At 48.6% G+C, this 64,588-nt stretch overlaps 2 protein-coding genes across 2 annotated transcripts; one reads left to right on the plus strand and one right to left on the minus strand.

Annotated features, from left to right (window-relative positions):
• Positions 1-3,929: 3,929 nt before the first annotated feature.
• Spec2 (CDC42 small effector protein Spec2) lies at positions 3,930-13,550 on the plus strand. The gene is made up of 4 exons (XM_089547951.1): positions 3,930-4,022; positions 7,596-7,747; positions 8,534-8,626; positions 12,614-13,550. The coding sequence occupies exons 1-4, from the start codon at positions 3,977-3,979 to the stop codon at positions 12,707-12,709; spliced, it is 387 nt and encodes a 128-aa protein (XP_089404077.1). The 5' UTR covers positions 3,930-3,976; the 3' UTR covers positions 12,710-13,550.
• Positions 13,519-31,082, minus strand: Atu (Another transcription unit). Its single transcript, XM_089547950.1, has 12 exons — positions 30,855-31,082; positions 29,792-30,544; positions 28,639-28,728; positions 25,753-25,994; positions 24,381-24,505; positions 21,321-21,405; positions 21,133-21,227; positions 20,327-20,464; positions 18,659-18,794; positions 17,597-17,774; positions 14,260-14,369; positions 13,519-13,671 (listed from the first exon to the last, which is right to left on the minus strand). Exons 1-12 carry the CDS (start codon positions 30,901-30,903, stop codon positions 13,597-13,599), a joined length of 2,076 nt encoding a protein of 691 aa, XP_089404076.1. The 5' UTR covers positions 30,904-31,082; the 3' UTR covers positions 13,519-13,596.
• Positions 31,083-64,588: the final 33,506 nt, after the last annotated feature.

Raw genomic sequence — 64,588 nt, forward strand, 5'->3', positions numbered from 1 at the left:
GACTGCATTTGACGTATGTAAGTGCGCGAGACTGAACCCACCCCACCTACGGCTCTTTTTTCCTTTCGTTATTCCCGTGCGACCTTGTTCTTCCGATCGTCGTCGGGAGATAATATGCCTGGCTGTAGAGCGTCGCCAAGGGGACGGCTTCCATCGGCGGCGATAATGAGGCGGTTCGCCGAAGAGTGAACGGCGCTGGAGTGCGGTGTGCGGGCTGCTCGACGAAGAAGTTCCATGTGCGAATCTGTTCCGTCGCTGTATGACGGCGCATTGTCCGGGCCCTGTGACCCTGCGTAGTTGTCCAGAGCTCCCTACGGAAGACGTACCCACGGGTGCTTGAAAATCACCTCTTGTTACTAAAAGCACGCATATTTTTCAAGGGAGCGATAATTGACAGACGGGGCGGCACTGGACAAAGCAACAGACGTGACTTGCGTCATCGCGCATTGTGTATGCTCAGCTTCTGCGTTTTTTTTTTCTGCAGCATGTGGATACGTTGACGTTTGTTTTTGCCTCTTCTCTGTGTATGCCTAGTTGTTTCCTTGTTTTCCTGGCGATGCAGCAAACAGTGGAATCCAACAAAAGGGGTATACGTATATATGCCCGAGACTGAGCATCTTGGCTCAGCAGCTCGTCACCGCCACTGTCTCTGTAAACCGCAGCTGTTGTCGATCGCCCCAGAGCCGAAAAACTGCGGGGGTATCAGGGGTGACTCATGCGAACACCGCCTCGAATTGTATGCTCCCGTGAAACTCCTCATCTTTTGAGTACAGATTACAGCTGTGCTCCTGGCAACTAGGTGTAAAGTCAGTGCAGCCTATAAGATCGCGCTGGTAGAGTGCCCTTCATAAGGCGCCATAAAGTTAGATGTGTAGGATTAAAAATTGTCTTTAAAGAAAATGGCGGATTTATAGACCGAATTATTACACCGGTAAAGAAATTCGAAGAAAAAGAATTCTCCGCCAACGCTGCCTCAGTGTTAAACATCCGCTGATTCTTCCAGGTGGGCCAAGGTCCTCGGAATGCACGGTTTTGGGGCGGAAAGGTCGTCGTTGCGAATCCCACACATATTTGGGGCTTCAGCTCAATTAGTAATTTTATCCTCAGGAACACTTAGTCATTTAACACCACTTCGAACAATGAATATGACTATGCTCCGCAACTGTTCTGGCAAACGGGTCCTTTGGTGTTCGACCCTGGGCCACTCAGCTACCGAAAGTTGGGTTTCAGGAAATTAAAGGCGCAGTAACTGACGCTTCTCGATTGACATCCCAAAGAGGTGCCATAGTGGAGGTCTTCGGAATAATATCGATGACCTGGAGACCTTTGGTGCACTGACATCGCACAGCACATGGGCACGTGTTTCGTTTCGATGGAGGTTCATTCGAAAGACCACTTGAGTCGCTATCTCCCTCGTGCTGGCTACCGTCCTGCGTGGTGTTTGCACAGGCCTGGTAACAGCCACAGCAGTGAGAGCAATGCACATATATACAAACGAAAAAAAAAACAACTGATAATGGGACACACGGTCGTACGGAATAGGCGAGAAGTAAAACCTGCAGATTAATGCTGCGACCCAATTTTAGGAAGCGCTTTCTCCTCGCCGGCACGCCTTTTCCTTGTAGGCGCGCGTTGGTATTGAGATTTCCAGTGTTCTTCGCGGACTGTGCACCCTGCAGATCCCCGATGGTGGCATAAAATGGGGGCGCCCGCGCGAGCTCGAGACGGAAGCCCTTATCTTGCTCACATCGGGGATCAACGGGGGAGACCCGGCTGCACACGTGCGAGGAGAGAGCTCTGTACCGCAGTGCGGGGAATTAAGATGCTCGGTGCAGATAAAACCGAAACAAAGCGGAGAGGATCCTCGAGGCAGGCGCGTCCGTGGCGCCCGCGTTTTCGAGGCGGAAAAAAGTTTTATCCTCCTGCGCAGCGTGCTCGTTAACCTTGTGCACCTGCCTTTAAAAAGTTGTCTCGCGTATTGTCCACGAGCTTGTCTGCCGTTTTGCAGCCGTGCGCATTATTACGCTAAAGTGGGACTCGCGATGCTCTGTCGAGACAAAATGACGGCGCTAACGGCGCTGCTGTATAGTTTGCCTGGCCGTGGTACCGTCGTGCGCAAAGCAGGGTTGGGCGGCGATGTGTCGCGGAACTGTAAGGCCGAATGGTCGTCCCTGAGCTCACTGTATGCGGGTTTGGGCTGTCGTGGTGGCCATTACACGGGGCGCAAAGGTGAGGAGGGGGTTGGGGGGGAGGGGGGGGCGCAGAGCTGAGGATCCCATGGTCGCGAGCATTACGACACCAGTGCATATCGAAGGGGTGGTGGTGGTGAAAACATTTATTTGGAAGGAACAGGAGGTATGTTTGGATCAGCCCGTAAGGGACCGATCCTTACAAGCACTAGGTGGAGTTCCCCAGTATGGGACCCCAGTGGCGGTGGCCGCCGCCCGGGCGCGCCCGACTAAGGCTTGTGGGCCTGTAAGTCGTGGCAGCCGAGCAGGGTCGCCTCCCAGTCCTTCCGCGTGGGGTTGGGGTGAGGGGGGGATAGCAGTGTTGGAGGGGCAGGCACACACCATGTGGTAGGTGTCAGAAGACACTGTACTACAGTGTGGGCAGCTGCCGCTAAAGGAGGGGTCAAAATGTTCTAGTGCTGCCGGGCACAGCAATGTATTGGTGAGAAGGCGGAGAAGGAGCCGCTCATCCGCCTTCTTCAGGCCTTTACATGGGATAGGGTAAAGGCGATGACTATTTTGATAGTAGGTTGTAATATCTTTGAACGTATAGACCGGATTAAAATCGGGTTCCTGATCGGAGGGAGCAGCCCGTCACTCCGACTGCCACCTTTGTGATCATCTTCCTCAGGCGTAAACTCAGGCACGTCTGTCACGCCCTCCTGTGGTGTGCCCGGAGCCTTCGCGAGCGTGGACAGTGGGTCACGAGGGGGCGAACGCGGATCGCGTTTCTTTGAGAGCATTGCCCAGTGGCCGGACTTCGGCTCTCGAGTCGTCTCTAGTGACGAATCGAGGAAGCCTTAGTACGGCACCCGCCGCGGATGTTCTGTGGCTTGGACTGCTGAGCCCGGAGGTCGTGGGACCGAATCCCGGCTGCTGCGGTCGCATTTCAGTGGCGGCGCAAACGCCCCTCGTTAAAGAACCACAGGTCGCCGAAATAGATCCGGAACCCTCCACTGCGGCGTCCCTCGTTGCCCAAGTGCAGCTTTAAGCCATACACACACACGCACACACCATATACCTGGCAAACAACATCGGATTACTTCATAGCGGAACACATATGGGACGCAAGAAAGAAGGTGGAAGCTTTGTGTCCCTCCTGTTGGGCTATCAAGTAATCTGTCTTTAGCGGTGAGCCAACTGGCCCGAAAGCGAACGATGTGCACACCTGGCAGGTGCTTCAGACAAAGCACCGTACTTTTCCAGGAGCTCAGCAGCCACCAGGCGAACCAAGCCTGCCCGGCCGGCTACGCTCCATCGCATCTTTTCTGCGCCAATTCCTTTACTATGGCGGGGTGAGCTTGTATTCGGAGAAGAGTACTGGTTTCGTTTAGCCAGAGCAGATGGGCGTGAGTCACCCGTGGACACACCTGCTGCGCTGCTCTTAATCCCTTTAAAAAATCCCAGTCACAGATGCAGGCTAAGCAGATCGCGTCGCCTTGCTTGACGCCAGAGCGTGCGGAGGCTAGTGTCCGTGGGTTCGACGCGTCGGTGGTCTCAAAAACTTTGTTCGTGGGGAAAAAAAAAAAACGCGTGCAGTGAAGTCGTTCGCCATTTTTGCCGGGAATGCCAGGCGAAAACTGCGGACGAGAGTCGCTAGGCACATGTGCAAGGCGCTGCTGAAAAACAAAAGGGTCCAAATCGCGTGCCACGTGTTTCGGCCCTCGCGCGCGGTTCGTCCGTAGGCGACGAAGTGAGCGCGCACCGTGCCGTTGCCGCGTGTCGGAGCAGCTGAGCAGCTGGCCGCCATGTCGCTGCCGGAGGACGACGGCAAGGAACAGCGCTCGCCGAACGGTGCGTACCGCGAGTACGGGGCTGCCTTTGGCGAGCTGGCCGCGCCAGTCGCCGTCGGCTCGTGCGGTGCCCGGCGGCCGCGTCCCGCGCTTTGTCCTAGCCGTTTGTCATCCGCTCGTCGAGTAGCGTGGTTAGCTTAATGGTTTGCCGCTTAATTTGCGATTGTAATATTTCCTTTCCGAGGCGCGTAAGTACCGCGCCGCGTGGCACTGCCGTTCGGAGCAGCGCAGGGCCCATAGCGCTTCGAGCCACCTTCGCCAGCCAGTCCGCACTGCCTCTCGCCTGCTGGGCGCAGGGACGACGCGTGGTGACTTTTCGCGGGGCTCGAAGCGAAGGTCAGAACGTGCACCGCATCAAGTAGTCCCCTATGCGGGGTGGCACCTTCGGTCCCCAGGCGTCGGACTTGCACTACCTCGGTGACGGCGTCGTGGCGCTCCGTGCCGGCCGCACGGGGAAGTCGTCGGCCGCGGGACTTCGCGCGCGCGCTGCGCGGCAGGGGGTGGTCCCGGGTCCCGGAGGAGGACCCCCCGCCGTGCCTGTCGCGTGCGCAGACCGTCCGTTGGTGGAGGGAGCCGCGCCGAGCGTGATGCTGCCGCCGGCGCACTGGGCCAGTGTGCTTGCGGCGCGAGAACCGCGCGAGAACGGTGCGCTGGAAGCGTGATGAGACGCTGCGTGGGTTGACACGCTGCGCCCGCCGAGTCGTGCTCTGTGCTGGGGCGATCGTGCCGGCGTTGTCACAGGACTCTTTCGCTGTCGGGTTCGAACGAAGCGCGAACGCAAAGCTCTTTTCGCGTTTTCTGTGCTCGCCCGTCCAGAGACGAGCCAGTCAATTTCGACTTGGCTGCATCGTATGGTTAGTTGTTGCGCATGTTAATCGTGCGTGATAGTTCCAGCCAGAAGACAGCCATTCGGTGTGAGCAGCCTTGAAATTTGGATAACATGGAGGGGCAACCAAACCATTCACGTGCGAGAATAAGCATTGGCTACAGCTCTCCTCAGGAAACAGTGGCCGTCGTGTTCTCTCTCAAACGAGGTTTATACAGAACAATCCCACCCTCTACCTAAGGGAAACCGAATTATCTGTTAATGATAAGTTAATTACCAGTTAATGGTTGAGTGAATTACCAGTTAATTGATAAAAAGCTCAGTCATTCCACACATAAACAGCCTTAAGAAGAAAGCTTCCCGATCTTTAAATGTCATAAAGGTGCTTCGTGAAAACGGTGGGGGTCCGATAGGACGTGACTTTTGCACATTTATCTGCTTTAGTACGATGCTGCCTAGATTACGGGTGCATCGTGCATGGGTCTGCGGGACCATCATATCTAAAATGACTGGACCCCATACATAACCTTGGTTTACGTCTCCAACCGGCGCATACAGAACATCCCCCATAAACAGTGTCTATGTCAAAATCAATGAACCCTCCCTTAGACAGAAGAACCATGCTGATATCCTCATATGTCCTTTAAAATCCGTCCCCTGCCGAGACACCTGTTATCCCATAGTTACAAAGAGCACCACCAGAACACTGTTCAACAAACCCCAGTCAATCAGGCCTCTGCTTCTCCTCTTAGAAGATATTTAAAAACTTGGAAATACTAGATTCCCTTCCTGTTGTCGCCTCAAGGCACGACCCACTGCCGCCATGGCACGGCCTTCCCACTGTGACTTTACATTAACACACTTAAGAAAAAAACAAACACCACACAAACGCATATTACAGGAATGCTTCGCACTACAAGAAAAATGTGAACTACACAGAATTTTATACTGATGGCTCAAAAACAGCAGATTATGTCGGAAGCACGGTTATACAAGGAAACTGGCAAAAAATAGTAAGGCTGCCAAGCTGTCCATCCATTTTTACTGGCAAATGTTATACTGTCACTGTAGCTGTAAGCAGCATAATAAATAACAGTATTGAAAACAGCATAATTTACACAGATTCACTTAGCCTGCCCATGGCACTAAACTCCAGAAGTGCAATCGAACTTAGTTGAAAACAATACACAACATAGAAAAAGTCCCAACCCAGGGGCATATGATAAAATTCTGCTGGATGCCGAGCCATACTGGAATAGCTGGAAATGAAAGACCCGACATAAGTGCTGCGCAAGCTTGCAGCCATGAAATCAAAAAAGTTAGCTTACCGCATAGAGACTGCATGAGATTAATACCTAGTGATTTGAAGGCTAAATGGCAGACAACTTGGGATAATGAAATAAACAAGCTGCATTTTGTAAAGCCTGTCCTCGGGGAGTGGAAGACCTGTACACACCAGGAACGTTTTATAGAAGTAATTTTATGTCGTCTCCGCTTAGGACACACACGCCTGACACACAACTTCCTAATGACGAATGAAGACAAACCTCTGTGAAAGATGTGGAGACAAGTACACACTAAACCTTATTTTACTGTCATGCTCAAAACTCGGAAGAACTAAGAAAAGTATTTTACTCAATGTATAACGAACACATCCCTTTTCATCCATTGCTGCTCTTGGGAGATAATGCAATTGTTGACATACCTCATGTTTTGAGCTTTTTAAGAGAAGCTGGTTTTCTTGATGAACTGTAAATTTTAGCCCAGTGCCTCACTTGTTTTTGATACACCTCAGCCACTTTCTCATTCCCGAGAAAAATGCTGAGGTGTCTATTTCATTGGTTGGGAGCCTTGAAACCCTTGCCTAGCCAAGGGTGGCCACTGAGGTTACCTGACCTTCTTTTAGAACTTTTACCATTAGCCATTTCAAAAAAAAAAAAAAATCTTTATCTTCACTAGATAGTACGAAATAACTTTTTTAGGCCCTTTACACCACCGTTGTTTTACACTTTTTTAATAAAATCTTGCACCAAAAAATTTTCAATACCTTGTGTTTGGCGTATGATAGCCTGGGATGCTTATGCGCCACTAAACCCAGCCGAACACAGCAACACAAACAATGGCTACAGGTCTCTGCAAATCTCTAGGCTATAGTTAATAAAGTGCAGCAGAAATGTGCAGGCAGTGTCCTTATGTACTATCGGGAACAAAAGTGGTATGCTCCACGCGGCAAGAGCTGGAGCAATGGAAAACTGCGGCATTTTGGCGAGCTAAAGCACGAAACACTGAAACAAGCCAAGCGACTTGCCTGCTGATAATAAAGGTCACGCATTAGCTGTCTCGATCCCAGATGCCGCCTGTAGATCGCGTTGCAACGTCGTTTTCCGATTTTCCGGAAAACTGTGGTCTACGACCCTTTTCCCAAGCATCTCACCCTAGAAGAGCCGAGCACCAGGCCAGGGGAAATCTTGTACCCATTAAGAAAACCGGTGGGTACCTGGCGGCACTGGGAATCGAACCCAGCACCTCCCGAATGCGAGGCAGATGCTCTACCACAAGGCCACCGCTTCGGTTGGTCTCTGATTGAATTCTTTACACGCGAGTTGCTGGTCTCTCTCTATGGCAGCAGCGAATTGCCAAGCTCGAATGTTCTCATATGGCCAATTGTAGGGGCGCTCCTTAACGCGTAATCCTCATTAAGTAGAGCAGGTTGTAACCGTGATCCATTTCCACCCTTGTACTGTGCAGTTGCCGTGGAAACGGTGGCGGAGCCAACGGAACCAGTGCCGCAGCGAAGAAGTGGCGGCAAGCGCATCGCCTGTCGGGAGTTGCAGGTCGACAGGATGGGCGACATCTGGGTCCAGTGCTTTGCGTGCTGCATGACTGAGCAACCTGCACCAGTGAGTTGGGCCTTGTTGTTGCAGCCTCAAAGTGATGGTGCTTGTGCGTGGTTACCAGGGCCTGTTGTATTGGCTCAGCGTAGTGGTCAAGCTACCATAGCAGCTTATATCCACGAAACAGATCTTAGCACTTAGCTGATGTACTTACAGTGTGTCCGAAATGGTAGCAATATTTCACGGAGTGGTGGTATGTTCACAATTGTTAGGCCTTGATTGCATTTTCTTATTCATGACATTATTAATCTGACCATTCTGTAATACAGAAGTGGAAAAGCTTGAGGGCTGCTGCCGGTTGGTTGACATTTGTAGGGTACTCCAGTTTTTTCCTGTTTTAATTATTGCATTGCATTTTAGGGACATAGAGCATTGAGCCTAGACACCGCAATAGCCTGTAGTCCAGTATTTACGTACAGTTGTGGACATAAGTTTAGTGGATGCAGGTTTGTGGGAAGAAAATATTGCTTTTCGCAATCAGACAAAGCAGGCGAATGAAAACCATTGAAGCACGAGGGAACATACATATTTTGTCTGCTGGAATAAATACCAGCTAAATGGCTAGCGAGGCAATGCAGAGTGATTTTCCATAAGTCTTCATCCCATAAACTTCTGCCCATGACTGTACATAGTGTGGTGTGAATTATGGGTTGAAGCTTGAACACTGCAATGAAGCTGGTTGGAGCAGCATAGCCTGTAAATGGCTGTTAGTGTCCAAACGCAGGCCTTTTGTATTAGTGGTCTTGGTTAATTAACGCTGTTGCACTGATTACCTCTGTGCTCTTCACACAGAAGCGGCGGCGGCGAATCGACCGCTCCATGATCGGCAACCCAACAAACTTCCAGCACACAGCTCATGTTGGCTCTGGGGACATGAACGTACATGTAAGTTGCTTCTGTAGCAGCTCCTATTCCTGGACATTCACATAGTGATTGTTAAGAGGGTTCACCAGCTACAAGGCAACTCAGATTTGAACTTTTTCTGTCGATAGATGGCAGCACCTGAGTACCCTAAAAAGGAGGCAAGTTCTATTCTCCCTCCAGGTGTGTAAACTACACCGCGACACGCAAGTATTCGTTCTTCCGCGTACAAAAAGTAGAGCCCAGAACTTTCTCTAGGTATGGGGCCAAGGTTTCGGGGACCGAAGCACAAAAAAGTTAACCTCTCTCAAGCCATAGAGCGAAGAACGATGTGGGGTTCAGACAGTGGACCATTTCCCAGTAACCCACCAATTTAGCATTTCCGGTTTGGGTCGCCTAAGTTTCCTGCGGGCTGTTCTGCAAAAATTATTTTACAATGGTAGGGTGGGGTTACTGGTTTCACCTGAGCAGACAGGTGCGGTCGGTTAAAATGGCGGAAGAGAGGCTTGGTGCATCCGCAGGACATTACCCGGAAAAGGTTCCATTGTGTTGAACGCCTATGTAGGCAGTCTCCAAATAAAAGGAAAGAAAGGAGCTCCTAGCACAAGGCCTTATAACTGGTTTTCTTCCCTTTCCCGCGCAGCCTTCCGTACATAGCTACAGAAGCATGTCCTGGATTGTAGTGACAGCCTGTAGCTTACATCTGCCTAGTCTCGTAGGAACCTTCCCAGCGCCGAACACCCATCTTCCCCTTCTCAGCACCAACAAGGCACCAAGCAAATCAAATTGGATAGTGTGGTTTGCAAAAGCACCGGGAGCGTCCTGTAACTATGCATGGTGACGGAAAGCAAAACTTTGGCAAGCATAAGCGAGTTCTTGCTTAGCTCTGTTTACATGAACCAATAACGTCAGGTCGAGTCAGGTTGAGCGGAAACTTTGGCTAGTTGGAAAGCGTTTGGAATCATATTTGCTAGCGCTTAGTGAACACACGGGACCAGAACACAAATACACAGGACAGACTGCCGTTTATTCGAAAAACAATCAATATAAGACATCTCAACTCGTACACGCGCAGTAGCAACGCCACGCTCCAGGAGCAACATTTCTTTTTGTGATAGATTAACAGACAGGGTGCTGACGGATTTCGAACCTTCATTATCAATGCACTTAGCTTCTAAAATTTCACGTTCCGATTGGGTTTTCATTGTACCTAGAATGATTGTTTCTGGAAAGATTGGTGTGCAAACAACTAAGCGCTGGCAAATATGATTCCAGTAGCATCCAAGATTCAGGCACACCACCGCTGCTTCGGAGGTGCGACGGCGTAAGTGAAAAACAAGTTTGCATTTATCCTCTCCCCTCCGTTTTTTTCGGCTCGACAGCGTTTACAAGAAGTGCAAGATGCCGGGCTAGTTGGTATTGCATAATTAAATAAAACAGCGCAAGGAACGGGACGAAACAAGAGACTACACTGTTTCGGTGATTGCAGCATCGCCTTGGACACACCCCCCTCTTTGTACCTTACATATGTGTCCTGCATCGAAATAAAATTTCAATTGTTAGTCAGCGCCCGTGTTTGTGTTTTGCTCCTTCGTGTTTCGCCCCGTTCCTTGCGCTGTTTTATTTCATTAAGCGTTTACAAGCACATCCGGGCAGGGTAGAGTTGAGTCAACCTACCCCTTGCGGCGGAGTTTACTCGTCCCGACTTCCTGACTGCTGACTCGACTCGGCGCGTTTACATGAACCCAGAACCGGTTTTTGACCCGGTAACTCCACTCACGTATTTTTTGGTGCGAACAATGCCTTACTGTGTGTGCTGCGGGGTGCGGGGGCGGGGGGTGGCGCTTTTGGGTGCAGCCTTGCAACCCGCTTCCTTTTCGCACCACAAGCTCGAGAAAAAAAGAAAAGCAGAAATCCTTTCGAAATACAGCCCAAGCAAGAAAAAAAGGAAAGAAAGAAATCAAGTTCGTCCAGGTTCTAAGAAAAAAGTGTGCGCACGAACACAGACAAGCAAGAAGTTGGTGGTAGAGTGTAGTGGCGACAAAATAATTTGTCGCCAGGTGGAGCCACGTCGCACTAGTAAAATTATAGCGCGAAATTCAAATTCCCGCAGAACATACATACACAACTTTCAGAGCCTGTAAAACGCAAACAATAGGTTAGATATGGATAAAAATTGCGGCTTAACAATCAAGAAAGAAAAAGGGAGGAAATGTTGCGGACAAAATTTTGATATTTGGCTTAGTTTTTTCCCGAGATGACAGGAAAGTTCGACATATCTAAAAGCACCATTTTTCTGAAACTTTGCTTGTAGTTGGTTAAAAAATGAAACTTAAACAATAAAATCTGCCCGCAACATTTCCTCTATTCACTAAAGAAGAAAACGCTGCCACAAACCTCATGAAAATCGAGCGATGTTTAGACACGGTATAGCTTCTGAAAGTTCCCATGTATTTCCTATGGACTCTGCCACTGGTGAACCCTCTTAAGCATTTTAGCTGGTGTTGGCTAGGCAGTGGAACACTAGCGTGTGCTTGTGTAGTAGGTCTGCATAGCTGAATGAATTACTTTGTTGTGCAAACATATCTGGAGGCACTCGGTAAATACACCAGTACTGATGTGTGACCTACCTAGTAGTACATTTTTTCATCAAAATGTTACTATTCAAGTCGGTACGACTTGTTTTTTTTTCACTCTTGAGATGTGGTTCACTGCATAGCTTAGAATTAAGTTTTAAGTTTTAGCGTTCTAACATTTGCTGTGATGAACCAGGGCTTTGCGTGCTTCTGATGTGCTGGCAGCATTGTGCAACTCTGTGGGAGTGGTATCCCTTTTGTTCAAGGATTTGCTGTAACCACACAAGCCCAGTTTGCCTTCATCATACAAGCTTACCTTTTTAATGAGGACCGCTTGCTGGATGGCAATGGCCTTATATCTGCTACTGTTAAAGGAGTATAGATACCTAACTTTAGTTGTTTCCCTGTAGTGACGCATAAGAAATTAGAATACATGAATCGCCATGTGGTATTCGCCTGCGACAGATAAATTTATTATTGAATTTCTTCTCAATGCTGTATCAATTTCATCAACTGAATGATAGCTGTGCTAGCTGCAATGGATAGGCAGTGTTTAGGTCATGTGAGACATGAAAACTGCAATATGGTGTTAGTTTTTTTTCATGCCCCATGTGACCTAAACACTTCTTACATGTCACAGCCATTGTACAGTTGATGAAACCGAAACAGGCTAAGAAATTAATTATAAATTACATAGCGGTCTTAGGGGAATACCACAGGTTGACCCAGTCTCATTTGAACTAAACAAGAAGACAGCCAAGAACAAATTTGGTGTCGGCACTGCTTTAATTCTGTGCACTTTGTTAATCCCACTGCCGCAGCCGCCTGTATTTATAGTCATAGAATTCACTCTGGTGAGATACACATGCTATGATCGCAGTCTCTGCAAGCTATAATAAGGGAGTAATTACTCATTGACGTCCACCTGAGCGCAGCCATACGGCTACAAAGGAAAGCTATACAGCTTTCCCAGAAACTTCGTAGTTAAAGAAAAATTCGTCCTGGTCCGGGGTTCGAACCCAGGACCACCGCTTCACCGGAGCAGTCGCTCTACCAATTGAGCTAACCGGGACGGCAAGCTTATGGTAGGGCGAGAGCGAATTGATCAATAACTCGAAGTGGGAACAGTGTTGACCAAATGTTTAGGGGAATCCCCCAAGGTGGAGTAGATTGGTGGAGTAGGTGGAGTAATTACTCCCTTATTACAAATCTACTCCACCTTGGGGGATTCCCCTAAACATTTGGTTTAGGGGAATCCCCCAAGGTGGAGTAGATTGGTGGAGTAGGTGGAGTAATTACTCCCTTATTACAAATCTACTCCACCTTGGGGGATTCCCCTAAACATTTGGTCAATCTCTGCAAGCTGTGGTACTTATAGCTCTGTACCTGAATGGATGCAGACTTCTTGAAACTGTCTGCTGTGTTCTGCTTGCAGCTAAATGCCCTGCAGAACCAGATGGCGTCCAAGGGTGGCTACGAGTACGCCCTCCCTGTCAATGTCTCCATTCCCGTGGTGGACGTCCAGCAGTGACCACTGTGTTGTGTGCGGGCTGCGTCCAGCCCAGACGTGTGTCAGTGCCCCCCCCCTTGTTGTGATGACGGCGGACTCGCGACCAGTCGGGCGACGGCTACTTGTGATGCCAGGCGGACCAAAGGCCTGTTGGGTGCCTGCTGCCGGATAGACCGCAGTGCCAAAGGCCTTCCTCCCTCTCACCTTCCCCCCCCTCTCGACTCTCTCTCACTGCCGCATTCTGTTCCGGCACAGGCGGCAGTGGACCCATAGCCGTGCTTGCGAAAGCACTGGCCACATTGGAACCCGCAAATTGAAAGCTTGCACAGTTGTGCCCCCAGTCCATCCTGAAACTGGAATGGGTCACGCGGTGCCTCTATTTGGGGCACTGCGGAAAAAACAAAAATTGCCCCATGTGCATCGAGAGAGGGGGGGAGGGACAGTTTCTGCGTAGTTTTTTACCTGTCCCCCACAGCGGCACTTTTTAGGACACCTTGTCATGGAGGTTGTTAGGTGAGCACATTGTGTACATAGATGAGCAGGTCATGTTGCAGGAGTTTTCTTCCCGTTGTAGCACGTGTCGTGAATGCAGTTGTCGTATGGCCGGTACCTGGCATGGCTGTGGTGTTTTTTTTAAAAGGCCTCCTGCAACATTTTGCGGGAAGAAGCAGACTAGCCGTTTTTTTCTTTTTATGTAGCTCTGCCTACCAAGCCGTCTGTTATAGTGCAACCTAGTATTTAATGATAGCAGACAAGCACTGTTGATGTGCGCGGACGGATTGTAGAGAATCCTTTTTATCACACGGAGAAACAGACAAGCACTGCCAATGTGCGAGGATGAATAAAGAATGTGTTTATCGCATGAAGGTGTTTGGGTGTATGTACACAGTGCAGAGACAATGCGATGCCTAGTCGTTGTCCTCGTCGCTCTCCTCGATGGCCTTTCTGTTTTTCTTGCTCTCTGCTTTCTTGTCGAAGTAGTCCTGCGAGTAAAACACATTGCTCAAAGGATGACTCCAGAGAGACAGGAAAGCTATTCCAAAACCATATTGTGAACAAGTTCATAACAGGAAAAACAGAAGATTGCTGGTGTAATGAAATTCTTCTCATGTGCTAACCAAGTCTCGAACTTTCAATCAACACCACAGCATCCGGGCTGACTGTAGGCAATAGTGATATTTCTAGTTGCACATCAAACTTCTGAAAGTTCACATACAAATGGCTTGAGATCATCTCTGGATATAGGAAGGCCTGCCTGCTGCTGGACTTTCATGGCTGATACAAGTTTGTAAAATTCCCTGGCTGAAGTGCATGGTGCAAAATTTAGGATGTCCTTATCCCATTCCCATGCCTCCCTTGCCAGTTGTGCAAAACAGAGTCCTGCAAGCACTGGGCGCTGACATGCAGCTATAAATAGTGAAAATCCCAACAGCTTCGGCATGTTGGTTTCGTTTGCCAATCCTGTGATATTAGTATATACCAGTACAGAACGGCAGCCTCTGTTGGTTAAACTCATAAACGCTACAAAAAAAAAGAGAAACTTTGGTACCAATCAGAGTATGAAAACTCACCAGATCACTGTCGTCATTTTCGCCGCCTCCCTTGGCCTTCTCTAACCGCCGAGCACGCTGGTCTTCCATGTCAGATGCATCTTCATCCGAGGAGTAGATGGAGGGCCGTTCTGGGGAGAAGCGTTTTAAGTTTTGGCAAGCTTGAACTGCATGCACAAGAAACTTCACGTACAAAGTCAAGAGTGAAATGCAGGCAATTTATGTATGCACCAGAATTCACTCCTTTGCTTTTCACTGGCTTGCCTGTGCAAGTGATGGAAGTGAATTGCCAGTCATGCCTAATGTGCACTTTGCAGGCGGTAACATGTGGGTGCTACATCAGGCTCCAGTAATAACATATGCAGTGTGTTCTCACAGCTGTGTCCATGACTCGGAGGTGGAGAATTTGCATGACTGTCAGCAACAGCTGATGAAGTTTCCCCACGTGGGCAGTCTGTTGGTGAATCTGCCAGTGAACTTGCACCGCCTTCACCTCTTATTACTATAATAAAACATCTCTTTTCCCTGCACACCAAGTTCAACAAACGCATCTTGAAAGGCATAAGATGGCAAGAATAGCGGTGCTACATGGTGCTGCTATCAGTACTGTGCAGAAAGTATTAGCTTATAACCGGCAAGGTTTGGCTGTAATAGTCAAGTGCATAGCCCAGCTTTCTCAAGTACATTGCCATATACTTCTCGCTAAGCCTTGTGGGTATGTGCCTTCCATTGCTTTGCAGTCACTTTATTTATTGACTTTATTGATTATTATTTTATTGACTATTTCATTTATGTCAATCGAAATCTTGAAGGAATAAATACATAACCAGCTATAGCACTTGGGAATGTGTTGAAACATTTTGAAACAAATACATTCCTTTCTGTTTGGCCAATAACATCCGCAAGATATTATACATGCGATAATGACTGTCCACTGCCAGGATGATGAGCGTGGCATTAACAGATACGTGACTACCATTTGTGAAATTATAGTTTAAAGCACCAAGGAAGTCTGAAGAGAGAACCATTATACACTGGCGGCATTTACAGGTCTGCTCAACTTTTGCATTGGATTTTCAAGGCGATGTTCTGACAGTACAGTATAAGCAATACTTTGATATATCCGGGATTGACTATCACATACATTCACAACTGCATTCTGCCAGTGCTATGTGCCACAGTCAGAAAAGTGGCTGTCTGCCTTAAATAATAAAAAGAACAGTTGATTGGCATAGTTCAGCCAAATGTGAATTATAGGTGTGCTAACATTTTGGTTTCACTTTGGCTCTGGTGTTCGCATCGACTGGTCACGGATGGAGATTGTTCGCATAGCGATAATGAGTTAGTGCTCATATATGCAGACTTGGACGTTAATGGTTATAATGGGCATAATGGTTAAGCATTACGGCACTCCCCTGCAATGACAAGGGCTGCCACTGATGGGGCTCGTGAGAACCAGGTTGCACTTCCCAAGCAACCTCTTGCAACCAAACATTAATTAAAACTACCACCTGCCGCAGTGGGAAGTTTGCCCACAACCCGGTAGGCAGGTGGGCAGCTTGCTACAAAGCAGGCACAACAGTTGCGGGGAATGACCACTGTAAGTGCTAGCACATTAAAAAAAAAAATAAAGACGTCTGAAGCTTCTTTTCATAAAAATAATTCCCTGCATTATGCTTGGTCCTGCTCATAAAACGTTGTATATATTCACTTCAGGCCCCGTTTCGATGGGGGCGAAACGCAAAAGGCACCCCTGTGCTGTGCGATATCAGTACAGTGCAGATCCACAGGTGGTCGAAATTATTTCAGAGCCCTTTACTACGGCACCTCTCTCTCTCTTTCCTCTTTCACTTCCACCTTCTCCCCTTCCCTCACAGTGTGGCTGAGGTGTCCACCGAGAAAAGAGACAGTTACCGAACCTTTCATTTCCTAGTAACCAATCAATCAATCGGGCGATGTAACCTACCCACGAGTGGACTAACAGTCTGCACACAGTATACCAACACTGTAGGGATTCGCTTGACTTTCTCTTTCAATTTAAAATATAAATTACTGGCAAAGTCGTCAGTCTCACACCTGTTTCTACCGCCATAGAGCAAGACCTACCAGAATAAAGCAATATTTTCTAACTTAACAGTAGGCTGATGCTTGAAAATAATAAACACATTGTAGGTTTGATCTCACTGAAGTCATGCAGGAATGCAGTGGCTGGAGCAGAGGCTGTGTTTTTGGGGGCACTTTTGCACATTGCATTCTCCGGTGCAGATCTTAGGACCGACAAGAGCTCATATTCACTGCATGTCTAACATTTCCCGTGAAACAGGACATGCTTAACCAGTCATTTCAGAGCTGTGGCCCGAAGAGGCCAAATTTCCACATTTAAAGTGGTGACAATCATGTAAACGGGTGCATCAGATGTGCTCCCCATGAAATTAACCTCCCTCTGTTTGGCAGTGGGGTAAACAGGGAACCACTTGGTGTTCATGGAATCATGGCTCCTCCGCTACTCCAAGAGCGAATGGCTGCACTCCTCTGTTCAGTGATCGCAGCAATCTCATACTGATGTTGACAGAAAAAGAAATTCCGCTGCCGCGTTCATTCCTCGTGCTTCAGGCAAGCGGTATGCATAAAAAGGGACTGTTCAAGAATACGTTCCCTCATGTCATGTCACTACATTGGTCTCAAAAGAGAGCTTTGTAACAAGCTGACACTGGCAGTTTACAACAGGCAGTCGTGCAGCAAATGCTTCACGAACCTCTCAACACAGCCCCTTCGAGACAGACAACAGAAAGCACCCATGTGACACAGGTACATCAGAGGGGTTCAAAAGTATGCATTGTCCACCAGTGACCTAACTACCGGTAAGATACAGCTGTTGTATACTTTTCTCTTGAGGGTACCGATACTCACCTGTGGAGCAGAAACGTGGAGGCTAACAATGAGGTTTCAGCTTAAGTTAAGGACAACACAGCGAGCTATGGAAAGAAAAATGATAGGTGTAACGTTAAGAGATCGGAAGCGGGCAGAGTGGGTGAGGGAACAAACGCGGGTTAATGACATCCTAGTCGAAATCAAGAGGAAGAAATGGGCCTGGGCAGGGCATGTAATGCAAAGGCAAGATAACCGCTGGTCCTTAAGGGTAACGGAGTGGATACCAAGAGAAGGCAAGCGTAGCAGGGGGCGGTAGAAAGTTAGGTGGGGGGATGAGATTAAGAAATTTGCGGGAATGCGGTGGCCGCAACTGGCAAAGGACAGGGTTAATTGGAGAGATATGGGAGAGGCCTTTGCCCTGCAGTGGGCTTAGTCAGGCTGATGATGATCATGATGACCTAACTACCTGCCAGGGTATTCCACTCACCACGAAGGGCGGCGCCTCCCCGGCGGTACTTGTTCTTGATGGCCGACAGGGAGATGGCTGCGTCGTCCTCGTCCGCCTCCAGGTAGGATGAGCTGAGGCCACGCGAATGAGACTTCTCACGCATGCGCCGCTGCTTGTTCTCGCGCCGGATGGATGCTCGCAGCCGGTCCTCTTCTTTCTGCACAAGTGGTTGTGCGGACCACACATACTGTGCTGGAGAAGTCTACCTCCAAAAGCAGTGGCCACGAAGCCGGCACTTGATGCATCCGGCGACTCTCACCACTATCAGTTGCACCTGCTTCGGACTTCTGCGCATTCTGAAGCTATCAAATGTTACCACCAAGAAAGGCCCTGATGTCTACCTGCACCCCGCTGGTAACCGGTTATTCGGCTACAAGAGTGCTTCACGCCAATTTGTGAGCTGTGTGTCAGTTGTGCTAAGAGGACGCTGATGACAAAGTGATCGAAAAAAAAAAAACTGTGCTCTAATCACGAAGACCACTCCCACTGAGAAAAATTTTATTAGCCCCCCAAATTAAATGCACATGTTGCTGCAACTGGCTGATCTTGAAGGCAAACTTCGGTGATATCAAGAGAGTTTTTTGTGCATGGACGGCTGAGGCTAGCACAGCACAAATGGTGGTCACTGAGTGTTATTGACATCACAAATCTGAATTGAGCGGCGGTACAAAAATGCCCCATTTTTTTGCAGCAATAAACGTGGCTTTTTATTTTTACTGAGAGCAAAAATGGAGTTGTCCTCGGTGCCCTTTTCAGCATTATTAAAGTTGAAAATACTATTTAGTACTGGCAGTAAGGAGGACCTGTACGTCGTTAGTAGCGACATCAAAGTACATAATTCCAGTTGTGCTAATGGGAGGCAATGCTGAGATCACTTCTCGGATGTAAAAGCAGATGGTGCTGGAACACTGCATCAAGGGAAGGTGATGTGCCATCCAGCATGTGCGCCAATCCTGAAATTTATTACTACCGCAGAACTGTGCTGCAACTTATTCACCGATTCCAGATCGTCAAAGAACGCCATGGAAAAAAAAAACGAACCTTAATCATTTCACTGCGGTGTGCCTCTGGGTCCTGGCCGACCTGGGGCAACACTCTAATCTTCTGCGTCTTCTGGCTGCGGCCAGCTAATGACAGCGTCATCTTGCGATGGGTGAAGCTGTCTGTGGAGTGGGGCCTGCAAAATGATTGGGGCATGGAAGACACCTCTTTCATCATGAGGTCAGCACACAAGCCCAAAATAAACCAACTGGTTGAAAGAACTTCGACAAAGCTCAAGAATACAAAAACACTTAATGTCAAAACTATGTACAAAGCAAGCCAAAAAAAAAAAAAAAGGTTTTGAGGAACACACCCACAATGCCATTTTTTATGCCTCTTATTTTTTGCTACTGCACACTTGTAGCATAAATAAAGCTCCCTCATAAAAAACGACTTCAAAATTTTATGACACATGACCAGCATTTCTAAGTCATCATTTAAGGCCTTACAATATGAATGCTGAAATCACACTGAACATGACCATTATTCAGAAATACAGCATTACAATTCAATCTTGATGTCATGAACTTTAACGTAACAAACTCCTTATTGTGACAAATATTCCAGTTTTTGTAACTCTGTAGAACGCCTTGCATTTTTAGCTTCAATATAACAAAGTAGTTTCTGCCTCATATTCAACATAACGAAATTTCATCACTAGCTCAAAACGAATGTGAGGAAAAATTGTATCATAGGCTTGAGTGGAGCATGACTACGCGCGAGGGGATTTCATTTCTTTGGATGGTGATTGGAGGATAGTCTAATCATCACACCAATGCCAAACTTCCTTTCTTTGTTTCCCTATCTCCTTCTCACGATGACACAACAAAACAAAATCTCAAGACAGATGCGTCTTCCCGGCACCTGCGAGCACCGGTGCTCGGCGCAACAGACGTGCTCAGGTGGCTTGCAAGCTCGCAAGACATGATACCATCCCAACCGCACACAAACGATTCAGGATGCTGTTGTCGATGGCGAAGAAAAAGCAGAAGTAAAGGATCTTTCATCACAAATAGACGTTTTTCCCATCAGTGGTCCGCAGTACGTTTTGAAGGATTCTTAACATGCTAGGAGATGAATTTCGATGTTAAGAAATTTCAATGTTGCACAGTAAACCGCAAATTTTACCGCCTCTGTTAAAGCTAGGTTTAACTGTACTGGGAAACTCTACAAGGATTCCCTCAGATTTGGTGGGTGGCAGGGGACTCCAGCATGGTAACACTGCATCTCAGTAGGCAGCATTACAGTCTGCTGCCAGCACTTGGTGTCATGTTGAGCGAGAGCCACATGCGTGCATGTTCACCACTTCACCCAAGTATGAGAAACTCGCAGGGAGGAAGATGGTGATATCCTGCCAAGCCATGCAATCCTGCAATCGTGCCCCCATAACTAACCCCAATAACTAACTCATAACTAACCCTAAAAGCTAAGCTACGACAACCGTCGATTTTGCCTTTATATTTTTCTGTACAAACTGCCTACACATCAATAGAAATTGTGAGAGGTGGCCCCCCTCGTCTCCAGACTTCACACACATTAGGGCAGGATGTAAAAATGGCCAATGTTACGGGGCGAGTGTCAGGGAGCACTTTGCCACTCCACATCGAATGTCAAGTGTGCGAGATACAAAGCAAGGAAACCTTTCGGAGAAGGTAACTGGTTGCTTGCCTGAAGCTCAGCTTCGTGCGGAAGACGGCCTGGCCCTGAAGACCCGTGCCCTGCCGGATGAACAGGTGGTTGTGGTCTCCTTGCATCAGCGACTGCTTGTGCACATCAAAGATCTCAGAGCCCAGGTGCAGCGACATGCTGCGGAGGAGTCGAGGACTCACCATGAGCACATAGCGACATACAACACAAAAGAAGAAAAAGATCAGAAGCTGTCAGCCAACAACACTGTTTTTTGCATGCATAACCGCTGAATTCTGCTTCTATGAATCACGGAGATCTATCAAGCAGAGAAAGCAGGAAGCACAACCTTCACAAATCGGGTGCCATTGCTTGACACCAGAAATGGCTGTTAAGTGTGGGCTTCACAGGCTACTGGTAATGCTGCTGACAATCAGTTTAATTCCTGCTTGGTGTGAGCATATAAGCATGCTTTCGGTTCCTTCTAGGACATTTCTCTGCTGACCATATATAATTGTACAAAATAATGAAAATTCACAATATTGCATATTCCATAATATAATAAGTGCAATGTGAAGCAAAGCAATGCAATTTTGTTGACCTGTACTGATCAGTGACACGCATTAACAGAGGACACAATATATATCTTTATATTTTCTGGAACATGAAGCTAAAAGGCAAGCATATGAAAAGTACCACAGCAAGCAGAATTGCTTTGTAATAATCACTACCGGAAGTAAGTCTAAGTGGCAATGCGGAAACAGAGAACATTAGCACATGTGCCTCCCCCCCCCCCGTTCTCCCTGCACTCAAAAACTGGTGGCTATGAGAATGCCCTGCATGCTCACCTCCCATCAGACCACTTGATTATCCGGGCATTGCTTTGCCGCACCGGGTTTCCCATCTTGTCGTAGATGTAGCGCCACCGAACTGTGTTTTCAACCTGCAGGCGGCACCGTGCACCGGAAAGCATGCCTTCAGCAAAGCCAGTACAGCTGCAGTCTCAGCATGGAGAAAGCAAAGGAACGAGCCGCACCTTCAGTTTGAGTCTTGCTCTTCCTTCCTCGTCAAGAACTTCGTCTTCGTCCACCTCATCCTCGTACCACTGGGGGTCATAGGGTCTGCACAAGGCAAGGCACGAACACTGACATATACACACCTCCTCACTACTAGACGTAGCTCACTAACATTCAGCCGGGAGCTCACTCACATTCACACTCACGAGTGAGCCTGCCGATCTACACACCGATGTTGCTGTACAGAACCTTGGAGAACCGTGCCCTGTCCAGAGGCACTCTTCTTATGCACTATTTCATTTATTTTGTGTGCATTTGTTCTGTCGCACTCTTAGAACCATACTGCAGGTCAATATATTCTTGGTTTTCCATTTTCACAAATAAAAAATTTCTTGTATAAGATTTTCTTCTCAGTTCCAGACATGCCTTTAGCAACTCCATGGAAAAATTCAAATCTGAAAATTTTTGTTATGTGGAAAAAATATCTCACCTGTATCATGCGAGTAGAAACGCAAAGAATGTTCAACCAGCCTTCTGCCATATTTTGTTATCTTTGCAGGCTTTTCACAAAAATCAAGGGAGGAATACATTGTAAACAAAAGTGCTGTTGAGATATAACAATAAAATTTTGACAGAAGAATCATATTATTTCTAATAAGCTCAAAAATTTTCATGCAAATCAGTCACAAAATAAATTTTTTTCCTGAAAGTCACATCTCCCATTAAGAGCAAGTAAAAATAATTTGGCAGACACACTTTGCTTACATGCAAGAATGCAAAAGCATTACCTTTCCTGGGTGCATTGCTTATGTGTAATTTTTGTACACGAATTGAAGCTCTCTGAATCATACAACCGAGTTGTAGGTTCCCTTGGGATTTGTTGATGGCGAGACCAGGAATTGAATTCTTTTTGTGTTCCTTTGAGGATTATGTGGAAGACGCCTTTCCCTTTGAGGTGACACAAACGCGCCTTTGACACCACCAGGAACACTGTACAATGTACGGTTGCATCACAATTTTTGATATGAAACTGTGGGAAGGCATACAATTGAAGGCGCATTTGTCGTCAGTTCGAATCCCTGTCGCAAGCTAGCCTCCAATTTGACTAGCCCATGTAAGCTACATGCAATGAGAAATGGTGCGACGCCATCAGGAACACTGTAAGACAAACAGTTGCATCACAATTTTGGTACGAATGTTGGGAAAACTAGCACCACATGGAGGTCGTCCAGTGGCGGTGCTCAGCTTGCTGTGTGTTCAGCCGCCTGATGACGTCGCCTATTTTTCTAGCCATCACCGGGATTTTCTGCATCATCTGCGAGCATGCACTCACACACAGCTTTTCTCATAAGGGGACTAGTAATGCTCTCGCATTAAGGGGAAAATGAAAGGTACAAAATTTCAGAGTGCTTTTGGACTGGACATTTTGTGAGGCTACTGGAACTTCATGATTAAAAAATTTGCACCCCCAAAATAGAAAAAAAATGCTTGCAAACCCGCTTAGTCAAGGTTACTAAAGAAAGATGACCTTTACAGGCAACTTTCAGACATGCCCTTGGCACAACAGAAAGATAGCTAAGGAATTACAGTGAGGCTCAATGCAGCAGTGCAGTGAGCAGCAGTTGGCAACTGAGCACAATATATAATAACACATAATGGTTGGGTGTGAGGAAACGTGCAGTAAGTGTCTCACACGGGGTCGACACCTGAATCATGTCCAGAGGGAACGGATAAAGGAAGGTGTTAAAGGAAGCAGAGAACCATTCGGGTTTCTTTTGGCATGCTCTGACATCGTGCAAAAAAAAAAAAAAATTATTTGCAAAGCAAATTTAATTAATTTATGAGGAGAAATTATGCAAACCTCCTAGGCTTTATGAATGAGGAAGAAGTGTCATATCATTAACGTGGATTTAAAGGACCACACAAGCTTCCATAACGCAATCAACTTCTTGAGATAGACACCTGCCTGAGGCAATGTAAAATTCAGCCTATACTCTGCTAAAAGCTCCAAGATACAGACACTAGGTATTCTGGCTTTCTTTCCTCGGTCTCTGACTACGGCATCCATTTACTGTATTTGCTGATGTAATAGATGCATCCTCTTGCGTTTGTCACCAAAATTTGGGAAAACTTTACAAGGCCAGTCTAAATTTTACCCCGCAAAATAAGTGCACCTCTCAAATCAGCAACAATTTGGCGAAAATTGCACCAACTATGTGAGTAAACACAGTATAACCGCCATGTTTTAAAACGTAGTAGGGTTTTAACGTAGCTAAACTAAGTGTAGGTGCAAAAGCATGTGTTTAGCTCGGTTAGCTCAAGATTTTGCATCGCTGGGTTGTCGGCACGTCTGGCTCAGGCTAGATATTAGGCTCAGGTTAAGCTCTGATCGAGGTTAAGCTGACCTGATCAGTTCGAGCTGTAGATGGCAGTTCATAAATATGGCATTGTGCAATGCACATCGTGAGAGTGTGTTGAAGTTTTAACACGAGGCGTGATCGGCTGCAGCGATAGCATAGTGTCCTCGTGCAGTGGCCAGCGAAGACGATCTGTTTGTGCCGCTGTAGGTTTGAAACCCAGTCGCAGCAGTATTTATTTTATTTCTGCATGGGCTGTTGCCATGCTTGGTTTTGTCAAGGTCACCTTCAAGGCCACATTCAAGGTCAAGCCTCACACAAACTTGGTGAGCCGGTTAGACCTCTGCACTAAAACTGCTAATAAATAATGTGGTTTTGGAGTTCTGCTTTCAAATGAACCTTAAACAAATCGAAACACCACAAACACTACAGTATCTTGCACACGCAAACATGATCATTCTTTCGTTTTGGGATCTAGGTCGTGAGGACACTGACCCCATCTACACAACACAAAAAGAAGATTCCCAACAATGCCATAAGCCTGTCCCATCTCCGCAACCAACAGCTGCAAGCTTTCATTTTCTGTAACTTATTCGCTTGTTTACTAGTTCATTCTTTTGTTTGCTGATCAGTGATGTTGAGTTTCCAGTAATGCATTTCTTGCCTCTGGTAAGTTACGTATCACAGAGACTTGCTGAATGCCTCCACATGCTTCCAACCCACCTGGTGTCAACACTGAGGAAATTGGGCAGCTTGACAAAGTGAACCTCGCTGCCAAGATTGGTGACAATGCGTGGGATTTCGACATCAATCCGTGTCTCGGGCACTGGCACCTCTTCTTCCTCACCCTGCGAAGAAAAGTGGCCACGAATCCAGCCGGCCAAAAGTATGCACCTTAATATAGGACTGTACAAAGCACGAAACTAACAAGACATCAGAAATGCAACCTAGTTTGCACTTGAAGCTGCTATGCTCTAGTTTGGATTAATGTTCCAGCGCATGTGTTCATGCAGCACAGATAGAGGCAATAACCTCAATCCAGAATCAATTTTTCCATGAATGCAGCAGTCACATGAACTAACACATTCCTAAGGCCCTGCGTATCGTTATCACAAAAATAAAAAAAATCTGAAAACTCGGTCTTCATAATCCTTTAAAAACAATTAATACTGGTGAACAGCAGCAACACCAACATCATCATCATCAGCCTGACTACGCCCACTGCAGGGCAAAGAAAGGCCTCTCCCATGTCTCTCCAACTACTAACCCTGTCCTTCACCAGTTGTGGCCCCTGTATTCCCGCAAATTTCTTAATTTCATCCGCCCACATAACTTTATGCCATCCCCTGCTACGCTTGCCTTCTCTTGGAATGCACTCCGTTACCCTTAAAGGTGGACTGAAGAGGATTCTGAACTTGTCTTTTTGCCGCGGGAACTCGATCTACCCGTTCCGAGCATTCTTAGAAACTGCGACTTATTGCCCTGTGTGGCTGATTTTCCTAATTAAATCGAATTAACGTCCGGCTCCCGCTTTTATTTTTTGAATTCTCCACGTACAGTAGGCGAGTCGACCAACGCGTGAAGTGCCTTTCAGCCAGCTCCGTGGAGGCTTTGCTTTATTTTGTTTTTTAGGTTTTCATGAATAAATAGTTTCATTCGCAGATAATATAGCCGCAAAATAAGCACACAGAAATAAAAATACGCGCAGACTATTTGCTACTACGAACTACTACGAATTACTCCGCTGATGGCAGAGCGGCAAGCCGCCACGGGAGTGGGTGAAAGGCACTCCACGCGTTGGTCGACTCCGCCTACCGTACGGGGGAGAATTAAAAAAAAAAAGGCGGGAGCCGGACGTTAATTCGATTTAATTAGGAAAATTGGCCACACAGGGCAATAAATCGAAGTTTCTAAGAAAGCTCGGAACGTGTAGATTGAGTTCCCGCGGCAAAAAGACAAGTTCAGATTCTTCTTCAGTGCACCCTTAAGGACCAGCGGTTATCTTGCCTTCGCACTACGTGCCCTGCCCAAATAAAATAAATGATGAATGTGCAAACAGTACAAAGTTCACAGATACACACGTGGCAGTTCCTACCTCGGCAGGTTGCTTCTCCTCGCCTTCCCCTTCTTCGTCGCTGCCCATGCGCTTCACTGGCCGCTCCTCCTCTTCCTCCCCCTCCCCCTCGGCTTCTTTCTTCTTGGCAGCACCCTCCTCATCGGAGCTCAGGTCGTCCAGGTCTTCTCCGAAGAGGGCCTCCACCTCAGCTTCATCACCCTTGTCTTCAGTGCTGGAGAGCCGCGCCCTCTTTCGGCCCGACACTGCTTCATCATCAGAGCCTGCCAGCACAGAGCAGTGGCAAAAGCATGAATTTCAACTCATTCATTATCCGCAGGCAACAATAAGCATGGCTCACAAGGCGTCACAAGCGGAAGTGGCTTCCTGCCAAGTACCCGAACTTGCTGTGAGAAGTAGTTAATCTCTACTCCTTTATCTGCACGGGGAAAACACTTGGGCAGAGGATGTTTTAAGGGGGTCACTAAGGACAAATAGAAGTTTGGGTGTATCGATAGGGTGCTGCAATCAAATCACAATGAGATCACCCTCACCAAAAACGGTGCTTTTAAAAGCTAGAAAGGATTGAGAAAGGAAGTACAGGTGTTGCCATCAGCGGCCGATTTCCCAAGTGAAATGCGTGCGTCAACACAGATTTTTGGTAGTGAATCCCAGAGGCTATGCCACAGCATTATTCAATTCAAAACGGTGACAACCTGTCTTTTATGTGGAGAACATCACGAATTTGAAGTGAGGGGTGGGAAGATTTTTAAATCAAATTTTCTCGTTGATACATGCGTCTTTTGCTGCCGGACACAAGTGAACACAACCGGAAAGAGCCAGAGAATCAATTTTTTACTGACAACATTAATTGAATGGAGCTGGGAAGCTGAAATGGCTTTTTAAGAATTCGAATCTATGAGGCTTCTAGGTAAAGCATGCAAAGCATTTTTGCACTAGCATTTAAAATGGTGAAATAATCGTAGATTAAAATCACGACGATGTTCAGGCTTCTCCTCATTGCATTAGAGAATGCAGGGAAACTCATAGTGATGTCATTATCGTTGAAATTTCAGACATTTGCTGCCTTCGACTGCATGCTGCTGTGCGTCATCCGATGCCGCCAAACAATGCTTCGTGAACTTCCCCTTCGATGGCATTGGTTTTCTTCTATGAAAAGATTGTTTCTTCACCGGAAACACAACGCGGTCATAAGTGACATCATTATCGGGGCCTCTGCCCATCACAATGCACTGCAGAGAAGCCTGAGCGCCGATGGCACTTTATTTGGCGATTACGCCAACATTTCAAATGGTAGCGCAAAATGATTTCGCAGGCTTTACGGGCATGTTTCACGCATTCAGCCATTTTAAACTCATCGAATCCTAAAAACACTTCAGCTGCTCTTTAAGTGTATTCATACATATACACATACATGCACAATGAACCTACTTGTACTGCGATAAGAATGCACGGAACACCATTCACAGCAAGAAACATATGAGTGGATATGAAAAAAACACCCTACACAGACACTGGTCAGTAGGCAATTAAATTATATGCAGAAAAACAAAGCTTCAGAATGTCTCTAAAAGAAATGCAGTGAACCGCACAAGCATTGATGTTTAAAATGCATGAAAAAAAAAAAAAGCGCTCTTAATCAGACATGAAACAAAGCATAGGCTGGTTGCTTAGAACTACATGTCATGTCCTATTATCCATTAGTTTACATCTGCCATTTCTTAAATTTCAGAATTCTTAGTTCTTTTGTTAATGCAGAAAGACGGGCTAGCTGGCTGACCGTAACTTGAATAAATTTTTTTCACCGCATATATAGAGGACACAAGACAAAGTAATAGACACATCCACACACAAAACACAAAAGCGTAAATGAAATACAAACATTTCTGAACGCTCTTAGTTTGTTTCTCAGCAGCTCCTTGATACAAAAAGGAAGTTCAGTCTGAAAGAATAATACCTTCTGCCGCTTCCTTGTACATACTCATATACACAGTCTTTACACTACACTGCATCCAGATTTTTAAACATGTTGAATGCTGCCAGATTTGATCCAGTTTGTGAACCTAACCCCTTAAGTAGCCATTTTATTGAGTACAGTTGTTATGAATAACAAAGTTTAGTTTTTTATGCACTTTGTTTGCATTTTTATGTCTTATACATTATGTTTATGAGTTTTCCGTTTGCGTTCTCTCTGCAACATTTTGTAAGTCATTTTCATGCGTGCCAAAGTGAAAATACAAATATTTTGTTAGTTTTTTCAAATATACATGTTTTACTTGAGAACACAAAAATTGGTCTTTCCCCTAACTACTGCTGCACCAATTTGTAGGGAGTCTAGGTCCTTGTCAAGTTGGCTTTCACAGATTACAGTTCAGGCCACTCTCTTTTTGAGAAAGGAAATAAACTTCACTTAACCTGGCTCCACAGACAACCTAAGGCCACCAGAGGACATATGAGGGATCTATTTCCAATGGATCACAGCATATTGAGCATTCTGTTAAGACTTCATTCTGGTTTTTGTCAAAACACTGAAGCCCCACATTTTGGCAACTTTCCCTGTAGTTAAATGATGAACATTTGCATAACTGCTCTGGCTGTAGTTTTTTTGCCAGCACTTTCACTATGGTAGAAATTAACCGACAGCGAAGTCTACTGGTCACTCTGGTAGAACAACTTGCCTGAGTGAGCACCTGGATTACTCAAACCAAGCTAAGCCCCAGTCAAGAACCAAATACTTTGTCCCCTCCCCCCTACTGGAAGTTTTCACATGGAGCTGGTGTTTAAATGTCCACAGAGCACATTTAGAAATTACTAACTTTGCATTCCTGCATTAAGCATATTGGCAGAATGCTGAATCAAATACCGCATGCATAAACGAGATGAAGCACTCCTTGGCTTCATTATCACCTTCAGCAGCAGAGGCAGCGGAACCCACTTCACTGCCGGCTGAACGGCGGCGCTTCCGCCTCACAACACTCTCGGATTCCGAGCTGGAGCCTGCGAGAAAATAATGTCCACAGTCAGGCTGCCTCCATGCAATGCAAAGTTTGCCTATAAACTAATGCAGTTTTGCTGATGGACAAAAGTGTGCAAATCACAACACTACTCAAATAAAGGATTCAACAGCCCGACACGGAACTGTTTACCTAGTGAGCAGAACTGCGAGCTTTGTCTAGGAAAGCCAGTGCATGTGTAAGAGTCATCAGCAGAAGAAAGCTATGAATGTGATGACGTAGCAGCAGAGCCCAACATAAATCGTGCATCGTGCTCTTGTTTCCACCCATGTAGTCCGTCTTGTACTCGTATAAACTGACCTCTAACAGTCTGCTGATTCTAATCCAAGGGAGGTTAGTGGAGAGTGGAGCAGGTATTCACTGTCATATAACAATGTAAAGCAACAGTTTTGTCCATCAGTGAACAGTAAATTGTGAATAACACACGAGTGCTACGTGTGTAAGTTCGTATGTTTGTATAGTTAGATACAACTCAAGATAGAAGCAGCCAATGGCGCTGACTGATTGCCCTGATGTAGCGGTTAATCCCATTTCATAGACAATCCTGCTAGCCAACTGCAATGCCACACTAAGGGATGATATCACGACAAATGGCCAACTCCACTGGTTGGAAGGCCTCCTATGAGGGGCATTTGGCGCTGTGTTCTTGACTTATACACGATTGTAGCGAAGTAGCACAGTATTATGAAAAACTGGCTGTTGATAGTCTCCAGCAATGTATGCGCTGGACGGTGCCTAAGGGGAAGCAGCAAACAATGTTACCTAGATGCTCCCTTCAGCAAAGGAAATGTCACAGAGACACAGGCCACAATCAGCACGAGCTATCCCTGTGCCTTTGGCAAGCCAGCTGACTAGATTTTATGTAGCAGAGATGCAAGTCCTGTTTTGCACGAGTGCAACACTACCACTGAGTCAGCCACTAATTAGTAAGTCATAAGATGACTAAACGGAAATCATGTCAAACAAGCTACTGCAGTTGACGCTGGGCGTTATTATTGAATGCCAAGAAGTTAAATGCGCCACGAACAAGTGTGACACGGTCTCACCTGATGCTGCTCGTGCTCGGTCTTCGTTGGAATGCACCGAGCCCTCGTCCCCGCTCGCCTCGTCTCCACTTGCTTCATTTGCGCTAGCTTCGTTCGCGCTTGCTTCGTTATCGCTGGCTTCGTTCGCGCTGGCCTCGTTAGCGCTCGCTTCATTGGCGCTCGCTTCATTGGCACTTGCTTCATTGGCACTCGCTTCGTTGGCACTCGCTTCGTTGGCACTCGCTTCGTTGGCACTCGCTTCGTTGGCACTCGCTTCATTGGCACTCGCTTCGTTGCCGCTCGCTTCGTTCGCGCTGCCTTCATCTCCGGAGGCGTCCGAGCGCTCTGCGGCTGCTTCAGAGTGGCGGTCCTCGTCGTCGGATCGGTGGTCTTCCACATCGGAGCGCTGTTCCTCCTCATCGCTGCGGTGCACCTCGCTGCCGGAGCCTTCGTTGTCGGACGCGTCACTGTGACCCCCCGTCCGCGCGGGGGTCCTCGCCGGCGCTTCCTCGTCGCCGGATTGATCGTCCACGTGCCGAGATTCATCCGAGCCTTCGTCGCCCGATTCCTGGCCGCGCTCGTCCCCCGAACCCTCTTCGCCTTTTTCTTCGTAGCCGGATTCGTCACCCGATGCGGCGCTTCTCGCCGGTGACGAGCGGTAGCTCTTCTCCGAGCGCTCCTCGGCGTCGGAGTGCTCGCTCTGCTCTCCGTCGTCGGAGCGCTGCGCGGGCGACCGCGACCTGTCGCTCGAGGCGGGCGAAGCACTCCTGGAGCCTGGAAAGCCACAAACACTGTCAGGGCGCACTTCTAGCGGCAGCAGAATCCCTGCTTGCGCACTGCGAACAGTAGAACACACACTGTTGTACGCCACCAACGAGATCGCGGAAGCCAGAAACGAGAAGTCGCATTTGTCAGCTGCAGATGTGACCCTCTAACGACAGCACAGGTACACGGTCCATAACCTACCAAGTTGCTAGCAGGGAGAGCGTTTCGCTCACAAGAGTCACAACCTTACTGAACCCGGAATAACCATGGTATACAAATGCGCAGCAACCGTTTACAATGAAACGAACTCGGCACATACCTGCACTCGATGCATCTCTTGAATCATCGCTTCCAAATATTCCGTCCATGATACCTTAGGTGAGGTCACACTCAGGGTCTTGCCTATGTGCAGTTGCGACGAACCGCGTCGCAAGACAAGACTGGTGTGAAAGTAGATCAGTTAGCAATTATTCGACCACTCAAAGGCAAGGCCAGCGTTACGAACTACACAACATCCACCTTGCAACGCTGCGACTGCTGCGACGCTGCTGGCTGCAAACCGTCTGCTGTAGAGCCTTGGCTTGGCTCATTTTTCCTTCCTCCAAGGCTTGGAGGTAGGCTCCAAGGCTAAATTTTGTTTATTCTTCAGTAATAAAATTTTTCGTCAGAGATTGCTGGTAACAAAGTAATACGAGAAATTTCTTCAAAAAATTTATTACAACACCAGAATTTTTTGCTCTTTTTTGTTCATACTTAAGGCCAGCAAGTGGCGCGAAATGCGAACACGGTGGCAATCGGATGGTGGTGGTTTAAATCGACGTTTAAATGTACAGTCTTGGTCAAAAGTCTTAAGTTGAAAGGCTTTTCGCTTCAACCGCATAACAGAGCCATTATGGCACGGTTAAAGAGCAAATGACCTTGAAATGCTAGCAGAAGGTTTATTCTAGCAGTAGAGAAGCTTCCTGCTTGACTTGTGTTTTGAATGATCCACTACACGGAGCATTCTAGCAACATTCATTTCCCTGCAGCTGCCAAATTCTTGCTTGCATGTTTTCTTATTTCAAACAATACGCTAGACATTGGTACACAAGGAGCATCCCGTGGTACTCGCCTTCGACAACTAAATAATTTAAAATTCAATTTCTTCTTGAAGCTGTTTCGGTTTCGGTTTCATCAACCAAATGATGGCTGTGATGTGTAGTTGATCTTTAGGTCAAATGACGCCAAAAAAAAAAAATCACAAAGTAGCCGCTGATTCGTCATTTGTTGTAATTCTAGCTGTTGAAGCAGGATGAAAGAATAAATTCAATTATATATTATTTAGCCGACGTAGGCGAGAACCACGCGGTGATCTATGTATTGTATGTCTAAAGTAACCTTTGAAAGAAGAAAACGCGTAATAAAATTGGGTGTCTGTAATCTGTTTAGACTTTTGACCAAGACTATACAAGCGGGATAAGCCTTACAGTGGCCTGTCGGTAACTGCTCCACCTGAATCACTTATTTAAATGATCGCGCCTCTACCACTGTTCTATATACTAGTGTCCTCTAAAACATCAAAAGCGATCGTCATGCAGGACCTGTCGTGCCGCTCTTGGTGCCACTGCTACTAAACAAGGTCTGCTCATTAACGGAAGTACTTCACTCGTGAAGTGATAAAGAACTGAAATTTCCTGATTTTACAGCTATATCCCCGAGTTCACTTAAATTCTCTATTGATTTATGGATAAATACAGTAAATCCTATTATTGCTGTCAGGCTTCTATGTATTGGTAAAAATCTGTCGGTTCCCGGATATTGTTCGCCACAAATGCCTGCGCATGGTGGGCGCATAATGTGCCTGCGCACATTATGCTCCCAACTACCCAGCTGCAGGAATCGCATTTCACGCTATAATACTGTTACTGATAGCCTCGAGATTTCCGATGTCATTAAAAGGCCATGCCATATTAGATGACCTGGGATGCTCAACCGCCCACCTCTCCTCTTTACTCAAAGAGCAACCTATATGCGAGGCATTATCGTCAGCGTCATGGTTAAGCCACAGAAGCCACATACATATGAAATGGATGGCGAATACTGAAAGATGCCGGAGAAACGTGCCCAGTATCTACATGACATCTCCTATACGAATGCCACATTAACTGAATACTAACCTACTCTAACAGCAAGACCGAATGAAGGAAGTCCGTCACCCCACACACTACCGACCTACAGCCGCATACGCACACACCATATCGCTGGATCCATCCTCTGGCAACCGCACTCCACCGACTCCATTGCCACTCGCACAGTCATAACGCACTATGATATTTCAGCAGCATCATATATTACTGCCACATACCACGCATAATCAAATTGTCTTACATGACATCCAAGCCCAATCTTCACGTATTTCCCGAATGGGTCCCCGCACACAAAGGCGCCTGCATGGAACGAAAGGGTAGTTCGCGAAAATTAGTTTCCGAGGTACCCTAAACCATGAATGCAACCCTCGAAGTACACATCGCACCCGGAAAGCACCGCAAATAGCGACTCAGAGACCCTCGCGTAATCCGCCGCTTCCTCCCGGTCCCATCCTCTGACGCCACATGACGAGACGGGACATATATTCGCCAGACCACACTACTTTTTAACCTGCCTAGAATTTCCCGTTGTCAAGACTGTGTGGTTATCATAACACAAAACACATGTACTTGACCTCGCGCCCAACAGTCACCTCACTACCTCCTACCACACACACTTCATTCCCCGCCATGTTTCTTTTACATGCAAGCGCAGCTGGGCCACTCCAGGCCACTCTGCCGTCTGACCTTCGCAAAGTTCTGCGCCCATACAGTTGCCATAGAGCCCACCATAACTTCTTTGTAACGCACCAGGACATGTATTCTTGACAACCCGAGCAATGCTTGTCGCTGATAAAAATGACGGTCGATTTGCATACTTCAACCAAATGCGAATTAGTTGCGCTAGCCTTTCCGTTCCACTTTGGTTCTGGTGTTCGGATTCATTGTTCACGGATGGAAGTTGTTCGGATGGCGATAATGATTTAATGCTCATATATGCGGACTTGGGCACTCCCTACATTACATCCATATATCCCTGGGAGTTCTCATACCACATCTGGCGTAGCGGTGCAACGGTTAAGAGGTACGCAACTCCCCTGCAATGGCAGTGGCTGCTGTGCCGATGGGGCGAGCGTGAGGCCCAGGTTGAACTCCCCTAGAAACCACTCGCGACCAATAATTAATTGAACTTCCACCTGCAGCGGTGGGTAGTGGCAAGTGGGCAACCTGCCGGGTGTATATATTTATACACACGCACCTGGGCAAGTTTCCCACAACTCGGTGGGCAGGTAGGCAGCCCGCCACAAAGCAGGCTTCAGACAGACAGACAGACAGACAGACAGACAGACAGACAGACAGACAGACAGACAGACAGACAGACAGACAGACAGACAGACAGACAGACAGACAGACAGACAGACAGACAGACAGACAGACAGACAGACAGACAGACAGACAGACAGACAGACAGACAGACAGACAGACAGACAGACAGACAGACAGACAGACAGACAGACAGACAGACAGACAGACAGACAGACAGACAGACAGACAGACAGACAGACAGACAGACAGACAGACAGACAGACAGACAGACAGACAGACAGACAGACAGACAGACAGACAGACAGACAGACAGACAGACAGACAGACAGACAGACAGACAGACAGACAGACAGACAGACAGACAGACAGACAGACAGACAGACAGACAGACAGACAGACAGACAGACAGACAGACAGACAGACAGACAGACAGACAGACAGACAGACAGACAGACAGACAGACAGACAGACAGACAGACAGACAGACAGACAGACAGACAGACAGACAGACAGACAGACAGACAGACAGACAGACAGACAGACAGACAGACAGACAGACAGACAGACAGACAGACAGACAGACAGACAGACAGACAGACAGACAGACAGACAGACAGACAGACAGACAGACAGACAGACAGACAGACAGACAGACAGACAGACAGACAGACAGACAGACAGACAGACAGACAGACAGACAGACAGACAGACAGACAGACAGACAGACAGACAGACAGACAGACAGACAGACAGACAGACAGACAGACAGACAGACAGACAGACAGACAGACAGACAGACAGACAGACAGACAGACAGACAGACAGACAGACAGACAGACAGACAGACAGACAGACAGACAGACAGACAGACAGACAGACAGACAGACAGACAGACAGACAGACAGACAGACAGACAGACAGACAGACAGACAGACAGACAGACAGACAGACAGACAGACAGACAGACAGACAGACAGACAGACAGACAGACAGACAGACAGACAGACAGACAGACAGACAGACAGACAGACAGACAGACAGACAGACAGACAGACAGACAGACAGACAGACAGACAGACAGACAGACAGACAGACAGACAGACAGACAGACAGACAGACAGACAGACAGACAGACAGACAGACAGACAGACAGACAGACAGACAGACAGACAGACAGACAGACAGACAGACAGACAGACAGACAGACAGACAGACAGACAGACAGACAGACAGACAGACAGACAGACAGACAGACAGACAGACAGACAGACAGACAGACAGACAGACAGACAGACAGACAGACAGACAGACAGACAGACAGACAGACAGACAGACAGACAGACAGACAGACAGACAGACAGACAGACAGACAGACAGACAGACAGACAGACAGACAGACAGACAGACAGACAGACAGACAGACAGACAGACAGACAGACAGACAGACAGACAGACAGACAGACAGACAGACAGACAGACAGACAGACAGACAGACAGACAGACAGACAGACAGACAGACAGACAGACAGACAGACAGACAGACAGACAGACAGACAGACAGACAGACAGACAGACAGACAGACAGACAGACAGACAGACAGACAGACAGACAGACAGACAGACAGACAGACGGACGGACGGACGGACGGACGGACGGACGGACGGACGGACGGACGGACGGACGGACGGACGGACGGACGGACGGACGGACGGACGGACGGACGGACGGACGGACGGACGGACGGACGGACGGACGGACGGACGGACGGACGGACGGACGGACGGACGGACGGACGGACGGACGGACGGACGGACGGACGGACGGACGGACGGACGGACGGACGGACGGACGGACGGACGGACGGACGGACGGACGGACGGACGGACGGACGGACGGACGGACGGACGGACGGACGGACGGACGGACGGACGGACGGACGGACGGACGGACGGACGGACGGACGGACGGACGGACGGACGGACGGACGGACGGACGGACGGACGGACAGACGGACAGACAGACAGACAGACAGACAGACAGACAGACAGACGGACAGACGGACGGACGGACGGACGGACGGACGGACGGACGGACGGACGGACAGCGCTTTGGGGCCTATAGTGCCAACTACTTCATTGACCGGCGCCGCACATGGCGCGAGTTCTGGCCTGCGGCTATAGAGGCTCTATACTGCGGCTAGAGCGCGACGCGATGGGCGCTGCAGGGTCCCCCTCCCCCTGTGGAGCGGAAGCCACAAGAGCAGCCCAGTTGACATGTTTTGATGAGGCCGCACGGAAGGTGGCAGTGTCGACAGAAGAATGAGTGGAGCAGCGGCAAAATATGGGGGGGGGGGGGGGGGGGGGGGGGCTTGACTGTGTCAGCACACGCGACGTCTTCACGACCGTGTATGTCAATCGTGAACGCCTTCGCCGTACGATGGAGCACGCAGAACGGTCCATCGTAGGGTGGTGCTAAGAGTCAGGAGAAAAACAGTAAATGAGTTTCCTCTTCCTCCTTACTCACTCGTAAATTCACTCATTCACTCGCCATGCCCCACAATTAACTGAATCATTTTTAGATTGGAAGTTGTTTATTCTGACCGGATACATGCTTAGAATAGCTAGACGCTTCAGCTTGAAAGTGCCGACCAGAGAAAATTTATTTATTTACAATACTCTCAGCCCTTTGCGGGCTGTTACAGGCACCATATGCATAAAGAAATGTGCATTAGAATAAGAAGCTCAATGCTGCGGCGAAGGTACGAACAATGTCAAAGAATTGAGTGATTGTCGACAAACGGCATCCGAAACCTGGTTGCCTGTGATAAGTAATTTGTTGTTTTCGAGATGTTCCACTAAATGCTTAACTGTTACATGTTCGAGTAAATTGCTCAGAACTGCAGGCTTGCAGGATTGTTCAGGCGGTATCCTGATCAGCGTGTGTAAACACGCTGATCAGGATACCGCCTTTCGCCCAGGCTGATGCCAGATCATACGAATTGGCTATTACAATTTGTGAAACGCCGCTTGTTTTTATTATCGGATGCTTTAGAGTACAGTGTGTTAGCTGCTGACAACAAACTTTTTTTTCCCGCTCTGTGGACACCGCGCTCAGTTCAATGGAAGACAACGTCCGGAATTCGTTTTCTGGGACCGTCGGCTCTTCGACGTCCGCTATATGGCTCTAAGCAAAGGCTGGAAGAACCGCAAGGCTCCGACAACATGACCACACCTCCATTATGCGTCCGACTGGCCAGCTCCAGCCCACGGCTGCAAACACAACTCGACACCAAAGCACGCCACAGCCGGCGACTTTTCGTCGAGTATAGGGGAACATTCACGGAATCCTCATCACAGAGGAGGTACCCCACGTGGATTGCAAACGGACCGAACGCGGGACCAGAGACAAGGAAACCGAGACGAGCGCTCGAGCCAAGCACAACGAGTGGATAATTGAATAGCGGAGTTCGAACAAACTCTTTGAAATCATTGGCTATAGCATTCCTAAAAATTAATTCAGACCTGAATAGATGCATTTTAAAGCATGAAAATAGTTTTATCATTTAGCTCCCGTTTTCAGCACCCCTCGGGTGACCTTGGAGTCTAAGTGGAGGGAGAACACGAGGCGGAACCTAAACTAACTTTGGCTAAGCTTTCAATCTGCCCCCTGGTTCACCACACTTTGAAATGAATGCTTCTTCATCATTATCCCTCATTATTATCCTTCATCATTATCCTTCATCATTATCATTATAATGTTGAAGAAGCATTCATTTCAAAGTGTGGTGTTTCTGTGGGCTCGTTTTTGGAGCTAGTGTCATTTTATTTCAAAGCCCCCTGGTTCGTGCGTGCTGCGCTGCCTCTGGAGCATCACATGCGTCAACAACAGTGTCCTTCTAGTTCCGTTCTTCGGATTAACGGGTAATTCTACAAGTCACCCAGCCGTATCTGCCTGCAAATTCACAAACGTCCCATCGAGGAGCAGGAGTTTATTATTATTATTATTCTCGCTAAAATGTTCTTTGTTATTTCACTTCAAATATTATTCTGTCGTTTTTCATGAATACATTTATCAAAATTCACGTTTGGCTCCGATATTTTGTCGTAATCCTATGAAAATTTCCTTATTTATACCACTGTACCTTGGCCAATCCCCCCACGTGGGTATGTGCCATTATAAAGAGGTGAAGAAGAAGAAGAAGAAGAAGAAGAAGAAGAAGAAGAAGAAGAAGAAGAAGAAGAAGAAGAAGAAGAAGAAGAAGAAGAAGAAGAAGAAGAAGAAGAAAGGCAGCCCGAGGACATCATCATCATCCTCTTCATCATCCTGACGCAAGCTGAAGGCGCCACACGGTGACAGACCGCCCGTTCGTCACCGAACACTGGCAAGCTCAAGACTGCGAATACTGCCGAATACTGCCGCGGGGCAACCACGCTGGGCAAGTCAGCCAGCGATTTACTGCAAGGCAGCGAGCATCGCAGTCGGCCGTGGGAGCAGGAGTCGACCGAGTCCGACGTCGCGAGTACACGCCCCCTCCGTTCGGAGGAGTTCACGGCGAAGCAAGCAGACCCGCCTCACAGCGTGCCATGCAGCGTGGATCCGGTAAGTGCCGCGCAGAAGCGGGCACAAACGCAACATGCACGTTTCAGCTCCGGCGACTTTTCGTGAACCCATCCCCTTTCAGAACATTACAACGGAGGTAAAGTGCATAAGAAAGTGTTCTAGATTTTTTCTTTATTTAATGTTCCCGACACAGCTAGAGAACGAAGGTAGGTAGGTAGGTAGGTAGGCTGGTAAGTAGGTAGGTAGGTGGGCGGGTGGGTGGATGGGTAGGTAGGTAATTGGGTAGGTATGCAGGTAGGTAGGTTGGTCGGTAGGTGGCTATAGGTGGGTGAGTGGGTAGGTAGGTAGGCGAGTGGGAAGAAAGGTAGGTAGGCAGGCAGGCAGGCAGACAGACAGGCAATTCTCCAGTCAGGTTCGGCGACTTTTTTTTAACCCATCCACCTTAAAGAACATTACAACGGAGGTAAAGTGCATAAGAAAGTGTTCTAGATTTTTTTCTCTAATGTTCCCGACACAGCCAGGTATAGTAGGTAGGTTGGTTGGTCGGTAGGTGGGTGGGTGGGTAGATGGCTAGGTGAATAGATGGGTGAGGAGGTAGGTGAGTAGGTAGGTAGGTAGTGTTGCGACCCGGGTAGCATGGCCGGAGACCGGTGATGGGACGAGGAAGATGGGAGACTGGGTTTAGAGGAGGAAGGTAACGAAAAACTTTATACACTTATTTACATTATTTACATAGAGCGGGACTGAGAATGGCTCTCAGTGGAAGGGCACGTCTTCGTCAACCGTAGTCGACTGGAGCTAGCAGGCTTCTCTCGGCCACACTCACGGCCTAGTTAAATATGGTTCGGATTCCCCAGATCCCTGGCTGGGGAATAATGTTCGAAGAGCACTGTCCAATCGGATGGACCGAAGGGGACGTTCGTTTTACCACCCACGGCAGGGCAGGTGCGGGCTGTTCCACTCTCTCGCAGCTGGGTCGATGGGAAGGGGGAGATGCTGACTCATCCAGCCCGGCTGGAAAGCAATCTCCCGCAGTCTTCCAGCAGGTGAATGAACTTGCTTCCCCGCCGGTTGTCCAGAACACGAGTCGGGAACACAGCAGTCTTCAGTTAACAGCCAGCGTGACTGGCGCCGCCACGTCGCCTTCGTTTGCGCTGTGGTTGCTCTGACAATACCTCCGGTGCGTCTCCTGCCTTCGCCGCTGCTGCCGTGGTCACCTCCGCTCAAGGAATTCCGCTGCACTAATCCACTTAGGCTCGGAGGGGGGCATTCCAAGCACCCCACTGCACCACCGCCGTCGCGAGGTCGTCGGCCTTGTCGACTGTTCACGGTAGCTGCTTGATCGGGACCACGTGGCCAAAAGTACGGTCACGACAGTAGGTAGGCAGGCAGGGCAGGCAGGGCAGGCAGGGCAGGCAGGGCAGGCAGGGCAGGGCAGGGCAGGGCAGGGCAGGGCAGGGCAGGCCAGGCAGGCAGGCAGGCTGTTCTCCATTCAGGCTCGACAACTTTTCTTGAACCCATCTTGTGCTAGATTTTTATGCGAAGCATATTAGCCGAGCAACCCAGGTCCTTCCATGCAGAGCCGACGACGGCACCGTAGCCACCAAATGACCTTTAACGGCGTACCACGTGATACGACGTCACAGCAGCTGTTAAAGCGGGGGTTCGCCTCGCGCGCTCGCTCGCGGCACCGCAGCCACCACCGGCGGCCTCTCGGCGCACCACGTGATACACGACGTCACAGCAGCAGTTAAAGCGGGGGTTCGCCTCGCGCGCACGCTCGCGGCACCGCAGCCACCACCGGCGGCCCTCTCGGCGCACCACGTGATACACGACGTCATGCAATTGTATAAAAGACGACGTACTCGCCGAGTCAGTTGAGCAAAGAGGAGGCGGCTTCGGTCGCGAGGAGTATCTGTTCTCGCTTCGGCGAGCGCGGCTTCGGCCGCTTCTTTTTGAGCAGCGTCCGCTCCGGCGGACGCAGTTGTTGCTGCGACGCGCGTCTTTTCTTTCCTTTTTCTCTTTCCTCTTATCTTTTAACTCTCCTCTATCTGCACGTGGCAGCGGTGGTGGCTTGGCTCGAGCCAGTAGCAGGCCCGTGCAATTTCCTCTTCATCCTTCTCTCAGTCACAACAACAACAACCGAGTCAGTTGAGAAGGGGGAGGTGGCTTCGGTCACGAGGAGTATCTGTTCTCGCTTCGGCGAGCGCGGCTTCGGCCGCTTCTTTTTGAGCAGCGTCCGCTCCGGCGGACGCAGTTGTTGCTGCGACGCGCGTCTTTTCTTTCCTTTTTCTCTTTCCTCTGATCTTTTAACTCTCCTCTATCTGCACGTGGCAGCGGTGGTGGCTTGGCTAGAGCCAGTAGCAGGCCCGTGCAATTTCCTCTTCATCCTTCTCTCAGTCACAACAACAACAACAGTTGAGAGAGAGGAGTAGAAGCGCGGCTTCGGCCACGAGGAGTATCTGTTCTCGCTTCGGCGAGCGCGGCTTCGGCCGCTTCTTTTTGAGCAGCGTCCGCTCCGGCGGACGCAGTTGTTGCTGCGACGCGCGTCTTTTCTTTCCTTTTTCTCTTTCCTCTGATCTTTTAACTCTCCTCTATCTGCACGTGGCAGCGGTGGTGGCTTGGCTAGAGCCAGTAGCAGGCCCGTGCAATTTCCTCTTCATCCTTCTCTCAGTCACAACAACAACAACAACAGTCAGTTGAGAGCAGTGAGATGTCGACTGGTGGGAGGGTGGCTCCTCAGACCGCAAAGCGCAGGTTACAGAGAGCCACGGAAACGAGTGACGAGCGAGAAGTACGGCTTGCCAAGCGACGTGCACAGTACGCAGCTAGACGGCAACGTTCGACAACCGAAGCAGATGTGAGGGATGAAGCTATGCTTCGCATCCTAGGCTTAACCATAGCTAAGCCACAGCCATTTTTTCTTTAATGTTCCCGACGCAGCTAGAGAACGAAAGCAGCCAGGTGGGCTGGCGGATGGATGGATGGATGGACGGACGGACGGACGGACGGGCGGACGGACGGACGGGCGGACGGACGGACGGACGGACGGACGGGCGGACGGACGGACGGACGGACGGGTGATGGATGGATGGACGGACGGACGGACGGGAGCGTCCGCTTTGAAACCGGGGGGCGGCAGTTGCCACCATGCTCGGCTTTTTTCCTTATATTTCTTTAACGGTGTTAATGGTCTATAAATTCGCCGCTTTCTTTAATTACAATTTTTAAGCCTGCACTTCTAACCTTATGACATCTCTCTGCTTATGATCCACCAATCCTCCAATCCTTCGTTGCTAACTTCTACCGCAGATTCATGCCTATGACCATTGTTATCACTAAACAATAGGGCGTCAGGGAGAGTGACTGTGCTTGTATCGACATCCGGATTGGTACCGCCGCTTTGTAGTATAAGATGTTCATTGTTTCTACAGATTTACCACATACTGCCCATATGTCATCTTCATTGTTAAATTTCTTTTTGTACCTGCGCGTTCGAAGGCACCCTGATCTAGCTTCAAATAGTAGGGCACTACCTCTTGAGTTATCATAGAACAATTCCTTCCTGACCTGCTTTTTACAATTTCTATATACAGTGTGTTTACAAAATTACAGGCTAAATGCAGGCTTTACAGAATTTCTAAAAATGGCCTTTTGAAATAAAAAAGCGTTTTTTTCGGCATTGCATTTTCAGTAGTGAAGTACATCAGAAAACAGCCAGGGCGTCCTAACTAGTAGGCTTGTTAACTAATGTTGAGCACTTAACTTTCTAACTCTTACTGTATTGACGTAGTGTAGCCCACCGTAAGTTGTATTCATATCAGTTTTTAGAATTTTGAAAACGCGGTTACTCTCAGCGCTGCGGCCCAACAACTTTGCCTGCATCGCACCAAAATACACGCGCTTTCGAAAAGCTTGCAGGCAAAGCAAACTCTCCAGTGCACGTAACTCGTCGGAGTAGCCGAAAGTTGTTGGGCCACAGCGCTGAGGGTAACTGCGTTTTCGAAATTCTAAAAACTTACATGGCTATTAGTTACAGGGGGCTACACTCCTGCCAATAATTAAGGAACCTATCAGTAATAGTTAAAAAGTTAAGTATTCAATATTAGGTAACAAGTCTGCTAGTTAGCGCGCTTTAGCTGTACTGTGAAGTACTTCCCTACTGACAATGCTATGCCGAAAAAAAACACTCTTAACTCAGAAAGCCTCATTTTGAGAGTTGCGTAAAGTCGTAGGTAGTTGTTTACCTTCTGTACAGTCTGCTTCTTTTGCGTGGCAGTATTCTAGTTGTTTACCTTTTGCTTTTTTTACCCGTAGCTTACAGCTCTTTATTTCTCTGTTCTTGTTCCCTGCATACCTACTAGTTAGTTTACTTCACCTTTTCCGCCGCTGTGAGCGAATGCTGTTTGTGTATAAGCATTTAAACACCTTAGCTGCCCACCTGTTGTCGTCCAATTCCCTCAGGCGTTCACCACTCTAAGCTTCCTGTGCTTCTAATGATGCTCAGCCCATGTCCCTCTCTACTGCCCCATTCCTAGTGCCAATTTTGCAACAGTTCTCTGATTTATTTCTAGTCTCGACTGAACTTATGCCTTTACGCACAAAACCGCATTCCCGAAATTTAGCCACGGCACCATATCATATTTCTTACCAAATAGCTCTCAGTACGCCAAATCTGTCGTGCCCCCTTAATTACCTATGTTTCATTATTGCGGCACCTCTTCCCCTTTTCGCCCTAACCGTCTGTTCGTGCTTTTCCATGTATATCTGTCCTTCGTTCAGCCGTACGCCAAGATATTTATATTCTGCAAGTCTGGGTATTTAATGGCCTTGCACTGTTGTCAACTGTTTTATGGAGTCGTTGAAAATCATCAGACATGACTTAATTGCGTGTAAATTGAATCCTATAGCGTTTCCTTCATGTCCACAAGAATCAACCAGACTATGAAATATTCCTGGGTATCAGTTATTAATACAATATCGGCCGCATGCATTAAACAAGTGAACCGCAGCTCTACATCATTTCCACCTAATGTACAGGAAAGAATATATCCTAAATTACTTTCTTGCTGACCAATTTTCACATTTATCATATAAATGGTACTGTCGCCCATTTTTCTTCCATTCGAGCACGCTGTTTCTGATGTTATTGATTTTCTGCCTTTTTTACCTCTAGGTCTCCAATGGGGCGTTTTCTTTGTCAACATGTGCAGGCATGCACTTAATGCTCCACATCTGCTTCCTCTACCGATTCAAAAGGCGTTTCCTCTAGGTTCACAAACTCCTCAGATTCTCTACATCCCTTCCTTTGCTTGACTAACTTTTCACCATTTCATTATTCCTGCCACAAAAATGGTCAAAATGGGCACTAGCTAAAACAAAGCGTGCAAACACGTGTTCATATAAATTCTGTTTACTGCAAAAAGCGACCACCCGGAAAGGGAAAAACTGAATTTCTTTCCCGAAATCTATTTTTTTTCTTCTTTTAAATCGCATGACATAAGAATAAGCGCTAAAACCCCCAGCTCCAGCTTTAAATAACCTCGCCGCTAGAACAACAAACTAAATTTTGCTCCTCCCTAGCCTGCACCTAAACTAACTAGCCTACACCTAAATGCACCTAACTGTTAAAATATTAGGGAAAAGAACTAACCAGTTTGACGCTGACACGTCTTTCCTGTGGTCTATCTGGTCCCTGTCGGCGCGTGCAATCCCCAGAGAGCCAAGTCTTGCGTCCGCACTGCACCCCTGCCAACTGTCAGCCGTGTGCTAAATTAGCAGCATCTGTCGACAACCAATTACGAACGCTGCGTAACTCAACGGTAATATTTTAATTTCTAATTCAGGTGACCCTAAACAGTGCGGTGAGACACCGCGCGAAGACACTGAAATTGATGTCCTACTCCTCCTACGCGCTTCAGAACCAGACTAATAAAATCCTTCCTCCGCTCGCACCGCCTAGTTGTGGCAGCCATTGGAAAGGAGGAGGTAAACTTTATTAAAGAAGAGGTCTTAGGCGCGGATTGGGGTCATGTTCCCCTCCCCGCGGTGGGCTCCTCTTCTAGGCCGGACGCCAGGTGGCCGACCGACGATGTCGTTCGGCGACCTCTTCGGCTCGCTCTGTGGCTCGAAGTTGAACCTCCGGGTCCGACCCAGTAAACCATAAAACGTACCATAGACATCAGCAAGATATTTACGCTGGACATTAGACACCTCCATTAGACATCCATATTAGTACCGTTTACGAAAAATCTACGTACCTACAACATGAAAATTGGGGTCCATTTCACGTTGTAGGTACGTACTGCAGACATCACGCTCTACATTGATCAGATATTTGTGAACATGTAAGTACGCCCAGTCTACGTAGCCTAGACGTCTATATAAAGAGAATATGACTATACATAGATCAATATCCAGGTGAAAATTTCTAACTGGTTCCAGTCCTACTGTTTTAAGAGACACATTTCCAGACTGGAACCAGCTGCAATACGAGATGCAGCTGACACCTGTTACAATTCCAGATGGAACGGAGACCTACTGCAGCCCAGCCACAGACTTCCCTATGGAGTCGTCGGGACGTCCAAGCACTCCAGCTAGCTCAAATACAGTTGAGTAAGCGAGTACATGGCCATCATGGGAGCCCAAAACACTGCAGATGACTTCCTAGTGCGTCAGTATTTTATTGCGCTCGGCGCTTTCACTGAATCTTCTCGTTGAGCATAATCGTCAGGTTAACAGCTGCGGTGGCATCAATACTCTTCAGCCGAGCCCAATAGGCCAGGGTTGCTGCAAAAGAAAGCATAATTGTTCAATTTTACAGGTGACAAGAGAATGGCACAGCAACCACAACAAACAAACCCAGTAATTTACGCCACTTTTACCGACGCAAGTCTATGAAGCGTGAAAGGTTGCCCTTGCAGCACTAAAAGGCAGTCGTGCTGAGCGGAGTGTGCTTGCACACGCACTTCGGCACACCATCCGAACGCATGCCCACATTTCGGTAGTAGAGGCCAGTTGCATACATCATCAGCCTTTGTTTCAATACACAGCGAGTTTGGCAAAACAGCCAAACGAGTGAGCGTAAAAATATAACGTGCCGATAAATGCGTTAGAATTTCTTCATTACGAACGCAAAAATAGCATAAAATACACTTCAATGAGTAAACTGAGACTGAGTACGCACCAAGAAAGGTCACGACCCCAGCCGGTGAAAACGACTTGTAGTCCTAATTCGTACTGACGGGTCCACTTCGCCGAGTAGTAAAAGCAAGCAAACTGTCTTCCTTCAGCTCCATCAAGGAAAGAACGGTTGAACAATCTCGCCAGCAATAATAAGGGAATAATTAATTCTGTGTCGAGGTTCTTCAAACACAATATTCCCACGGAACACGATTGAAATCGCACACGCCCTGCGCTCTACCACTGCCGCCATGGCTGAACCTAGCCTCGTGCGGATGTGCGAAACTGTCACATATTTTGTATCCTCTCTTTTTTGTACTTAGTAGCAGGCTTGGTGTGGCATGAAAAATAAGTTAATTATTTTTAAATTGTAGCACTTTTTCAGAGCTGCAACTTTTTTCACAGCTGCAATCGCCATGCGCAGTTTGCGCTATTATTGATAAAATACGATACGAACTACAACGCGATGGCGGCTTAGACAATTCACCGCACTTTCCCCGCCGCCGCCTGTCCACAGCATAGAACAGGCATATGGGCAGCGCATGTAGCATGAAGGCAAGATGACCAATTATCATTAGGGTAACGGGCAGGATTCAGAGAGAATGCAAGCACAGCAGAGAGGATCAGGGCAGGTGGGCAGATGAGGTTCGGAAGTTTGCTGGGATAAGGGGGCCGCCGCTGGCACAGGGTTAACTGGAGAAATTTTTGGCCTGCACTGGACATGATTACAGTGTTGACATGATGATAAAAAGCGGGACTCAAGAAGTTTATTCTCAAGAAATATGAGGTCACACATTCAGCAACACAAATGCCTAAGCTTTCCTCAGCTCAACATTCCAATAGTTATCATTGCTAGCGCGATTATAGTAGGATACAACTTAAAAAAACAGCAGTTGCTAACACTGGGCGACTGTCCGCGGCGTCTTGTATTACTTCGCTGGCCAGTCGCAACAGTAAACGAAATAAGCTTTTTAATGCTTGACTATATCAAACAATCCTTGTATCAAAATTCTAGAGCTCATAATTTTTTTCATGTGATAAGTTTGTTATTTAGGTAACAAAAAACGTTTAAGCAGCGGACTACTTTTTTGTCGTGGAGGAATTCTGTGCGCGGAGGCTAAATCTGGGCGGAGCTTCACTGCAGACTTAAGTTGTATCCGACTATAGCAGATTTAAGACATTTTTGAAAAAAAAAATAACTCCCAAAAATTGAACTGAACCAATTCTTGTATTTTAAATAGTTGGATAAGTTGAATAAAACATGCTTAATCAGAAAAAATGGTTATTATATAGTCCTGGCTGCTAAATAAGAAACAAGTTTTTTAGTGTGTCCTCACTTTTCAGTGTGGTTGAGATAGCTTGCAGGCTGTAGCACAAGGTATAAATTGAATGTAAGAATAGTAATGAAATAACAATGTGAATCCTGACCAAAGTGACTGGCATTTCAAACCAACTGCGTACAGTTGAGTCAGAAACCTGATGCGTGTGCATTCAGATTTGTCTTTACTACTTCCCGTATTTTTCTTCTTTCTAGGCAGGATAATGTTGCCGTGAAGCGAGCACAAAAAAACACAAAAACACAGGCAGCGCTGGTCATGCCTCCAATTTGTAGTCAACAGCGATTTCAAACTTTAAATGCACTAAGGCAACACGAAATATCGAACGATTGAAAAATATGGAATTCTTAAATTATATATCTCGCTTACATACCCAGGACGTGACAAGTAATATCTACGAGAAGTCTAGGTTAAGGCAGATATGATGTCGTGGGTACGTCTGCAGCTTTTCCACGAAAAAAAGTTGGTAGATAAGACGTCTGAGAGATTTTGGTTTGGTACATAGACGTTCAGACTTAATCTGGACATCTATGGGAGGTTTGTGGTTTGCTGGGGAGCTGAGCAGCGCGGCCTCCCACTGAGATTGGGTAGAGAGCTGCAGACTGTGCGATGGCTTGTCTTGAGTACATGAGTATAGGATGTGCGGTGTGTCTGCCTTTTGGTGCCCACAGAGAGAACAGACGGGGCTGTACTGCTCGGGGAACCATATGGAGTACATGTACGGATTAAAAAAAGTGTCTGTTTGGAGCTGCCGCCAACTGACTTGTTGTGTTTTACTGAGGGATTTATGTGGTTCTGGGAAGATCTGTCTTTCTTTCTTGAAGTGGGTAGTAATTTCTTTGTAGGTTGTCATTCGCTCCTTGGCCGACCTGAGCTCGGGGTAGCGCACCTCCCGGTTAATCACGAATCCTCGGGCAAATTGGTGCGCCGCCTCGTTTCCAGGATGGTTCGAATGGGCGGGGACCCAGATCAATGTTATCTGGCGGGTATTGGAGATTTTTTGTAAGATTTTGATGGCTGCTGAGTGGGCCCTTCCTTTTGCAAAATTGCGAATTGCTGTTTTGGAGTCACTTATGATGTATTTGGCAGTGGTGGAGGTAATGGCTAAAGCTATGGCAGCTTCTTCGGCCTCCTCCGGAAATTTTGTTTTATCTATTGTCGCCGATGCAAGGGGAGAACCTCGATGATCGAAACTGCCAGAGAAAAGGCGTCTCTGTCCGCATGTTCTGCCACGTCCACGTGCGCCGTGTCTTTCTGAACTGAAAATCTTTCGTGAAGTTTTTGTGCCCTAGCCTTTCTTCTGTCCGTATTGTAGTGTGGATGCATGTTTTTGGGCAGAAGAGGGACTGTTAGGTGTTCGTGCACGTGTCTTGGAATTGGCAAGGTGGGTGTATGGGTTCCTTCATATTGTATTCCTGCTTTCTTTAGGATGAAACGTCCCGTTTCAGTGCCTGATAGTCCTTCATATTGGGCGGTGAGGTGTGCTTCTATCATTTCCGCTAAGGTGTTATGAATTCCTAACTGTAATAGTTTTTCATTTGGAGTATGACGAGGGAGGTTCAGCGCAATTTTGTAAGACTGTCTAATTAGACAATCCAGGTCGTCTCTTTCTCTTACTGTGAGGGTGACGTATGGTGTAGTGTAGTTGACCCTACTAAGAACGAAGGCTTGTATTAGTCTCCTGGTCTCGGCTTCTTTAACTCCTCCTCGCCTATTCGCGATGCGTTGATGAGAAAGGAGATTTGGTTGACAGTGTTTCTCAGTTTCTTAATTAACGTGTCGTTTTTTTGGTTTGACTGTATCAGCATTCCTAAGATTCTTAGTGTGTCAACTTCTGGGATGGCTGCCCCTTCCGCGTAGATTTTGATCTCAGGCGCTTTATTTTTCCTTTGACGTTTTGGGTGTAGGATGAGGACTTCAGATTTTTAAGGGGGCGGAAAAAAAACCCTTTGGAAATTAATGGGGTGTTACAAATATTGAAAATTCCCGCGGTAATTTTTCATCTTTGGCGCTATGCAGCCCGCGGTGCACCCGCGCAAACTAGAAGCGCCTGTCCAGAATTATTCGGCTTGCGTTGTGGGAGCGACTGTTTTACTCTGCGGACCAAATATAGGCGGTACTAGTCTGGAAACGCAGCTTTTTTTTTTTTTCATGTGACCTAACTTTTGCGTGTAAACAGCGTTGGCTGAGCCCCAGCGGGATAGTAGGTGCCTACAACGTGGTAAGCAGAGCCTCCTGTTTACCCCCTTTGCTGCGTACAGGCAGCAGCGAAGAACTGGCGCCTGAGTAGGCGGCGCAAGCTTTTCAGTCTCGGGCCTACCGCCATCTCCCGTTCCGCCCGTGTCGCATCGGGGCCAGGACCGGAAGCAGAGGAGGCTCCCGCAAGGCGTATTCGCGGCGGGTAAGAAACGACCACAGCAGGAGTCAACTTTCGTCCCAGCCTTCTCTAATGCTACCTTCTTGCAGCTCACCCATCTGTGGTCGATTTCTGCCTCACGCCCAGTCGCAATGCGGGCGATTAAATCTGTAGTATGTCATCATGACAGCCCTAACTATCTGGTAACCAATGCGGAAGGAAACAGGTTGCGAACATATACACTACCTGCGCATAAAGATTTTACGAAATATTTCAATGCAAATTTTTTAAGGTGGATACGTTCCTAATATTTTTGTAGCGTAAAGTTACACTACGCGGGTCAGAGCCGAGTTTCGCATGAGTGTGTGCCGCCCGTTATGCGCGTGCGTGAGAGCCGCGTGACGTCACGAGAGGCGCAGGTGCGTCGCCTCCTCGCCACAGCCGGTGCGCGCTCCTCGCCGCCGCCGCCGCCGGCGTGCGCTTACGACAGTTGCGCCGCGCGCTACTGCGCATGCGCGAGGAGGGTGCGCTGCGAAAAGATGGTCGCGCTCGACATGGGAGCTAAGGAGAGTCGAGCCGCTGCCAAACGGCGCAGAAGACTGGAAAATTTCAATTCTTCCGATCCCGAGGTTGTCGCCTGGCAGTTGGCCGTCGAGCAGCGGAAGAGCGATCGAGCCAAGGCGAAACGTGCGGCCGAAACACCGGAGCAATGAGAAGAACGCCTAGCGAAAAGACGTCGCCAGGAAGCTCAACGACGTGCTATGGCCGCCGCTTTAGGCTACGTATATACAGGCATAGCAGAGCTAAGCCACTGCCATTATTTTGGGGGATAGGGATTAAACGAGCATATAGAAGCCAAAAGTTACCTTTTTTAATTTATATGGTACATGTACTGTAGTCCTTCACAAATATCCCACCATCCGTCAAATTGGTCACTGCAGTGTTATGAAAAAGCATAAATCTCTCTTACCGCATCGGTGATCGTTGCTGCTCGAAGGACTTCTCTGCAGACTCGTAAACGACGAGTGCCACGCTGTCTGAGATTCCTGTATGGTGAATGAATAATGCTCCTCGTGATCCGCAGTACTGGTCGCGCACCACAGCTTGGTGACGTCGGCAATGCTGCTGTAGGCGTTTCCAATGCAATCCTGCACTCCTTCACCTTTCACTCACGCATGAAATGCAATATACAACGACCGTAAAAAGCCAGAAAAGTAGAAATTCAATTTAAAATCCCAGCGCAAACGAACGCTTCTAGAGGTTGAGTTATTGGAATATTGTCACGTAGTGTAAGACTGCATTCCTGTGAACAGGAATACAGCGAGAATGGCTCCTAAACGAAACTCTTTATTTGGGCTGACTTGCGCCCGCAAAGAACCGAATCACTCGGCGGCGGCGTAGCAACAAGCGTGCTCGGCGGTCGTTGAACAGAATGCCCGCCGCTCTCTCTCGGCCATGCTCTTTTTCAAGATGAAAGCGAACTTTCGAGATAAGGCTTGGAAAGTTACTAGAACACTCTGGAACAACGTAGATTGGCTCCTCCTGGATGCGATCAATCGAGATAAACCTAGGCGCGTCTTGCATCTCAAACAAAGCGATAAAGCGACGTGCCGGCAGCTTTGAAGAATAAACAAACAAACACTACAACCGTTCGCGGCAATATATTTGTTTTGCACGTTGATACGACCTTCAAATATGCAAGCCATGACCGCTTCGGAAGAGAAAACAGCTGGTTGCCTGGTCTTGCGTGTTTCCATTCCAACGATGCGCACCATGTTAATTTAAATTAAGAGGTCGCGGTTTCTCAAATCCTGATCTTAAAAGAGCAAAAGATGCTGTGCCTTGCTCACGGCATAGCAGGAACTTCGCTTGTCAGCTTGTTAGTGCGTACGCACTAATTCGATAGGTACCAATCCCGAGCGGAACCGTCCGTTGTCTGTTCCGTTTTGTTCTGCAGCTGGCCTAGCGCGAGCACTCCGTCCCGCTGCACTGCCCGCTCATCGTCGTCTTTTACGCGGCAGAAATCAGTGCTGATTCGATTGTAGAAAACATTCTCTGTAGTTTTTAGTCTGGCTGAATGCAAAAGCGCGCTACACCCATCGGCGCTTCTTTGGCGCACGCTCGTGTTGCGGGTTGAGAAAGTCACATGCAGGTCACCTCGAAGACCCGGCCTCTCCTAAGCGATGTTGTGCTGGCGCCCACATTTCGCTCGCTGGCCTCTCTGGAAACCAGCGCTGCGCGCTCGCCGTCGCGCAAAGCAAGCCCAGACTCTCTCGGACATGTCGCGGCGTGTAGCGTGAATCATCCCGCCTCGCCGGCGCCGACGCGGACCTTTCCTCCTCCCCTCCTCACCGTCGGTGCAAACTCCTACGACACTTCGGCGGCCGCCCGCCTCTCGACCATTGGTCTAATTTGAACGGTGGCCAGTGCCGTGACCTGATTGGAGGATTTAAACGGCTGGCTGCCGCAACGGGCACCGGCGGCTTTAAAAACGGAGCCGCGCTGAGCCCGAGGAGCAGACGGGCAGCAGAAGAGCCATCACGCCGGAGCTACGCTCGCCGCCGGGGCCACCCTTCTTTGTGCTAGCCCGTGGTGCTCTTGGCCCTTGTATCATGTAAAAGCCCTTGTACATATATACTGTACATAAAAGTCATTTGACTCACCGTCGCCTCGACCGTTTCCTGGCTTCGACTCCCAGTCCCAACAGTGGTGGCAGCGGTGGGATGCCAAAGTCCCTACAGCGAGCACACAGCGCGTTGAACCTCGCCGAGTTCAGTTCTCGCACGGCGCGGTTAGGCACGCTATGCGCAGCTTTCTCAGGTTGCTGTGACCAGCTCGAAGTGGCGCAGTTTCGCTTCACGCACACCTCTGCTACTGAACACAAGGTGGAGGGATCAGTTATGGCCAAGGCAGAATGGAGATAAAAAGCAACAGTTGCCATGTAGCGAACTTTCGGTGCCGTTTAGAGTAGCCTCAAGTTTTAAATTAATAGTAAGCCTTCCACTACGACATCCTCGTAGCCAGTCTCTCGGCTTTGACTCCTAACAGATCAAATAGTTTAAATTGGTGTTTATCTCTTTGGACTGTAACCCATTTGGATGCAAGTCGTTTGAATGCACTAAGGCCTCTAGCCGCGCAAGCGAGAACTTCGAGAGGGAAATAGAGGGGAATTTTTAGACCTGCCGAAAGTCTGAAATGTGGAGTGACATGTTGCTTAGTGCGGCATGCATACATCAGTCTCATGGCGAAAATTGATGCCGTCCGGCAGTCAGCAAAACCAATTCCCTCAAAATCAGTGTTGTAAGCATGCTGAATGAACTGCAGAGATACAAAACAGCCGGGGGATAAACCACAGCTTGAAAGAAAAGATAGGTTGGAAAAAACGGGCTGTACCGCCAAATGCTTTATCTTCGTAGAATTAGAGATGATTAATTAAAAGCAACGAGTAAGTAGCACTGCTGCAGGCGTACAATCTGGAGTCGTTAAACCCATTTATATAGGAACCACACCTGTATAAATCTCTAAAGAAACATTGTGAGTGCTGCCGCTTTTTTGTCGCAATTGTCTGCTCCGCGGAGTTACCGATTCCGCGGCCTAGTGCACTATGGCATGAAATGCAGAAGTGGCTAACCAGCTACTGTCTCCTTTCATTTCCAGGCCTCGCACGCCGAATTTCCCGAGGGACCCGCATCAGCGACGAGCGTAGCGATGACCTCGGTATTTGGTTGCTTCCCGGTCATGACGCTGTGCGCTGTGGTAATAACCCTGATCATTTTAATTCATCTGCCCTCACCTCAAGAGAGGGAGAGCCATGCCTGCAGTAGCGACCAGTGCAGAGACCACTGGCAGTTTGTTTTGGCCAAGGTGAACTGGAGTGTAGACCCTTGCGTGGACTTCGAATCATATGTTTGCTCTAAGTGGAAGCCATCGCCAGAAGACCCTTACGCATACAGCTCGGCCCTGGCCCATCAAGCTGTCTCCTCATGGTTCGACGCATTCCGGCCGCTCATCACGAAAGGCGCACGCGAGTTTTCCGCGGCAAAGAAGGCACAAGAAATGCTAGAAGTCTGCCTCTCCAACAGTGGTGCTAACGGGTCTTCCGTGGCCCTACTGAGACAGTTCCTGTTAGACCGGAAGATTCCGTGGGCGGACGATCCGCTACCTGGCGCAAGCCCTCTGGGAGTTCTTGTGGACTTGTCGTATAACTGGGGGCTTGATGTGTGGTTTCGGTTGAGGTTACCAAGAACGCGTCATGAAGCATCCTGAGCTTCACGACGGTTGACTTCGTTCCATTGTGGAGAGCTTATAAAGAAATCGCCATTCAACGTGAGGGAATCGTAGCTTACTGGAATGTGCGAGCCCTTGCTCTCTGTATCCAGCACGACGGCAAACCCACCCGCACCATCATCACTCTTCGCACATCCATCCTCAACACTTCCGGCATTATACACACCGCATAGCAGTGCCCATCAAGGGAATGCGTGATGAAGACACCACTCGCTTAGCCACGACCCTTGCCATCAGGCGCATACAATATGGCTTCCCATATCACCACCTCACGCGACCTACCCTGAATCAGGTCAACGTCCTAATTCTCACCCCTCTACAATCCTCAGCCCTCTACCACCCGTGTACTGTGCGATGTCAGTGCACGTTAAAGAACCCCAGGTGGTCGAAATTTCCGGAGCCCTCCACTACGGCGTCTCTCATAGCCTTAGTCGCTTTGGGACGTTAAACCCCATAAATCAAATCAAATCAATCTACCACATCAGCAGGCAGAACCATTCGCCGTCATTCTGGCCTGGGCATTCACAACCCTTTTGGAGAACTCAAGGACGTGGTCCCCACCCCCACCTCGTAACGCGCTACATTGCTCACCACATCAGCAGGCAGAACCATTATTCTTCGTTCTGGGGGCCCCCAGGCTTCCCAGACCGTTGCCCTCACGGGAGTACTCTCCACTGACATCCGCACACATTTCCAACTTTCCTTGTTTTTCCGTGTTTTTTTTCTTGCCTTCGCATCTCTGTGGCCTGGACTAAGGGCCTCACTCGCAGCCGCTCCAAACACCACTTCTGCGAATAAATGTGCATTCATTCATTCATTCATTCATTCATTCATTCATTCATTCATTCATTCATTCTGAACGCGAAGCCACGTGACGTGGTGATCAATAATCAGGCCAAGGTAGCCTTGGTAGGTGATCACTTGCCGTCTCCAAGGTAGGTTTGCTCCGTTGAGTCGGAGAGTGGCCGCGCGACTCCGGAACCGTGTGCCTTGGGATGGATCAATAGTGTCTCGTCTGCGTTGTGGAAACCAAGGCACTCGTGAGTTCAGGCAGTTCGCAACCACTCGAGCGCTTGCTGAACTGGATTTCGTACGGCTGCCTGCCTACTGGTTGGACCCCTCGCACAGTGGACCATGGCGTCCGCGAACATGGCGAATTTGGTGCTTTTCGGGATGCTGGCTGGAAGCTGAACGAGGGCTCTGTTGCTTCGAACGGAGCTCTGGGGGTGGCAGTGAAAACGGAGTGAGGGTTGTTCACTGTGACTCGAGCTGGGTTCGTCCCGCCAATTAGGCTGATACTAATAGCCTACTGATACTAATGATACTAATAGGCGATTCCGTCTAGCTGGACAGATCATGACTGGTGATGGACTCCGGAAAGCGTTTGTGGTGAGAGAGGTGCTCTTAAATGGATTGAGTCAGCTATAAAAAAATCGGCTATGAAGGGCTTGCTCAAAACAAAAGCAATGGTTTTTGTTCCGAAAATGGGCATAAAATTGCAGCAAAGAAATGAAGCCTATACTCCATACCATAACTAACTTGCAGCACTACCAAAGGCTCTTCAGCCAAACCTATAAACCTCCTCAGCCAAGCAGGAGAGCGCGTTAGACGTGTTCCTCCTAGCCATCTGCGTGTCGTTTGCATTCGGCGTGCACAGATATGGTTAGAAAAGAATAAATCGGCGCCCTCTACGTATCATCTCCCTGTGTACGCTTACGTACGCTAAACGGAAGCATTTTGCATGAGGTCAGGCCATTTGCCGCATTCGTACTTTTAGTTCAGCGCATGCAAACGGAGACAGAACGATGAGGTAAGGGGCTTTAGGTGAGGTCAGCCCAGTGGCACGATCTGGTGGTTAGAACGGGAAGCATTTTTGTCAACAAACCGGCACTTCAATTTATGACTAAAAGAGGAAGAATCGTCACTCTAAATAAAAAATAAAAGAAATTAATCGCTCATGCGCTTTATTATAGGCGAGATGGGACGAATAGAAAGCCCGGTGCTCCATTTATGGCGATTGAACATACTGAAAACGTCAGCAACAACGACGAGAACAGTCCGAGGCGAGAGGTCCTGCTTCGAAGGGCGCCGCCATTTTGGAAACGATGTTTTAGAGCACGCAAACAAGTCACGCACGCAAAACTTGAGAAATAGCGTGCGTAACGCAAGCGTGCGTTGAAGGGAAACTGCATAGGTATTAGAAATCAACGAGCTTAAGAGGGTCGAATGTGTGAAACTTGCAGGTAAAGCATGCGAAGTCTTTTTGGGCTAGCATTTGAAATAGTGAAACGCTAGCACTAGCACTTGAAACGTAGCATGAAGAGCTGAGGATCAGTGTGCAGCTTCGAGATGCACGGATAGCGATGATCGATCTCTGCACGATCGTATACGTTGCTGCAAAGGCAACATCAGGGATATATGCAATTCGGCTTACGCAGCTGCCACGCAAGCATAATCTCAGCCTTGCCGGAAAAGGATTGCGTGAATTGGGACGACCTCGTGTCGTGCTGTTCTTCTAATCATGCGTGATGAAAAAGTAATTACGCGTGGCTTCGGTGGACAGGAAACGCAGGACGATCTGTAGACACGCGAAAAGATCAGCGGTTATTCTCAACGGCATGGCTTCCTGTAGATAGGGACTGCCACGAACCGTTTCCATTAGGTGAATACGCAATCCGTTTGAGCGACCAGCGATTTCGAATTTTTCCGGATAATTTTGTGGCCGAACTGCAACCACAATATTTCTTGAGTCAGCCGCTCGTGCGAAACCTGTGTTGCAATGCGGTGCTGTCAAGCTGCTTCGTGCCCCTAGGTTATCGGTTGACTGCTACATGCATATTGTGAAAGAGACACGATTCTTCAGCAAGAATGCAAATAGTATATTTACGGATTTTATAGGCAGCACCTTGTAGATGCTGTTCCTGACAAGCCTTAACAGGCGTGCGACCGTCCGTACACATGCAGCGCTCGGACAGCACAGGCGTACTCATTTAAGGCTTTTACTACAGGGTGTTTCACCTAACATTCTACACAGTTTTTAAAATAGGTTTCTTTAGTTGAAAGAGCGCTTTTTGCGGCATATCACTGCCAGTGATGTAGTGCACCAGAATACTGCTAAGGCGTGCTAACTAGCAGGCTGGTTGACTAACACTGAGTAGTTAACTTCTGAACTATTACTGTTAGACTCCTTACTTATCGAGAAGCATGTAGCCGACCGTAAATAATATTCATATATCTTTTTAGAATTTCGAAAACGCGGTTCCCTCGGCGCTGTGGCCAAAAACATTTTTGCTACTTCGACGAGTTACGTCCACTGCAGAGGCTGTTTTCCCTGCAAGCTGTTCGAAACGAGTTTTTTGGCGTGATGTAGCCAAAATTTGTTGGGCCACAGAGCCGAGGGCAACTGCTTTCTCGAAATTCTAAAAACTGGTATAAATATTGCCACGTATCATTGTAGTGTCCGTTCGTTCGCGCAAGGCCGCAGGAAAGGGGTGTTATCATTTTTGTTCGTGACGCGAGAAGCGACCGGACTAATCTCGATTAATCACAGCCATGAATAGCTGCATCTACGTGTTTCCAGATTACTGTAGAAGATCACCGGTTATCTCGAAGTTTCCTTGCCGGCTTTAAATTGAGCGATGCCGCGAGCGGCAGGCATTCGTAGTTCGACGACCGACGAGCACGTTTGTTGTTGCCCGAGCTCGTCCAGACCCAGCGAAGGTTTTTTTCGGCGCTGGCTTCCTGAGAAGTTTCATCGACAAGTGCAGGCGGGCCCCGGATCCACTGCGACCCGGAGGTTCCGCAACCAGCCTCCCCCGCCCAGGCGCCGTGCCTTTGCCGGTGCTCGGGCAAACTGCGTGAAGTTCGTGCAAGCAGCAGCCCAGCCGGCCACCCGTGACGTCATGGGAGGCCCGGGACCTGCTGCCCCTCCCGTGTTCCGTGCGCCGCCCCCAAAGGCGCACTGTTTTTCATTTACAGTTACTTCCGACGCGACAGCTGACGACATCGTCGACGGCATCGAGTTGGTTGTCGGCCCGAAAGGGCTAGAGAGCCTCCAGCACCATGGAGGCATGAAGTTCTGCGTCGCCATGGCCTCGGCTGCGGCGGCGGAGAAGATGCTCGTGGAAGGCGCCTTCAACGTGAACGGCACTTCCGTCCCAGTAGCCTGCGTGGGTCCTGCCGTGGTCCACGTGACGGCTTTTCGTGTGCCGCTGTTCGTGGGAGACGCGGCGCTGGCAGCGGCACTGAGCTCCTACGGCAAGGTGCTTGACATCACCCATCCCGTCCTCAAGGGCCGTCGTCACGTCGGCAACGGGACGCGCGTGGTCCGGATCGAGATGAAGCAGGCGGTGCCGAACTTCTTAACCGTCCAGGGCCACCGCGTCATGTTTGACTACCGAGGCGTCCGGAAGGTGTGTTCCCGCTGCGGGCAGGACGGCCACATCGGCGCGGCGTGTCGAACGCCGCGGTGCGCTCGCTGCGAGGTGTTCGGCCACGACACGGCCGGATGCGGAGCGGCTTGCAGGCGCTGCGGTGGAAGCCACGCCACAGCGGACTGCCTGCGACCACGGTCCTATGCGGCGGCCGCCGCCTCGAGAAAGGAACCGAGCAAGGACAACGTGGTCGCAGAAACGCGGAGCACACCAACTGTCCGGACGCCTGTTGCCGACGCGGACCTTACGACCAGCAGCCCGAGGGAGCCCGAGCCCACCCCCGCGACGGAGGTGCCCGTGAAGGAGCAGCTCGAGGGGACGCCTTCAAACGAGGTGGAGCCGTTCGGTGCTGTTTTCGCGGAACCCTTGCCGCCGCTACCCCGCACAGCTTCCTTCAACACCGAGAGCAGCAGCGGCGATGAGTCGAGCGTGGCGTCGGGCGACCTGGTGGACGTACCGGACACAGTCACGCCGCTTCGCCTGACAGGCGACTTGACGTGCGGCCAGGTGTCAGGAACGACGACTCCTGGAGGTGCGGACGACGCGCGCTTCCCGTCACCAGCCAGCCACACCCTCCCATCGGCGACCCTGGCGTCGGCATCGGCTTCAGCTGCGAGCGTCGCCAAGACCACGCAGCAACCGGTGAGCGAGGCCACAAGCGCCGACGGCCCCGAAAACATGGACTTTTCCCGACCAGACTTCAAACGTGCCCACCCCCAATCATCGGAATCCGAAGGGACTGTTAACGAACGTTCTAGCAAAAAAGTGCCGCGCGCGCCAAGCGCCGCCCATGGCAGCGCTCTTTAGGTTGTATGCTATGCCGTCGGTGCTCTTGGCAGTCATGGCGGTTGTGCATCTCCTCTCCCTGAATGTTCGGGGATTTCAATCCGTAGACAGACAGAGAGAGGTGATGCACTTTGCCAGGGCTAGGGGCGTCGACATCCTGTTTTTACAGGAATGCAACTTCCGTACTTCACTTGATGTGCTGAATTTCACCACCCGGTTTTCTGTTTTTGCTTATTTTTCGTTGACTGATTTTCATATGTGCGGTGTTGGTGTCGTTTTTGTAAACCCCTGCCTGCGCGCGGGTGCTCATTGCACTTTCGGGCTGGACGGCCGCACTCTTGCGGTCGACTTCACACTAAACCAGCGGCGGGTACGTGCGTTGGTTGTATATGCGCCAGCACGGCGGACTAGTAGTTCGGATTTTTTTGAGCGCCTCGACTCATTCCTCCTTGATCCCTACCCCACTTTCATCGTCGGTGACTTCAATTGTGTACTTAACATCGACCGTGACGTCCGCAGACAGGGTCACGGTCGCCGTTATTGCGGTGCCCCCGCGCTCCGCGATCTCGTGACTCAGTTCCGCTTGTCTGACGCGTGGGTGCAGCTTCACGGGGATGCCTTTGGAGCGACGTTTGAGAGAGCACAGTCAGCGAGTCGGATAGACAAATTCTATTTTCCACCAGAGCTCGTTTCTTTTGTCGTTAGCTGCGAAGTTCTCGCGTTCCCTGCAGGCACGCCGGTGATTTCCGATCACCACCCCTTGTCAGTCAAGCTCGACTTTGGTGAGGACACCCCACGTACTGTTACGTGGCGCATGGACACAAGCCTACTGGCGGACCCGGAAAGCGTGGCGTCGCTGCGTACGGCGTTGGCAGCATCGTGCAAGAGCTTCGTTGCGACTGATTCATGGGACACACTCAAGGCTCGTTGGCAGGCAACTCTGGTGGCGGCCGGTCAAGACCGCAGACGCCGGGTAACTCATGCACTGAATGACACCCTCAAGCGCATCCGTATAGTGCAAAGGGGAGCACCCTTAACCTTTGCCATGAGCGATTACCTGAGTCTACTTAAAGCACGTTACCACGTGTTGCTCTGCCAGTCATCACGGGCAGCTAGTCGTGCACACCAGCTCGGGCGGCCGATATCAGACCCGGCTGTGCTACGACACGTACGCGCAGGCACGGCAGAGGAATTCGCTCCCGCTACTGTGCCTTTCGTGACACTCCCAGACGGCACCCAAAGCAAAACCACGGCCGATATCTGCACGATCTTCGCAAGCCACTTTTCGAACCTGTTCTCTACGGACAGTTGGCTACATCTTCAAGATGGTTATGACGGTCTTCTACAAAGTTTTTTTGGAAACTTGCCACGAGTACCTGAAGAGTTGCATGAAAACCTTTGCGCACCAGCCACAAGCCAAGAGCTGCACGCCATCCTGCAGAGTATGAATGCAGCCTCTGCCCCCGGTCCAGACGGCATTCCAACAAGTTTTTATTCAAACTTTTTTTACGACATCCAAGGAGCGCTCCTGAAGATGGTCAACGGCTTCCTCGCGGATGGGTTACGTCCAAACTCTTTCCGCGAATGTCGCATCATACTCATTCCGAAAGCGGGCGGTGACCCCTCCGACCCGCAAGCATGGCGGCCCATAAGCCTCTTAAACGCAGATTACAAAATAGTCACATCTTTACTGAACACAAGAATGCGGACGATCCTACCTCACCTAATCCACCGGGCTCAAACCAGCAGCGTCCCTGACCGCTCTGTGTTTGATGCATTGGCACTCACTAGAGACCTGTTCACATTTGCCAGCAGGACGGGCTTCAGCGGGTGCTTTGTTTCACTAGACCAGGCGAAAGCATTCGATCGGGTGGAACACTCGTATCTGTTCGGAGTCCTTGAAGCCTTCGGATTCCCTCCGCAAATTGTCAGCAGGCTGCGCTTACTTTACGCAGACCTGAACGCTCGTCTCTCCGTAAACGGCCACCAGAGCGCTCCCTTCTCAGTCACCAGGGGCATAAGGCAAGGATGCCCTCTCTCCCCAACATTCTTCGTGTTGTGCCTGGATCCACTCATCCGGCGCATTAACGACAGCCCATCCATACGCGGCTTCCCTCTGCCTGGCCAGGGCCAAATCAAGGTATCGGCCTACGCCGATGACGTGTCGCTTTTCCTCAAGGACGAGGATAGCTACGCCGCTTTTTCGCGGCTGTTTCTCGAGTACAGCGAGATATCTGGGGCCCTATTGAACAGGGGAAAAAGCAAGGCACTAAGGTTTGGCACCTTCACACCGAACCTTGCGGGCGAGGTGGAGTGGGTGCAGGGAGTGAAAGTCCTGGGAGTAGTATTCCTCGCCAGCGGAGAAGTAGCCCGCGAAACCTGGACTAACCTCCGCACGAACGCTGAGAAACGCCTCTCGGTGGCGTCAACTTTCCGCCTTTCAATGGCAGAGCGCTGCTATATAGTTAAGTCCACAATCCTAGCCGCATGTTTTTTTGTCGCCCGCGTCGCAAACCCACCGCGCACGTTTGCGCGCAGGCTAACCTCGGCCTGTGGCTCTTTCGTTTGGGCGGGTAAAACCGAACTTGTGTCACGAATGTTCATGCGCCTTCCATCGTACATGGGTGGGTTTGGTATACCTTGTATCCGCACCATGTGCAATGTGCTCGCCTTGCGAGGAGTACGAGATCTTGTACGCAACCCAGACTACCCCGGGAGAACACTCCTCACATACTTTCTGGGTACAGCGCGTAGTGTGTTTTTTACACAACACGTGGTTGGCCCTACAGCCGAGCAGCCGCCGGCATTTTTCGTTAATGTGCGTCGCACACTGACGTCGTTGACTGCCAGCGTGCCCGATCTGGATGTTGATGAAACCCCGCCCTCCAGAATGTGTGAAGCACTAACGGTCGCTGCGCTGACCCGCGAACAACTCCAGGAAACGAGACGGGCACGCTGGCGCCAACTGACCTCAGCTACGCTTCCTGCAGATGTGAGGGACTTCGGCTGGCTGCGAGGCTGGCGGGTCCTGCCCACAAGAGACCGCCTTGCGGCGTGGGGCGTGGCGCCCTCCGCCCGATGCCCGCAGTGCGGTCTGCTTGAAACTTTGCAGCTCGCAATGTTTGAGTGTGTAGTTGCGCGCACCTTTTGGACATTAGTGTCACGCATGTTTTTAACCCGCCTCGAAGCGCGCACTAGTTCACGCGAACTGTTCACAAATATGCTCTTGTGTGTCGGCATGTTCGTTTTGTGGCGGCAGCGTGGAGTGGCATCCTTAAATGGGCGTCCGCAAAGAACAATGTTCCCAATGTTGCAGCGCCTGCGCACGCGCCTCTTTGAACAAGCATGCATGGACGCTCTGTCAATGAGCGAGGCCGAGTTCTTGCGCAAATGGTCGACATACTTTATCGTCCTGCGCGGCGGTCGAGTATCGGCATTTTTACTGCATTACTGACGTGCTCAGTGCTGCGTCACTGCGCATGTGCTTGACTGATCAGAGAATTAAGTTCATCTGTTTTGTTTTGTATTTTTTATGTTAAAACAGAAAAAATAAACTTCTCTTTCTACGCCGCGGCCGAGTGGTTCAGTCCTTTTGCGGGCGCAAGTCAGCCCAAATAAAGAGCTTCGTTTGCAAGGCTTGTTGCTGTTTTCCTGACTGCTGGATTGCCGTCACTACAACGTGACAATATTACATAAGGTGTGCTGCACGTCTCTCAGTAATTAAAGAGCCTCACAGTAATAGTTAAAAAGTTAACTATTCAGGAATAGTTTAAAGTTAACTATTAACTATTCAGTTAACTATTAGTGCTAACCAGCCAGATAGTTAGCACGTCTTAGCTGTATTCTGATGTGCTACACCGCTGACAATGCTGTACCGAAAAAAAAACGCTCTTCTAACTGAAAGAAAAATATTTTTAAAAACTATGTAGTCTTAGGTGGAACACCCTGTATGTAAGAGCGTGATGGTTCGGACTACTGGATAACTGACATGAGTTTCCATGGCGCAAAAAGCAAGTACAAGATGAAACAAAACACAAGCGCTACTACTCTATGTAATAGAGCGAACGACCGTGCAACAGAATATGAGATGCTTTTGGAACAATGGTAGGGACGAAGTCATTAAAATAAGTGACTCAGGCTGTGCAACTGCCGAGAGGCCACTGTAAGGTTAATCCCGTCTGTACATTTAGACTACAACAACCGGGGATTAAATTGCAGTCTTGAACGCAATGTGATCTCTGGCACTCAGCTGTTGCCGAGGGGTGAACGGCGAGCTAAACTTGTGAGCGCTGTCAAAGCGTTGGTTGTACAGAGAGGAGCTTGACTCTCAACTTGGTTAAGAAGAATCTACAGACGCGGATCTTGGGAATATCAGTGATATTATGTAAAGTTTTCTCAACCAAGTACACCGCAAAGTACAGTGCATGCTTGAAGAAGAAAGTTTCTAGCGGAGGTAGCAGAAGAACCTTTTCACATTCGACGAGCCCTAATATATATATATATATATATATATATATAGCGAAGTATACGCTTCGTTAAAGGAAACATATTTTTCGACTAAAAGTTTCGATCGGAAGACCGATCGCTCTTCCGATCGAAACGTCGAGTCGAATAAATATGTTTCCTTTAACGAAGCGTATACTTCGCCATATAATCTTGTAAGCAGTCAAGTACTTCATGCTTTCGCAACCTATATATATATATATATATATATATATATATATATATATATATATATATATATATATATATATATATATGAGAGAAGCCAACAGCCGCAGAAACCAAGGGGCACAGGGGATTTTATTTATTTATTTATTTCGTGCTGTTGTTCGATTTAGATTATAAATGAATGTAATATCGCTTAAACCTAAGTGATTAGAAAAGCAGAAGAAAAAACAACCACATGCCGCCGGTGGAATCCGAACCCACGACCTCCGAATTACGCGTCCGGTGTTCTACCGCTGAGCTACGGCGACGGCTGTCTCATCTTCTGCTTTCGGGGGTATTTATGTTTACAAATAACCTAACCTTGAGAGTGTTCATCAGCGCCACCCACGTTCTTAAGCGGCGGCGGACGTAGCACGTCCTGAGTTACCACTGATGTGACGTAGAACGTCATCGAACGGCGAGAGTGGAAGCTGTGTGAGAACCCTCTTATGCTTCCTATGGCGTCATATATATATATATATATGTATATATATGGGCGTGTTCAGATAAGAACGGTAATCGAGGTCCCATGACCATTTTTTGTTTTCAATGAAATTTTTATATATGATGGGCAAATGTGTCCACACAAAGGAATGAACCTTAGTTTTGCAAGAAGCTTCGTAGTTTTCTGGAAAAGAAATCGCGTGTCACAAGAGGTGGAGAATGTCGTTTTTGGCACTTCGCAATGTTGCAAGTTTGAAGCCTCATTCCATGCACAAAAAATTTTTTCCGCGCGTCAGCATTTTTTCAGAACTTCTTTACAACTTGTACAATCCGAGAAAATAAAAAATGTTTTCTTGCTCTTTCAACCTTCCGAGTAAAAAAAATTGCAACCTTCGCTTCCGGAGCTATGCGGCGCAAAAAAGGCACTTTTCAGGGCAGCCTTAGGGCAAGATGCCTAAAGATCTCCCCACTGAATATTTTTCTCAGTATTTTTCAGCTGTTTTTACTCACCTCAGGCAAGTTCTGTTGCTCTAGACTTGACAGATAGTTTTCAGTACAGTCTCAA

This window comes from Amblyomma mixtum, chromosome 6 (genome assembly GCF_055824585.1).
Source record: "Amblyomma mixtum isolate Tamu chromosome 6, ASM5582458v1, whole genome shotgun sequence".
NCBI classification, from domain to species: domain Eukaryota; kingdom Metazoa; phylum Arthropoda; class Arachnida; order Ixodida; family Ixodidae; genus Amblyomma; species Amblyomma mixtum.

Excerpts from the sequence above, each read along its gene's own strand:
- Spec2 (XM_089547951.1), top strand. The coding sequence starts at position 3,977 with ATGTCGCTGCCGGAGGACGACGGCAAGGAACAGCGCTCGCCGAACG. Across the intron at positions 7,748-8,533 it reads TGACTGAGCAACCTGCACCA|AAGCGGCGGCGGCGAATCGA; the intron begins GTGAGTTGGGCC and ends CTCTTCACACAG. Across the intron at positions 8,627-12,613 it reads CTGGGGACATGAACGTACAT|CTAAATGCCCTGCAGAACCA; the intron begins GTAAGTTGCTTC and ends TTCTGCTTGCAG.
- Atu (XM_089547950.1), bottom strand. The coding sequence starts at position 30,903 with ATGGACGGAATATTTGGAAGCGATGATTCAAGAGATGCATCGAGTGCA. Across the intron at positions 21,228-21,320 it reads GAGCAAGACTCAAACTGAAG|GTTGAAAACACAGTTCGGTG; the intron begins GTGCGGCTCGTT and ends TGCCGCCTGCAG. Across the intron at positions 17,775-18,658 it reads ACCGCAGTGAAATGATTAAG|AAAGAAGAGGACCGGCTGCG; the intron begins GTTCGTTTTTTT and ends CCACTTGTGCAG.